We start from the raw sequence: 71,014 nt of genomic DNA, 5'->3' as shown, positions 1-71,014 counted from the left end.
GTTTAATGTCGATAAGGTTATGTTGTCTTTATTTTACAAGTCTTTTATAGAATCTGTTCTCACTTCTCACCTTTTCTTTTATTGCCTGGTATGGAGCCATCAGTGTTAGGGACAAAAACAACCTCAGCCAAATTGTGAAGGTGGCTGGGAAGTTGATTGGCTGTCCACAGGTACCCTTGCTTACCCTTTATGAAAAGCAAATCATTCAAAAGGCAAGTACTATATTGGACCGTAAAAATCATCCACTCCATTTATTATTTGAAGTTCTTCCGTCAGGCAAAAGACTAAGAGTCCCCTTTTATCCAGTCCAATAGGACAAAAAAAATATTTTACCCCCAGTGCAATACGCTTCCAAAATTTGCACAATTTGCTCTATTGCGCATAAATGGTTGATAGGCATTTGTGACTTTTTTGTTTTGTTTTGTTTTTTTTGCTTCTGGCATGGAGCCTTCTGTGTCCTTTGTGTATTTTTTGTTTCTTGTGTCCTTTGTGTATTTTTGTATACTTGAGTGCAAGACAAGTTTCCCTGAGGGGACAATAAAGTTAACCTAACCTAACCTCTCCTATACACGCATCGTGTCAGTGATTGACTGGATCAGTTTGTTATGTTCTTATGCTCCAAGAAGATTTTGTTGCTGTTTTGGTGCCTGGGCTGTCCAGAGATCACATTTTTTTTCAGTGTATTCAGGGCACAGGCAGCTGTGGATGGTGAGGTGATGTTTGCTGTATGTTAGTGCCCTGCACGGGCCTATTATCTGGGCCCGAGCCCGGACCTGGCCCAAGGGGGTGGAACACCAGCCAGGCCCGGTCCGATAGGTTTTCAGAATTCTCGGGCCCGAACCCGTATCAAGCCCAACTCCCCCCCCCTCCCATAACAATGTTTTAGCGTGATAGAACGATATTCATTGGGTGCGTTCGTAAATTTAATCTGCCGCTCTGAAAATGGGATAATGCACTGCATAGAAAAAACAGTATTTTATTTTTCAGTGAATAAAAAAAAGGTTTCTGATCAAATTGGACATAAAAGAGCAGGTTAACATTGCGACCATCCTGCTACTTGAAAACGAGAAGATTGGTTGTAACTCTATCCTATTGTGCGGAGAGGGAATTTGAAAGAGAACCGTTTATCCCACCCCTCCGACTGAGCCCTGCCTATGGTGAGTTCCCAGACCCCTACATCTTGATGTGGGTCTGGCTCGTCAGGGAAGAACATAACTGCTGTATGATATTAAAGATGCCAGCAGGCACAAACTTGTTGCCTTTCACAGCGATTTTCATTTTTTGATTGATGTAAGTGAAACTTTCTACTGCATTCTGAAAACAACATTACAACATTGAAGTCCACAACGATGAAAGTTTACCTGTGACATTGAGGCTGGTCTTGAATCTTACTCCATGCCAGCTGAGCAGCCTGCTTCTTTGCCACTTTGATTGTCTTACCGCAGCCTTCTGGATACTCGACCCGACCTATTACTACTTTGTAAATAAACCTGTAGATGAATACCATGTAGTTTGTTAGTGTATAAAACAGGCTTTTGGAAGCTTCAACTCACAGAGATGATTCACACAATTCACACAACTGATGAGTTCCAACAACATTTGAAATGCTTCAGTAAGGGTTTCACTGTATCTCAACTTACTCAGGGTTGAGAGGATGCATTTTATGCTCCACTGCCATAAAATAATGTGTCAGTTCCCGCTGCTGACAATATTTGCTCAATATCCCTATGAAGTTATCCTGGTGAATATCACTGCTGAGATCTTTTGTAGGCGTAACCTTCATATGTTCAAGGTTATTGCTGTACAAGGGAAGAACGGGAAATTACAAAAAAGTGCATTACAAATGTTAGTATCACAGTTGAGCTTTTGTTTACAGTTTAATGGTTTGACAGGATAACAGATGCACACTTGATGAAGTGACCCACAACGAAAGCATGTTTCTGTCTGTATAATATGGTTATCGTTATTGTTATGGGATTTGGCAGACACTTTCGTCCAAAGCGACATACAAATAAAAACAATACAATTCTTAAATTTAACAGTGAGCAATTTGAATATGAAATGTTGTTTGTTTATTACCACTGATGGTGATCAACTGTGACACTGAGTTTCACTAGTTCCTCTGGGTTTTTTGGGGGAAATAAAATGGCATTCAAACCAAGAACGATACTGATAACGATAGCTATAACCATAAGGATAAAAGTGTCCACGCTGACCAAAAATAAAAGAAAAGTCTCTCCTCGTGTTACGTAATGAATGTGATGGCTAAAATGTGATGAATTCTGATTGGCTGCTAGATTTTTATCACTGTGTTATACTCACTCTATGTTATGGGTTAGTGAATCATCTTCAGAAAGACTTGAGTTGCTTGAAACCTGAGGTAAACATACAAGGTAAATGTAGGATATAAGGAATTACCTGACTTTCCATGGTATGTGGGATAATGCATTGTCTACCGGTCATTGTGTATTGAAAAAAAAAGTCCCAACAGAGTCAAAAGAACCCTGATGCAAAGTGGATGGCTCCTCCATTAACCTAACCTAAAGGGACTAATTTTACATGGCGAAAAGAGAAAAGAAACTTAACAATGAGCCCTTTTTAACAATCTGAAACGCACCTTCTGAAGCGGATGGTTTAAATACATTTAAAGCGTCCAGTAAAAAAAAAAGTGCTATCTTCACAGAGTCATAAATTTACCAGACACATGAATTATTCAAAAGGGTTGTTCTTATGTTTCTTAATTAGTCTTGGGTGGGTTTTAAGCGTAATATCCTTTAAACCAATGACAGTGACATCTATGTGATATGCTGGTTTCACTACCTCTAAATCAAAAATAAGAAAGACCTCCAAAGCATCATGTACACATTCTTAAATCATTGGCCACACTCTTCAGTCACTAACATCACTGCATGACAAGGCAACACTAAGGAAAGCCAACTGCATCTTAGAAGACTCTGCTACATAGACCAATGTAATCTGCTGTAACTTATATCGGGCCAATCACATCATGTACAGTCATGGCTGAAAGTGTTGGCATCCCATGCTAAAGTTGACTAAAAGGACATAAAATCATCTTTTGGAAATTGATCTTAATGCCTTAAGTAATAAAATGAGGAAATATCCAACCTTTAAGGATACCAATTTTCTTTGTGAATGAAAAATGTATCACAAATAAATAAATGTTCTTCCTTAAAATACTGGGGTCATAAATATTGGCACCTGTATGTTAACCCTATGTGTTCAATTCCCACAAATAATAAAAAATAAAACTCTGCCTGCTTCTATGCTAAACCTATGTGTTAAATTCCCATGCCAATACTTATAACCCCAGTATTTTAAAGAAAACATTTATTTATTTACGTTACGTTAAGATACATTATTCACTCACAAAGAGGAGTAGTGTCCTTAAAGGTTGGATATTTCCTCATTTTATTACTCTCAACCCTGAGTAAGTTGAGACAGTGAAATTTTTAGTCAACTTTAGCATGGGTGCCAACACTTTCAGCCATGACTGTATAGAGTCAGTGGGTATGGCTCTTCAGGCTAGAACATACCGGCTGTACGATATGAAAGATGCTAACAGGCACAAACTTGTTGCCTTTCACAGCGATCTTCATTTGTTTGGCATTTCACATAGGGAAGACCCATTCATGTAAGTGAAACTTTCTGCTGCATTCGGAAAACATTACAACATTACAACATTGAAGTCCACAATGATGAAAGTTTACCTGACTGTGACATTGAGGCTGGTCCTGAATCTTACTCAATGCCAGCTGAGCAGCATGCTGCTTTGCCAATTTGATCGTCTTACCGCAGCCTTCTGGATACTCGACCCGACCTATTACTACTTTGTAAATAAACCTGTAGATGAATACTATGTAGTTTGTTAGTGTATAAAACAGGCTTTTGGAAGCTTCAACTCACAGAGATGATTCACACAATTCACACAACTGATGAGTTCCAACAACATTTGAAATGCTTCAGTAAGGGTTTCACTGTATCTCAACTTACTCAGGGTTGAGAGGATGCATTTTATGCTCCACTGCCATAAAATAATGTGTCAGTTCCCGCTGCTGACAATATTTGCTCAATATCCCTATGAAGTTATCCTGGTGAATATCACTGCTGAGATCTTTTGTAGGCGTAACCTTCATATGTTCAAGGTTATTGCTGTACAAGGGAAGAACGGGAAATTACAAAAAAGTGCATTACAAATGTTAGTATCACAGTTGAGCTTTTGTTTACAGTTTAATGGTTTGACAGGATAACAGATGCACACTTGATGAAGTGACCCACAACGAAAGCATGTTTCTGTCTGTATAATATGGTTATCGTTATTGTTATGGGATTTGGCAGACACTTTCGTCCAAAGCGACATACAAATAAAAACAATACAATTCTTAAATTTAACAGTGAGCAATTTGAATATGAAATGTTGTTTGTTTATTACCACTGATGGTGATCAACTGTGACACTGAGTTTCACTAGTTCCTCTGGGTTTTTTGGGGGAAATAAAATGGCATTCAAACCAAGAACGATACTGATAACGATAGCTATAACCATAAGGATAAAAGTGTCCACGCTGACCAAAAATAAAAGAAAAGTCTCTCCTCGTGTTACGTAATGAATGTGATGGCTAAAATGTGATGAATTCTGATTGGCTGCTAGATTTTTATCACTGTGTTATACTCACTCTATGTTATGGGTTAGTGAATCATCTTCAGAAAGACTTGAGTTGCTTGAAACCTGAGGTAAACATACAAGGTAAATGTAGGATATAAGGAATTACCTGACTTTCCATGGTATGTGGGATAATGCATTGTCTACCGGTCATTGTGTATTGAAAAAAAAAGTCCCAACAGAGTCAATAGAACCCTGATGCAAAGTGGATGGCTCCTCCATTAACCTAACCTAAAGGGACTAATTTTACATGGCGAAAAGAGAAAAGAAACTTAACAATGAGCCCTTTTTAACAATCTGAAACGCACCTTCTGAAGCGGATGGTTTAAATACATTTAAAGCGTCCAGTAAAAAAAAAAGTGCTATCTTCACAGAGTCATAAATTTACCAGACACATGAATTATTCAAAAGGGTTGTTCTTATGTTTCTTAATTAGTCTTGGGTGGGTTTTAAGCGTAATATCCTTTAAACCAATGACAGTGACATCTATGTGATATGCTGGTTTCACTACCTCTAAATCAAAAATAAGAAAGACCTCCAAAGCATCATGTACACATTCTTAAATCATTGGCCACACTCTTCAGTCACTAACATCACTGCATGACAAGGCAACACTAAGGAAAGCCAACTGCATCTTAGAAGACTCTGCTACATAGACCAATGTAATCTGCTGTAACTTATATCGGGCCAATCACATCATGTACAGTCATGGCTGAAAGTGTTGGCATCCCATGCTAAAGTTGACTAAAAGGACATAAAATCATCTTTTGGAAATTGATCTTAATGCCTTAAGTAATAAAATGAGGAAATATCCAACCTTTAAGGATACCAATTTTCTTTGTGAATGAAAAATGTATCATAAATAAATAAATGTTCTTCCTTAAAATACTGGGGTCATAAATATTGGCACCTGTATGTTAACCCTATGTGTTCAATTCCCACAAATAATAAAAAATAAAACTCTGCCTGCTTCTATGCTAAACCTATGTGTTAAATTCCCATGCCAATACTTATAACCCCAGTATTTTAAAGAAAACATTTATTTATTTACGTTACGTTAAGATACATTATTCACTCACAAAGAGGAGTAGTGTCCTTAAAGGTTGGATATTTCCTCATTTTATTACTCCCAACCCTGAGTAAGTTGAGACAGTGAAATTTTTAGTCAACTTTAGCATGGGTGCCAACACTTTCAGCCATGACTGTATAGAGTCAGTGGGTATGGCTCTTCAGGCTAGAACATACCGGCTGTACGATATGAAAGATGCTAACAGGCACAAACTTGTTGCCTTTCACAGCGATCTTCATTTGTTTGGCATTTCACATAGGGAAGACCCATTCATGTAAGTGAAACTTTCTGCTGCATTCGGAAAACATTACAACATTACAACATTGAAGTCCACAATGATGAAAGTTTACCTGACTGTGACATTGAGGCTGGTCCTGAATCTTACTCAATGCCAGCTGAGCAGCATGCTGCTTTGCCAATTTGATCGTCTTACCGCAGCCTTCTGGATACTCGACCCGACCTATTACTACTTTGTAAATAAACCTGTAGATGAATACTATGTAGTTTGTTAGTGTATAAAACAGGCTTTTGGAAGCTTCAACTCACAGAGATGATTCACACAATTCACACAACTGATGAGTTCCAACAACATTTGAAATGCTTCAGTAAGGGTTTCACTGTATCTCAACTTACTCAGGGTTGAGAGGATGCATTTTATGCTCCACTGCCATAAAATAATGTGTCAGTTCCCGCTGCTGACAATATTTGCTCAATATCCCTATGAAGTTATCCTGGTGAATATCACTGCTGAGATCTTTTGTAGGCGTAATCATCATATGTTCAAGTTTATTGCTGTATGAGGGAGGAACATGAAATGACAAGTGCATTACACATGTTAGTATTTACAACTGAGCATCTGTTTATAGTTTAATGGTTTGACAGGATTAGATGCACACTTAAAGTGGCCCACAAAGAAAGCATGTTTCTGTCTGTATATGGTTACGGTTATTGTTATGTTTTGTCCAAAGCGACATACAAATAAAAACAATACAATTTTTAAATTTAACAGTGAGCAATTTGAATCTGAAACATTTACTACCACTGATGGTGATCAACTGTGACACTCGGAGTTTCACTAGTTCTCTGGGTCTTTTTTGGGAAATAAAATGGCATTCAAACCAAGAATGAAACGATAACTATAACCATAACCATAAGGATAAAAGTGTCCACGCTGACCAAAAATAAAATAAAAGTCTCTCTTCGTGTTAATGAATGTGATGGCTAAAATGTGATGGATTCTGATTGGCTGCTATATTCTTATCATTCTCAAAATAGGTCTGAAAGTGATTCCAACAATGTCGTCCCTCATGTCAGTATCATTAGTTTATGTATGAAGTGAACATAATCATTCATATTATCGAGAGTGATATTTGTTTATAGTTATCGTTATAGCTATCGTCCTTGGTGTGAACGGCCCTTAACAGTGTTCGAAATCAACACCATACGGTACCTTAGATCAGAGACACTATGGTTTGATGCCTCTTGTTGTCTGGAGTTATGCCCATTACAATTGCCCTCTATGACCTAAAAGAAACAGTGAATGCACATAATAAGAGACATGAGAAAAAGCTAGAATATTCATCCTTACATGGTTTCCTATAAAATACCATACATATTTTAGAGACAGTGTTTACCCCTTCCTCTTTTAAGATCTCTTCGTAAACAAGCCTTGCAGCCTTTTCTCTGGCCTCCTTCATAGAACTCCCATAAGCCTCAGGGTATGATTTACCATCATCAGAAACATACTTGCAGCAGCACCTATGACAACATATTTGCTGTCAAGTAAAGCAGGCCATCTTGACAAGGAAGTGTATTGCATGCTTTAGGGCAGATTTAATAGAAAAGATTTGTTTCATACTCACGATGGTGTGCTAACGAAGCCCAGTCTTATCGATTCAACTGTCTTATAAATCACTCGGGTCGTCATCATGTGTTTATTCAGCCAACACTGGTAACTGAAAGGGATCTCTGATGTCTGTGATGTTGTCAAAGTATTCTGTACAAAAGTCAAGAAACTCAACAATAACCATGTTAATCCAATTTTACCACCTACAACACACAAGATCAATCTGACCTTAGGTGGTAAAATTAGATTAGGCCTAACATCTGCTGCCATTGGCCATTTGACTTGATCTGTTAATATTTCTCATACCACTTGATTTAAGATGATTCCATGACACTAACTAGGCCTATTCAATATTCTCAATACTGTGACAGACATATTTTTGTGAACAAAAATGAATGTAATTATCTTACAAAATCACTGCTCTCCACGAGCTGCAGGTTTTCAAAGGCCAGCTGGGCGGCATTTTCCTTGGCTTCTCTCTTAGTTTTACCGATTCCCTCTGGGTAAGATGTGCCATTCACTACAGCCCGTACAGTAAACCTTCAAGAACATAATTGTACTGTTCAAATAGGCCTACACGCTCCGCCATGTTGTCTTTCAAATAGCCAACCTCGAGAAACGTTTAACAGGCAGCTAGGCCTAGCTCGACAACCTACGTTTTAATCTGGTCCGGACCTGACACTTCCATCTCCACATATTGCACTTGGACTTGGGTCTTCTGTGCGTAGTAATTTAGTTTCTCCATGTAATCCATCAGGTCCACCAGCTGCAGGCTATATAGTGGGTCAGAATGATAAAACAACAGCTTTACAGGAGCTGAGTGATCTTGACTGTACAAAATAACCGGTTTTCATCTAGGCCTATGTCATGAATTACATTTGTATCGAGTATTAGGAATGAGCGAGCACGTGACAATTTGGGAGGGGGCTGAGCCTATCCTCCATCTTGGAAGGGTGTATCATTGGTTGCCAGGGGCAACGCCTTCCGAAGAGTCGCGTTTAGAGACTCATCAAAACTGTAGTCTAGATTCTTGTCTACAAGGACCGTACAAGGACAAGCTTATACCAAGCGCAAAGCAGCGATATTTGGATAAGCTCTCCAGCATCCAAAGTTACTACACTATGCAAGAGTTCAAAAGCCACAAGTCGTTAGAAAGTTATGAGACTTTCTGCTGTGGTTGGGTGCAGGATCTACAAGCCTCGAGGAGCCGGATTCACGAAGCCTTTTTAAGACAAAAATACTTCCTAAGTGGTGCTTTCTTCTTATCTTTTGTCTTAAGAGCAAATTTAAGAAGATTCGATATTCATGAATAAAGACTTAAGAACAAATGGTATTCTTGAAAACAAAGATCTTAAATGTAGGCTTAATTTTCCTCGCAACTTTAAGACAACCCCGCACCTGTCTTAAAAACGTTACAGTGTAAAGTCGGGCCTCTTATAGTCATAAATATAAACACATTTACCAGTTTTAGACAGCTCGTTTGAAATATCAGCCTTTATTATGTGTACTCACGATATATGAGCCAAACATTTATTGCTAATTTTAGCTTGCTGCTATTGTTTTCGGTAGCTCAGTCCTCTGAAAACTCGCATAGCTGCTAGACCGAAGGGTTCCTGCCAGCATTCGGCGCACGTCGACGTCAGAGTAGAACACGTTTCATTTCTTAAACATCTAAAGTCCATGGAAATGGCAGTATTATCTAGTAAAAACGGCAAATTCCAAGAAAGAAAAGCGTTTCAAAGTTAAGATAACCGGGAGTGCCTGAAGGCATGACTTTTCCTCTTAGCAACGGTTGCCACTTGTAAACAAAACTCTATGATCGCGTTTAGTGTACGAATGGTGCAGGGCATTCTTATCTAGGTAAGTTCTTAAGTGGGAAAACAAAGAAGAGGTACGGGGGCAGTTCTTCACACAGCAGTGATTTCCAATCATTGTCAAGTTGTGCGGAATTAGAACCTACCGGGTTAACAACACACGACCTTAAACAATTCTTTGCCGCCCGGTATCAGGACCACCCTTCCAACCAGGGGAGGAGCTCCGTTTGGAGGAGCTCAGCTCACGGCTGTGACGACACATTCTCATTCCTAATAGGCCACACGTGTCGTGAAGGCTACATTTTAACTGTATTGCCACCCTGATCAGCTGTCATATTCATGGGTTTCATCAGGTCCCTTTCCACAGGTGGATAAAATCAAGCACCTTGATTATCAATGCAGACTACATGGTGCTTGATTCCACCTGTGGAAAGGGACCTGATGAAACCCATGAATAGGCTAACTGGCTAGTCGTCGGCAGCAGGACCGGTTATCAACTCCCTTCAAACACACGTGCAACTTGTAACAATGAAACAATCAGTTAACTTACTGTAGGCTACCTCGAAATTGTAGAGCAACACCAAAACCCTCGATATGGTGTATTTTTTATTATAGAGCGACCGGACCCAACAGTGCCACTTTCGGTTACTTCCTCATTCCAACCAGAGCCATAAAGATAAATGTATATGGCTCGTCATCCAAGTTCTGACAGTTTATTCTAAAAAACATGGCGAAAATTGATTTTCTTTAAAGGCTAGTATTTTCTGATTTACTGAATAACTAAACAAGATATTCATAATTCCCTCTGTAAAGGGAATTGTCAACAAAATGAAAAGAAAAAAATTGAAACTGGCTTTATAAAATGTTCAGGTTTTACATGTTTGAGTTTATGCAAATCAGCACATATTTAATTACATCATGCCTAATTTGCATACTCAAACATTAAATTACAGAAAACTTCTAATACATTTATTTTTCATATTGTAAGTAATCAACTGGTTAAGTTTCATAGTGATATCTGTTTGTTAATTTTTTGACCCTATTCACCTGTAGTATCTCTGCCTTAAATACATATGACACAACCAGGTTCACCTAAATTATAGCATTTGGCTGCCGGACTATTAACAAAACTCTGGGTTTAAAAACTCAATACAAAACCCACGATTGCTCACACAAAATACAAAATGCCTCAAAATCTCCAGTAAAATGACACAACATTCAGAAGATCATGATTACCTAAATTATAACATGCCAAACAGCTCGTATGAATGAACTGAACCAAAAAACACAATGCTTCCCAAGAAGACTTTTATTCTGGTACTTCACATAGTATAACTTACCAAAGACATTGCTAGCACCAACCCCTAGCACCAACCCCTAGCACCAACCCCTCAGGCCAAGCTGAAGGTCTAGTCTGGTATAAAGCTGAACATTGCACACTCAAAGAGCCCTTCCCTGAGGACACACACAACAGCGGACACACACAATGCCTTGACATGAAGAATCATGGAAATATACAGCGCTCACACACAACAAATAAATATTACTGTACAAAGTCATTGATTGAAACCAAATGCCTGCTAAACACATGACACCACAGCCAAAAAAGTTTGCTGCTCCCATTTTACTGAAACAATCACATCTATACATATTGATTGAATAAGCTCATTAAGATTCAAGGCAATAAAAAGTAAAAGGTAAAAAATTAAAAACAGTTTCAATATAATCCAATGATTTATTTGTACAGTCTATTAAAAATATTTACACCTTTAAAAAAGCAGCAGCAATGCCTGCCCAATCAGGTAGCTGGCTGGTTGAAATGGACAGAATAAAGTGCAGTTGGAGGTGATAAAAAAAACCTCTGTTCTCAGTTGGTCAACAGAGAAGCTGCCAGGTCCTTGATGACTGAAGACTTCAGCTGCTCCAGTTGACTGATGCTCATAAGCTTGTGGCTGGCATACTTGTTCTTCACAGCCTGGACAAGAAAGGGAAGTCAAGTCAAGTCAAGTCAAGTCAATGGAGGAAACTACTGAAAATACTGGTGCGGAACTATGTGGGAAAACAGCCTGCCACCATCACCAAATTTGTTTCCAGTCAGCCAACAGCCTTGTCGCCATCAAATAGGACATGGGACAGCATAATACTACACCATAAGGTCTGGTTTTCCCGTACATGATTAGCCTTTGGCCTGGTTCTACACTAAAAACACCTTCAGTCTTTAAATTGGAAACAGTGGCTATATTATACAAGACTAATGCATCTAGTAAACGGTTTCCACAACTTAAATTCAAAACTTTAAGACCATTATGACTGAAAGACTATATGCCAACATCAAGCAAAACAAAGGAGTCAACATCCCAGAATTACCTAAATAAAAATATTTAGACTAATATCCTATGTAGGGGCAAAATGTTCATAAATTCATTACATAGCTACATCTGTACTGCTGAGAGAACTTCTGTACAATACCCAACAGGTACATTCTAAAACTGTAGAAGTAGCATTCAGTAAACATACAGGCCAGCACCCACCAGACACATACGTGGCACACTGTGACAAGAAAAAACATTTTTAACAAAGCAAAGCCCATTAGAAACGTCTGCCGCGCAGCAGCCGCACAGGGATAGAAAACAGTTCTAAAATCCTGGATGTCAAGACCACTCCGCTGAACGCCGTGTCCGGTGGGCGCCGGTCTTAAGACTACCAACCTAAACATGTAACATTTTATTGTATGACTGAGGCCTATAACTCCTCTTCAGCTTCAGAGGAATCTGCTGAAACCCTGTGGTGGCGCCCCTGAAGGAAGAGCACTAGGGCCGATAGGCCTGTATGGAGGTGCTTACCACATGTTTGGTGAGGCCCTCGTTCACCTTCACCACGTTCTTGGCCATATGCTGCATGATGGGCTTGAGGTGGGCCTCATCATAGGTACTGTAGTGCTGCTGCGTGGGAGTCTGGAGGGGTGGAGGTGTGTAAACAAAGTAAAATATAAATATATTACACACGTAAATAAACGTAATGAATAAGGACAGACAAATAAGCCCACAGGCACAGCAAAGGCAAATTAATCTGAACTTGCAAAAAGCAACTGAGCAAATGTTACTTAACAAGGTTGTCAAGTTATTGTTTGGGCACATTTCCACTAATAATGGATATAAAGTAAGATATTACAGAAAGTTCAGCACACTGTTGAGCCACCATGCCAGTCTAGTAATTCCATCAGACACAGGGAAGGGTAATAAAGATCAGGGGGTCACACTTGCCCATTTCTGTCCTTCGATCACGAGCTGGGAGAGGCAGGAGGCAGCAGCTGCCAGTTCTGACGGACGGTAGTGCACCATCTCGAAGTCAGTCATGGTCAGCTCCAACAGGTACTTGGCCAGGGTGTGCTTCCCAATGTCAGCCTGAGGGAGGGGCCGAGAGGAGGACAAGAGGACACTGGATTAGACCAGCAGCAGTAAGGATCTTTCTACAGCTAGAGTACAAGTACAACAGGGGCTGGACAGCAAAGGAGTTCACAAATTAAGGCCGGGACCATGCCTACTGTACGTCTCAACACAAGACTGACAAGTTGATCTTTTTTTTACCCCTTTGCATATCCAAATAGCTCCACATTACATTATGTTCAACAACAAGTTGAGAATTCCCACCGCAGCCAGTAGGTAGCACCTTGGCAGTGTAGAGCCCTCTCTCTGTGTGTGTGTGTGTGTGTGTGTGTGTGTGTGTGTGTGTGTCCCAACTTACATTCCCAGCCTTAGATGCCCTCCTGAGGAAGTGGAGCGGTAGTGGACGTCCCAGCTCAAAGTTGAGACCCCGGAGGATGAGCACCTCCATTTCGCGGATCTGTGCGCGGCTGAAGGCGTTGTCCGTGATGTAGGCAAAGTCCCCCACCTCTGGGGCAAACATCTCCTCGTACTTGGATGCCAGAAGCATGGCAGTCACGCCCACCAACTGCAGCTTCCGACGGGAAACTGGCTGTACCTGCAGTACACAGGACGTCACACACACACACACACACTTTACCAACCAGGACATCCCTTCTATAAATCTGAGTGGAAATAAATGTAGCCATTGCTCTGCAGTGGTAGAAGGGGGGGGGGGGCTTACCTGCAGAAAGCGATCGAGGATGGCAACAGTCATGTACAAGGTCTCCGGGAGCAGCTGGAACCTGGAGTGCACCTGAATAAGCCAGTCGATCAGGAGGGCGCGCATGCGTTCATTAATCTCATAGCCGGTCATGTACTTCGCCCGAATGGTCTGTTGCAACTGGAAAGTTAAGACAAAATGATGGCAGGCATTTACTCTTGACGTTTGTGAGTAAACACAAACCAGTGTGTTTAGATAGACAGTTCCACAGTTGCATCCATATGTTTCACCAGTTGTAATCTATACCTCGAGACTCCGCAAATAAGCATAGATGTCCTTCACGTATTCTGAGCAAAGCTGTGGCTGATCTCCATCGCCTTCATCAATGTCCTCAATAAGAGCTTCGGAGAACGCTTGACACAGCTCCTCCTCCTTCATCGAGACATCTTGATAGACCGGAACAGTCTCTATGGGGACTGGAAGCTTTGGAAGCACTGGAGCCCGTTCGGGCTGTCGAGCAACTGGCTGAACCGATGGTAGAGGTTTCGGGGCCACTTTCTGTAAGGAAGTGAATATCATATGGTAGCATGGACAAACACAAAATGGAGCATCGGAGCCCATATTGCGCAACTGGGAGTCATGTCGTTAGTTACCTTGCCAGGCGCAGGTCCGGTCCTGACCGCGATGGGAACGTTGGAGAGCTCTCCCAACACAGCCCTGTGCGCTAGGCCAACCCCTGCCATGCCTTTTGTTCTAGTGGTGATGTTCCTCACATTGTTTCGCTGCGTAGGGACACAAATAAGTTAAACAAATGCTCCACCATACGGGTTTCAACATGCTTGAGATATGGCAATGTTATTGCTACTAGATTTTGCTAGAGCACTTCTTGGTGCTTAATCAATCAAGGGAGAGAAAGTCTTATAAAACCTAGAGTTACTGAAAAGTAACTAAAATCAACGCTAACTTCGAATCCAAAGCTAGCACTGAACGTTACTAGCTAGCTGCTACCGGATGGTCAGCATGCAACTAAGATGAACACTTCTATATGGGGGCGAATGAAGAGACAATATTCTGGATCGCGTGTTCAAGTATGTGAGAAAAAAAACTATCCAAGTTAACATTAACGAGGGCCAATTGTACAACACTTCCAAGATGGTTAATCAGATGTGCTGTTTAACCTTGAAGAGCCTACACCAGCAATCATGGAGGTAACTACGCTAACCCAAACACCATGCTAGCAACAAACAACAGTTCAGTTCACAAGGTTCGTTGGCAGAGAGCGTGATATGTGCCAGAAATAAGAAAATGACTCAACAAAGTAATTGCAAAGGAAATACTTACAGCAGGGCGCACTTCCATTGTGATTACGTAGTGTGGTCTATAACAAACGCAAAAGAAACAGGTGAGACAAAACAGACCTCCTCGACGCCGTAAACTAGAGAATGCCCCCACGCTATTCAAATACCGCTCCCCTAGCTCTCATTGGTGATTGCCTCACGGAAGGTAAAGTCACGTCACTTGTAGTTGTAGTCTGTTTATGAAATTTAAAATAAGGCGAAATAGGGTTTGATATTTTCCCACTTAGTAGATTATTACAGTGTACAGACTGAACAATATTTTTGGTGGATAAGATCGCTGGGTAGGCTAGTATTTATTTGAAAAGTCGGTCAGCTAGTTTATTATGACAGTTTCATTGGAACCTGCAACATTCTAATCACCTGCAAATGTGATTTGTTTTTCACCTTTAGGCCTACACTGCTATTATGCATATAGATAGATAGATAGATAGATAGATAGATAGTAGAATATATAGTAAATAATATGATAAATAATATGATAAAGAGCAATTTAAGGGAGCCCCTTTCAAAGAGCACAAGTCTCAGCAATGTCCTTTGCATTACAGTATATCAGATGAACAAAACATGATGGCACAGATAGATTATGTCTACCCCTAAGTTTTGATGATCAAGGCTTAATATGATAGCTACCATAAACATCATGCATCCCTCCTTGTGATGGAAAGCATTCATAGTATGAATTGACATTCATATTGCAATATTTTGGGCGTCTGCCACCGTGTATAGTAATATTACTTTGAAACAGAAACTATTCCATATTTAGCAAGGTCAGAAAGGATTAGGTTAACAGGGGTTCTATAGTCAATTGATATTTTCCACAGCGCGCATGCTTCACGAATTTCCTTCGACCACTTCCAGCTCCCTCATTGGTCAAAGTGACGTCATTACAAATGGAACATCTATGAAAGGCAGAACCGAATGTTTCCCAGCAGAACATTGTCCAAAGCATCATATCTCTACCAGCTTGCCTTTTTCCCGTGGTGCAGCCTGGTGCCATTTGTTGCCCAGGTGTTGGACTGTTTGTTCATTGGCCAACCTTCACTCCCCACATGAATCTTTGAGCCTTTGCAACCCATGACCCTGTCATCTATTCAGTGTTTTTCCTTCTTTGGACAACCTTTGATAGGCACTGACCTCTGAATAACGGGAACACCCCCACAAGAGCTGCAGTTTGCAGATGCTCTGGCCCAGTCACATAGCCATCACAATTTGGCTAGTGTCAAAGTCCCTCAAATCCTTACACCTGCCCATTTTCCCCACTTCTACACATCAACATTGAGGGCAGAATATGCACTTGCTGCCCGATACATTGACGGGTGCCATAATAACAATATCATCAGTGTTATTTACGTCACCTAATTGGACAGAGTGTTGATGTGTGCTGATTAGTGTATAAAAAGAATAAACAATCCATCCAAATGTATGCAAATCCAAAATATCAATTTTATTTCAGTTACCAAAAATAAGTAGCCTACCTCAATGCCTTATAACAAATTGTCCGAACATTGAATGTTGAACATGTAGGCCTATTCCTTTAACTTTGTGCAGAAGTTCACAAAGATTGAAATGTTGTTGATTTGAAAGCCTAAACAAAACTGGAGAAAGCATTTAATTTAATTCACCTCCTTACACCAGCCTACATAGGACTTTTAGACTTGGTGTGCTATACCTGAGCTATTTGCTGGGCCTTAACACTGTCACTATATTTTAATTCATTGCTGTGTCCCGTGGTGACATCAGGTCTAAAAATCTTAGGGTCACTTGTTGTTTTCATTTGCACACTATTTTAGCCTACTTTATACTTGCTGCTAATGAAAAGTATAGGCCTACATTAAAATTAAGTGAAGTAAAAGTAAAAGTAGGGGAAAAAAACAAAAACTCAGGTAAAGTAGGCTACAGATACTCCCCATTCATACTTAAATACTATTTCTACTTATTTACTTTACATCTCTGCAAAATACCATGGATTATTTAACCAAGGACCAAATGAAACACAACAGAGAGGTACAGTTTCTCACCCCTACATTCAGTATTCCTGCAGGCCAGACAAATTCCATGTATGGTTTTGTTCTTGTTGGGGACTAGACAACATTTCCTAAAATACGACGCACAATACATGAAGAAAAGAAAAATAACCACCAGGGAAAAAATGATGATGTTGTATATGGTATACCTGTAAAATCATTGACCATGAAAACATAGGGGTAGATAATATGATCCTTTCTGTGCTCATGTTTTGTTCAGATATAAAGCAAAAGACATGGCTGAGACAAATACTACAAATGCTTTTTAAAAAGGGGTTCCCTATTCAATTGCTCTTTATCATATTATTTACCATCTGTTCTACTATCTATCTATCTATCTATCTATATCTATCTGTATATGCATAACAGAAGTGTAGGCCTAAAGGTGAAAAAAGAAATCACATTTGCAGGTGATTAGAACGTTGCCAATTAAAGGTTCCAAATGAAACTGTCATAATAATGAGATGTGAGTTCTAGATCTCCACAATTCTGGAATGACTTGTAAAAATATTTTACTCCTCAAAGATGTTTAGTGTACGGCAAATATCTAGCCCCAGAGGTCACATCTGAAGTGCCTCCGACCACGTCTGAAATTAAACTTTTTAAAAGGTTATTTTTTGGGCTTTTTATGCCTTTAATTGGACAGGACAGTAGAGAGAATGACAGGAAGCAAGTGGGAAAGAGAGCTGGGGTGGGATCCGGAAAGGACCACGGGGCGGGAATCGAACCCGGGTCGCCGGCGTTCGGTGCAGGTGCCCCAGCCAGTTGTGCCACGGCTGGGGCCTTGAAATTAAACTTTAGGGGGTGAAGATTATATGGTGAAACTTTCATGCTTTAGTCATAAAATGCACACTTGTTTTGCTTATCAGCATAACTACAGACGCTGGCCACCGTGGGAATCCTATGGGCTGACCCTAAAATATGAACTATTATTCTGTAAAGCTTTTTGTTCAAATTACGAGAAACCTGTCAGACCACGCCATGTCTAGACTAGTTAAATATATTGCATAAAGACTCTTTAGGCTCTGTTCTAGAATCTTTGATAAAAATGTAATTAAACGTAGGCTACTTCCTCCTGGGTTTATACACCCCCAGCCTGCAGTCTGAGAACAAAAGGCACTAGCCTATATAAAATTATGTCAACTTCAGAAATTATGTCAACTTCACAGTAAGCCTTCTGATGAAAACCTTTGTTGTGATATTTCTGAAAAAAAAAAGATTTTATTTCAACACAAAGAATCCTTTAGTAATTTATCCCACATTTATTGAACTTAACATTTACATACCAATGAAGTATCCCAATACAGAGAATCAAACAGTTGAATAAAACACTGTATAGGCCTAGGCACAATATATTCATACAACTATTGTAGATTATCAAAATTATTTTAATAAAAAAAGAGCCATAAAGGGCACAAAGTTAATGTGTTATAAAATGTATTTTACTTAATTCTGTGGAGAGGGGAGACAGTGGAGGCTGAAAGACTTCTTTCATCCTCCACTGTCTCCCTCTCCACAGAATTCAGTATGCCTCACTTCTCTAGCTGGATGAGAACGTTAGTGGTGGACAGCCGAGTCTCCAGCTCAGCTTTATGCCTGTTGAAGAAGTTCTAAAGAGACATTTACAGTGCAACCGAAAAGTTTTCAGATTCTTTCAAGTTGTTCACATTTTGTTATGAGGGAGTGTGAATGGAATGATCATTAACGACTACTATTCATTCATGTCTCAAGAATGCAGGCAACTAGCCATGAAACAGGTGCACATATAATGGCCATTAGACTAGGAGTGAGGGGGGATGTACTTTACTCTCCTCTGTTGATTGAGTAATGACAGAGTGAGGGAGGAAAGAGTTTTTGTATTAATTTCTACGACAGCATTGACCCGATTCTGTTCTGTGCACATGCATAATTACGAAGTAGAGTAGGTGGTACGGATCGGGTACTGACACCATACAACCATAACTTAAAAAGCCTATGCATTTCTCAGGACCATGGACAGCAGCATGCACTAAGCACAGCTATGGGCTTACTTGAAGTCGGCAAACTAGTTTCCAGTTGGTTAGCATGGGTGTCAACAAGCACACAAAGGTGAGTTTCAAGCTTTAGTTTTACCAAAATGTAAGCAATACAATGTATGTGAGTCCATTGGCGGCTATAAGGAGCACTGCTGTGTGCCGCTGTATGCCACTGTGCTGGGCTTCAAGTCATTACAAAAGCGATTTTAGCTTCCACCTTTTCCCTTAAAATGCCAGCCTACGTGCAGTAGAGGCTGTACAAAATAAGGAAGGAAGGATTTTCAGTAAGCACACGTTTTCAGGTGCTTATTGACAACATTGTCAAACAGGAAACAACTTCAAGTGAGTTAGTGCACAAAGCTCATAGCCAGACAGTCAAATCAAATCAATCAAAACAAATCAATGACTTGTGTTGTTACCCATAATGTCATCATATCATGGGAAGGTTGTTGAAGAATTCATACATTACATTAGATCAACATACATAAGTAAGAATACAATAGTCTTTATAGTATGCCAATTCAAGATAAAAGTTCATACAATCTTTATTCAGTGATTTAACAGAATTAATTTCACTATGTGTTTACAAACTCCATTACTGTGTACAGGAATAAAAGGCAACAAATGACAGAAGCCCATTACATGTAAAGTGAACAAGATGCATCTCCAGCACTGCATTCAATCGCAAGCTGATGGCATTGTAATTCTGCAGGGCTGCAGACCAGTGGTAACATCACAGCCAGACACTTGATCTAGCCTACGCTGGTTTCATTCCCAAACCAGCCCTTGCCAGTCCTTATCACTTTGTAAAATTGCATCTGCTAAATACCACAACTGTCATCAGTGTCTTTCTTGATTGATTTCATCTGCAGTTCATGCATGACTTCCATGATTTATATGCTCCTGGTTAAACAGTTTTCCTAATGTGAATATCCACAACACCATGATGCAAATGTAACAGGTAAGGCAATTTAAAAAAGCAGTCTGCAAGGAAAGGCAGTTTTCATACATTAGTGATTTTGTTATGGGTCTGTCCTCACTGTACTTCATACAGTTTTTGTGCTTCCATGATTAGAATTCTGATCTTGGAAGGATTTGCAATTCTCCAGCACTGGGACCAGATCATGGGCTTCAGGTCTGTCCACAGGATCCTGATACAGCATTCGCTCAATTAGTGCGTGCTGCAGAACACACACAGTTGAATGAATGACTCCACTTGTCCACATTGGATGACATTTTTTTGTATGATGATGCGGAATAACTTCTTTCTACGCTGTGCCAGCAAGCATAGCATTACATTATGTGCTTAAATAATTGCAAAAGGGTTCTTGACTGTTGTAGAAAGAAATGGCTGACTGAGAAATAATTGGAGAACCCCTTTGCAATTATGTAAGCACAATGTAATCTAAAATGCTGCTGCCCTGATTAAAAAAAACTATGCAACAGATCTCAGCTGGTATTGAATAGAGTGGAATGGAAATTTCTAAGTGACCCCAAACTTTTGACCAGTAGTGTACGGTATATACAGTATGTGTGTGTGCAGGCGTGTTTGTAGACTATCTACAACATCTACAGGCAGATTGTTGTAATGTCATTAAATGTAGTAATGAATGGAATTCCACTAAACGTGGCATTTATTCAGAGGGTTTCAGTATGGTCCTACTCTTCAAAGTGCGTGCCGTTTTGAATATAGTATACGACTGCTGCTGCTTCGCTAGCCCGGCGGGCATAATAAATTGGTTGACAATATATATGGTTGACAATAACAAATAATTTCTAGAGCTTAACTATCAATAAGGCCTATATTTATATTTGGTCTGACAACAAAGTATGCACATACAAACTAAATATTACATTTTATGAAGAGCTATCAAATGAGACATCAAGCATTAATATATTTACTATAATAAACCAAGGGAAGTACTATTTCTTCAGTGACAACTAATAGCTACAGTACACTTACTTCAAAGCAAAACTGATCACGGAATCCCTCTGGAAACTTCTTCGTCTTGATATGCTCCCAAATCTATGCAGAGGAAAAAACGACTGATATCCTACTACTGATTTTTTGCTATTCGAGATGATAGATGTAAACATTATAGCAAGTGAAACACTTACGTCACACTTTTCAGCCTTTGTTTTTACAGTCCAAAGTAGTTCAAAATAGATCAGACCTAGAGCAAAAATGTCCACTTTGCGATCATATGTGGGTTGATTCATCTGTAAAGGTAACCATTATGCAATGAAAATAGTTATTTGGAAAGTTGTAGCCTGGTGCTCAGGACTTTCATATGCAATAATTGTGTTGCACTACACTGCATTACCTGTTCAGGGCTCATATAGGATCTTGTGCCTGTATGCTTTGTCCGCTCCAGTAGACTTTCATCATTGTCATCGTCTGCGATAGTCACCAGGCCAAAGTCGCCTATCTTCACCTCACGATTTCGTCCAAACATGATGTTCGCCGGCTAACACAAAAAGGGAAATGGTCAAATATTGGACAGAAACATACAAGAGTACTTACTAATAACACTGCAACAAATCTTGTTCTCACTAAAATCCTTTACTGAATGTGCAAATTCACACTGGATAACACCTGGAATTATTGGAAGTACCTGTAGGTTAATGGCTTACTTTTAAGTCACGGTGGATGAGGTTTTGAGAGTGAATGTACACCACTGCTTTCGCAATTTGCTTGGTGATGTCAAGGGCATCCTGTCGTCTCTTTGGGTCTGGGTGTACATTATTTTCCTTGATCCACATGGAAAGTGTGTTACCCTCGCAGAGTTCCATCTTGATATACAGGAACTCCATGGTCGAATTGCTTCCTGAGCTGAAGTTACAATCACAACCAAGTTCTCACATTCATAGCAAACTTCAAAACATCATATATTCAATAAAGGTTTTGCATAACAATTTGTATAAGAACTGAAAATGTAAGTTCAGACTTTTCAGTTTAGACTGAGAATTTGTTTGTCTGCTATGGTAATTCTACCGTGTTATGCAGACTTACTTTGAGGTGCTGTAACTGTCGGAGCCATCAGATCCGTATGCAGTGTTGTTAATCCAGCATGTATGGTAACGCACAATGTTTGGGTGCTGCAGACGCGCCAAAGCTTTAACTTCCCGTTTGGCTTTTCTAAATCAAATAATACAAAAAAAGAGTAACAAAACAAGCTTAATCTGCAAAAATGAAAACCATGAAAATAACACATTAAACTGTTTGTGAGTTTTCATTGAAAAATATAAAAAAAACATCACTTACTCTGTACTTTTTACAATCTTCACGGCATAATACGTCTCATCGAATTTATTTCGAGCCTTGAAAACACGTCCAAACCCTCCTTTGCCTATTCGCTTTATTGAATCATATTCTTCTAAAAGTCTGCAAAATAAACTAATAACAATCATGCTTTGGTAATTCATATGACACTTTCTATGAATGTATGACTCGTGCTTAGTCAGTAGGATGTCTCATGCCCACTCACCTGGGCTGGACAGTAACCTGACCAGTCAAATTGGATGAGAGATTGGGGCCAGCCTTCAAAACAGATATTTGATCATGTTTTAATGGAACTGAGTCACAATGTGCTAATCATGTGATGTGTTCCATCATCACTATCTTTTTTTACTGATTGATTCCTGTTGTTTTGATCTACAGTTGCATTTTACTTCAATAAGTGTTTAGTAAATATGCACTGGTGAAACCTAAAGTATAATATGCACATAGTATAAGTATACTCTTTGATCCCATGAGAGAAATTCGGTCTCTGCATTTATCATACATATATCAAGAATGAGATACCTCTTTACTTCTTTGAGGAGCATTGTTGAAATTTGGTGCTAATCTGCAATACAAGACAAGAAAACCACATTAGAGGAATTATAACCTGAAGAAAATTATGTCATGAATGTAGTAATGGATACTGGCATGTTGTAAGCACTTGCATTCGTTTAGTTTTATTTTGTGCAGGAGCTGCCACTTGTATCTGAAACAAAAACCACAACACAAACATTACAGAAATAGTCCAAGCAAACCAAACATCACCAAATACCACATATAACGTGCATTTTAAAACAATACATTCTCAATATGAATAATACTAACTTTGGGGGAGTCTTTGGATGAATCTTTAAAGATAATCCAGTCACTTGCACTTGCAGCCATGCTTGTCGAGGCCCTCTCATCTTGTGGTGATTCGCTAGGTCAAAATAATACATATTATGGTTACACTCACACTCAGAACAATCATATCCCATATAATTCATTAAGAAGTGTTATACTCACTCTATTGTAGGAGTTAGATAGAGTGAATCATCTTCAGAAAGACTTGACTTTAGACTTGACATGCTTGAAACCTGAGATAAACATAAAAGGTAAATGGTGTATACAGTGGGATACATTAAGGAATTATCTGTTAACACCACCACTCTCCCAGACTTCCACCATGGTATGTGGGATAACGCATAGTCCACTGGTCATTACATTGGAAAACTAGAAAAGCACTCAGAGAGCGCCGAACTCCGCCTGTATTGTTCTTCCTAGGTTGTCATACATTTGAACCTAAACTATTGAGATCGCCACCACGTGGCCATACCATGCCAATACACCACTAAGCGAAACACATAAACGTCTCTGGAATCCCTACGGTGTTACGGATCACTCCCAAAATTGAATAGTTTCTTCCTTGGGTCATGTCTGACCTTCCCTGAAATCATCGAATTCCATCCATTACTTTTTGAGTTATCTTGCTAACAAACAGACAGACAGACAAACAAACAAACAGATATACACCAGTCCCCGATGAAAACATATAACCTCCTTGGCGGAGGTAATAAGTCCCAACTGAGCGAACAGGACCCTGATGTGAAATGGAGGGCTCTTCCTTATTCCTGAAGGGTCTTATTTCACCCACTACACCAAGAAAAGAAACTTGGTTTATGCTGAGAAACAAATAGTTTGCAATAGAAAAAGATCATGAAAGTTTCAAATGCTGCATTGTAACATACTTGCTCACTCGCTCAATGAAGTTCAATGGTGATAAGAGGACGGACTACTTGCAGAATGATCTGAAAGATGCAGCTCACAAGCTGACTGCTGACGTGACTCATTAATTTTTTGCAGCAATCAATAAGATTCGTTGTACTGTCACGTTTGGTTAATCTATTAGTTGTGCTGGGGTTGGAATAGCTGGTAGGGTGACAGTTGGAAAGCGTTCTTAAAAGTCTTCAGTAATAAACTTGCTAACTCCTTCGTTTTATGTGATGCATGCTACTGACGAGGTTTGGTGCTGTTTTGAACAATATTGCTGGTTTAAAAAGTGCTATTTGGGAAGCATATTTGACCTCCCTGGTTGATCAACGAAAAATACGGTCTCCTCGCCTCGGCTTATTTCATGTGTTTTAATGCAGAAAAAGACCCTGGTGTCGATTTTCGCCAGAGTTACGCTTTAAGTCCATCGAGTTCCATGATTGAAAAACATATGAAAGTTTACCTGACTGTGACATTGAGGCTGGTCTTGAATCTTATTCCATGCCAGCTGAGCAGCCAGCTGCTTCGCCTCTTTTGCTGTCCTACCGCAGCCTTCTGGATACTCGTCCCCACCTATTACTACTTTGTACACAAACCTGTAGATGAATCCCATGTAGCTTGTTAATGCATATATGGACAACACTCTCTGAAGCTTCAACTCAGAGTTGCTCCTCACAATTCACAGTACTGATGAGATTTGACAAATTTCGAAATGCTTCAGATGTCTCACTGTGTCTCAACTTACTCAGGGTTGTGAGATGGCCCTCTTCTCTCCACCAGCTTAAAATCACGTGTCAGTTTCCGCTGTTGACAATGGTGGTTCAACATCCCTATGAAGTTAGCCTGGTGAATATCACTGCTGAGATCTTTTGTAGGCGTAACCCTCATATGTTCAAGGTTATTGCTGTACAAGGGAGGCACATGAAAGGACAGACAAGTGAATTACAAATGTTAGCATCACAGCTGAGCATTTGATTACCGTTTAATGGTCTGAGAGGATTACACTTGATGAAGTGAACCACAAGTCTACCACTGATGCTGAGGATAGACTGTGATACTTTCACAAGTTCCTCTGCGTTCTTTTTTATTATTATTATTATTTTATTTATTAAATAACAGTGTTCAAAATGAACACCACAGTACGGTACCTTAGATCAGAGACACTATTGTTTGACGCCTCTTGTTGTCTGGAGTTATGCCCATTATTGCCCTCTATGACCTAAAAGAAACAGTGAATGCATGAGCAGCAGCTACAAGAATAATAAAATTGTCTTAACATGCTTTCCCATGAATACCATAAATGTCTTTGGTGTTTACCCCTTCCTCTTTTAAGATCTCTTCGTAAACAAGCTTTGCAGCCTTTTCTCTGGCCTCCTTCTTTGAACTTGCATAAGCTTCAGGGTATGATTTACCATTAGAAACATACTTGCAGCACCTATGACAACATACAGTAATTGCCATTAAGTAAAAGCAAACCATATAAGACAAGAAAGACAAGAAAGTTTATTACAGTAGGCTATATGGTTTAGGTCAGATTTTATAGAAAAAAATGTTTCATACTTACTGTGGTGTGCTGACTAGGTCCACTCTTGTCGATTCAATAGCCTTATAAATCACTCTGGTCTTGTGGCTGTGTTCATTCAGCCAACACTGATAATTGGCTTGGGTAATAGATGCCGGGATTTCTGATGTCTGTGATGTTGTCGAAGTATTCTGCACAGAGGTGAAGCAATTTTAAATAAATGGCATGGCAATAACAATATTATTCCAATCTGTTTAGCAAGAACTACACGATCAGTAGATGGCCATTAGACTTGATCTGTTATCATATTTCTCACTACTCAGGCCTGGTAACACTTGCCTTAAGATGCTTTGATTCTTGACAATAGCTACAACACACAATAGGCCTGTGAACTGTAGAACTATGACCCCAGGTGAACAAAAATGAATGTAATGATCTTACAAAATCACTGCTCTCCATGAGCAGCAGGTTTTCAAGGGCCCTTTGGGCGGCATTTTCCTTGGCCTCTCTCTTATTTTTCCCAACTCCCTCTGGATAAGGTTTGCCATTCACTATAGCCCGTACAGTAAACCTTCAGAACATAATTACACAGGTCAAGTACACGCTCAGCCATGTTGTCTTTCTAACAGGCAACCTAGCAGCTTAATAGGCAGTAGCTCGACAACCTACGTTTTAATATGGTCCGGACCCGAGACGTCCACCTCCTCATATTGCACTTGGACTCGTGTCTGCTGTCCATATTCGTTTAGTTTTGCTACGTAATTCATCAGGTCCACCAATTGCGGGCTACACCTTGGGTCAGAATGACAGACAACAGCTTTACATGAGCCGATTAATGATGACTGTGCAAAATAACATGTTCTTCGACATGTCATGAAATACATTTATTGAATATAAGCTACACGTGCTGTCAACTGTGTTGTCACCCTATGGCTGTCACATAGTCAGATCAGCTGTGATGTTAGCTGAAATCACCGTGACAGCAGCAGCAGCAGGAGCACCTATCAGCTCCCTCAAAGTCAAACACACGTGCAACTTGAAAGCGTTGAAACAATCAGTTAACTTACTGTGCTTCATAAAATCGTTGCTCAACACCAAATCCTCGATATGGTGCAGTAAATTAATCTTTGAGCGACCCCACAGTGCCACTTTCGTTTACTTTCTCATTCTAACTTCTAAGTTTCGATTTCCGGAGAAATGTGCCTGTGTGGGACCAATCAGGACAACGTGGGCGTGACCAAAACCTGTGAGGTCAGGGTTTGCTGTCAGCACTGATCGCTTACTGTACACTGTTTACATTTATACTGTAGCCTAATACATAAAATAAATAAATAAATATATACCCCAGCCCCAGTCTGCAAAAGACACTATTCAATAAACAAAGCATCCTTTTATAGCCTATTTTCCTCCACATTTATTGAAAATAGCATACATAATTATTGAAGTATCCAAATACAGAAAAACAGTTGATTATCCTACATAAGCACAATATTATTGTAGATCATCAAATTCATCTAGATAAAAAAGAGTCAAGGGTAAAAATACATTAGCAATGTGTCATAAAATGTGTCTATTTTCCTGAGATCTTCTAGATGCTATATTCTCCTATGATGTGCAAAATCCTTTTTCAAGATCTTTCACAAGGAAGGGGTCAGCTTCCTTTAAAATATCATAAAACTTCTCCTGAGCTTCTGTTCCTTTCCTATTGAGCATGACGATCAGAGCATGATTCTGAGAGACGCTAATTCTTTCAGCCTCCACTGTCTCCCTCTCCACAGCATTCAGAATGCCACACTTCTCCAGCTGGATGAGAACAGAAGCGGTGGATAGTCGAGTCTCCAGCTCAGCCTTATGCTTGTTGAAGAAGTTCAAATCTACAGAGAGTGAATAGATGGAATTTATTATGAAAATAAGTTTAACATTTATTGTCATATTTATATTGTAGCCTATTGTATACTGAAATGCATTACTGTATATATGGCCTTTGGAATTAAAACTCCAGATTAATAACTAGTTTGATTTGCATTGAGAGATGATCTGATGGAAAGTGCCCCATGCCACTTTAGGTATGGTGAAGGGTATGATTATGTGGGGCTATTTTAATTCCAAAGGCCAAGGGAACTTTATGAGTGAGTGTGTGCGTGTGTGTCTGTGAGAGAATGAATGTCTGTGTGTTGCGTGTTAAAGTGTTTAGCAGTTCAATATCCTGATAAAGCTTGCGGGAAAAACAAAACCCTGAACCTGCAGGCACGGGTGTAGATGCACTTTTGCCTCCTGCCAGATTGGGCGTGTGTGAAAAGACTGCGGCTGGGATGGCTGGGGTCGGAGCAGATCTGTGCCTTCCTCCTGCAGTGCTGGTTTTCAGGGCTGAAAGATTAATCACAATCAAATCAAAATCACTATTTCAAGTAATGCAATTGTCAACCCAACCCAATTGTCAATATGTCATACTGTAAATGAATGTTTTTTTTTTTTTTTTTTAATGTTCTCCTTGGGTGACAGACCACTAGCTAGTCTGATGTCATTCATTAAGTGCTATTGTGAATGAAGTCCTTACTGCTTTTCACAGAGGATGCCCGCATCTGATCTTGACTGGAGCTCAGACAAAAAAAAAAATGGAGGGAAAATACTCCACATTACAGCATACACATAATTCATAATTGAATAAGGTTTTCAAGTCCCTTGTTTGATTATCTGCAAAGTATTCTTCATGTTACATTATAAGTCAACATAAAGAATTGGCAGACAGTTAGAGCCATCTCTACTTCATGTTATGTCCCAAAACATGGAAAGCATTACTCAAAACAGACAAAACTCTAAAACATCCTGACCTAGTAAATTACAAAGGGTATATACACGTCATACATGTTATCATAAAGTTCACAAGCCTACCTCTTGGTAACTTGTTCTTTCGTCTCAAGTTTATCTCCCAGATTGTTTTTTGTAACAAAACATTTCCATTCATTCAGTGATAACACCGTTCCTTTTCTGCTTGCCTCGCTCATTTAATTATAGTTATCTAGCTAATTCCCCGTATTTACACAGTATGATCTGTAGATTCATTGGTTTTAGAGACCCAAAAATGATTACTGATTGAAGTTGCATAACAAATGATCTGCATATTCCTGTCCATACACAAAGCAAGCCCTTCAGTTCAATAATTTACCTTGTTAGTAATCAAGGCTATTTTTTAAGTTGTTATGACAAACATAATCAAACTACTATTTACAATAGTTCCTTACCTTACACCAAAACAGGATTTTGATCGCAGGCCCAGGGCCTATGAAAAATAATGTACAGTATATATATCACAAAATAAGCCACGTAAAGATCATTTGAATATTCATAACATGTTGGTATATATTATCCTTGGCTTATGTGTGTTGTGTTTTTTTCATACCAGGTAGGCAAGTTGTGCAGCTTCCTCTTTTGCTCCCTGCTTTGATTTCCCATAAGCCTCGGGGTATGATTCACCATTAGTAGAAACATACTTGCAGCAACTAAGATAACATAATGTATACATAAATGTAACTATTAAACTTACTTCGACAAGAAAATATTATCACACACTCTGGTCTATATCTGACTTAACAGAAAATAATGTTTCACCACTTACAATGGTGCACTGGCTGCGCCCTCTCTTGTCGATTCAATAGGCTTATAGGTCACCCCAGTCTTCTGGCTGTGTTCATTGAGCCAGCACTGATAATTGCGTTGCACAATTTTGGCTGGGGAAGAACTCTGCAGGAATTACAGCAATTCATCATAAATAATTGGCATGAAAACAGCATAGGTGACAAATAATGGCCATTTGACTTAGGCTACACATTGACAGGCATTTGACAGGCATTTCTAATAAAATAAAGCATGATGATACAAGATTGGGGCTGAAATGTAAAGTTGCTAATTACTTAGGCCTACTTGTGGAAACTTGTATGAATATGAATATGAATGAATATGATCTCACAAAGCCACTGCTCTCTGTGTGCGGCAGCATTCCCAAGGCCTTAAGGGCAGCATTTTCCTTGGCATCTCTCTTAGTTTTTCCAACTCCCTCTGGATACCGCTGGCCTTTCACAATAGCTCGTGCAGTAAACCTACAAGAACATGTTGACCGCTTGGTCAAATCATGTCGTCCACAGCCAACTTAGAATCGGATTTGGAGTGTGTTTCCAAAGGAGGGGCACCACCTACGTTTTAGTATGATCCGGACCATTAGCCTTTTCTTCATATTGCACCTTGACATGTTTCTGTTGTCCATACGTATTAAGTTGTGCTACGTAATTCATTAGGTCCACCAACTGCAGGCTTTACTGTGAGTCTGGAATAGCTCTACGAGAGAATGTGACAATAATGAGGGTAAATTACTTAAATATTTCGGTAGGCTACTTTGGGGTTAACTGTAACCATTTTTGAGGCCGTTTAAAACGTGCATCAAATCACACAATTTGGTCGTTTTGGGTGTCGTAGCGTGTAATAAGGTCGTCAACAATCAAATTGACTACTTTTAAAATTAATTTGAAGAGTTTAAGAGGAGAGTTTTTGGTTTTCTTCTAGCTTGGGTAAGCAGGAGGATAGAATTTGGCAATTGCTGCCAACATATGGCTAGCCTAGGCTACTGTCAAAAACATCCTTGTGTGCGGATGACGGTCTGATTCAAGCAGGAGGGTAGAATTTGGCGAATTTGGCAAATTTGGCGGCAGCTGCTGCCAAAATACTGTGGGGAAAAACATCCTTGCGGTTTTGACACCACATAATAAACTCAACAAGGTAGCCCAGGTGCTGGCGAGCCGTACCTCTGCGGACCTGGTTTCTCCACACTATACTTTTGCCCCGGCCGCAATCGCTGCCAATCCCTCTTCTCCTCCTCTTCAGATGAAGAAATAAAAAAGAACGAGTCGATTTGACAACAACTTTTCTTACAATCCCTCCAACAGGCCACCGCCAACAAGACAGGCTCAGCAGCCTCATACTGTAGCCTACTGTGTTGCTACGGGACCCGACGTCAGCGGATAGGCTACTATGAGCGCGATTGGCAAGACAACTAGAAATTCTTCTTTTAAACTCTTAAAACGAATGAAAAAAGTAGTCAGTTTGATCGTCGACAACCTTTATTACAACCCACGACACCCAAAACGACCACATTGTGTGATTTGGTGCGTTTTCAACAGCCTCAGAAAATGGTTACAGTTAACCCCAAAGTACCAATATTTCTTATCAGGTAAGAGAAGAATATTATTTGTTGACACGTTTTTAGCTGTCATCTTAGCCTAACACAGAGTGTGTCTGTTAGCTTTCTTGAAAAGACACATGTGCTACTTTTCAAGCTAAAGAATATTTACTTACGGCACATAAAATGTAGCACCAGATTTGGGGACGTGGCGCGGTCCTTACGCACAGCCTAATTTCCTTCTGTTTCGATTTCGTGAACTACATGGGACTCTTCTCATTCGTCATTACAGTGCATGAAAATGCACTGTACTGTTCTTCCTATTCTTCTTATTATTAGAGTGCATGAAAAATGCACTCTATTGTTATTCCAATTATTCTTATTAGAGTGCATGAAAAATGCACTCTATTGTTATCCGAATTATTCTTATTAAACTTCTTCTTCTAACGCTTTTTACGCGTTTAATGCGGCTTCAACGGTTTAACTTTGAAACTTCATTCAAACTGTGTTGCGTAGATCTCACTTAGGTGACTTCAGCTTTGTTTTTTTCAACTTTGAAACTTTTAAACTTTTTAAACTATTTAATTAAAACTATCAAAATTTCCCCATAGACTTAACATTGTGATTATGACATCACAATTCAGATTAGAATCCTATGCTAGAACTCTCTCTCCCAGGCTTTTAGAATCCTATGCCAGAACTCTCAGGCTTCTAGAATCCTACTGTATGCCAGAACTCTCTCTCTCAGGCTCTTAAGCATGCAGTCTGGCTCTGATAAGACTACAGATCCTGCTCAACTGTTCCCTGTGCCCAAAACTGTTTCAAAATAAAAATCCTCACTACCATAATTCACTATCAAATCGTTCAACCATTTAAACTACTCAACTATTTAACTGTTCAGCCATTTTAACTGTCAGTTGTCATCAACTGTTTAAACTACTCAACTATTTAACTGTTTGGCTATTCAAACTGTCAGTTTCCATCAACTATGACTCCCTCCAACTGTTTCTACTGCCTGAAACTAAATTCACTAGTAATTAATTCAACTATTTAAACTACTCAACTATTTAACTGTTTGGCTATTCCAACTGTCTGTTTTCATCAACTATGACTCCCTCCAACTGTTTCTACTGCCTGAAACTAAATTCACTATTTTTAATTCAACTATTTAAACTACTCAACTATTTATACTCAACTATTCAACTGTTTGGCTATTCAAACTGTCAGTTTTCATCAACTATGACTCCCTCCAACTGTTTCTACTGCCTGAAACTAAATTCACTATTAATTAGTTCAACTATTTAAACTACTCAACTATTTAACTGTTTGGCTATTCCAACTGTCCGTTTTCATCAACTATGACTCCCTCCAACTGTTTCTACTGCCTGAAACTGTTTCAAAATAAAAGTCCTCACTCAAATAATTCACTGTTAATTAATTCAACTATTTAAACTATTCAACCATTAACTGTTCAGCCATGCTAACTGTCAGTTGTCATCAACTATGACTCCCTCCAACTGTTTCTACTGCATGAAACTGTTTCTTAATGAAAGTCCTACTACAATTATTCACAATTAAAGAATTAAACATTTAAACTGCTCAATTAATCAACTGTTCAGCCATTTTAACTGTCAGTTGTCTTCAACTATGACTCCGACCACCTATTTCCTCTGCCCACAACTGTTTCAAAATAAGTCATAAGTGTCCTAATTCCGTATTTAATACTGTAACTATTTAAACTACGCAACTATTTAACTCTTCAGCCATTCCGAATTACAGTTGTCATCAGCTATGTATCCCACCAACAGTTTCCTCTGCCCACAACTGTTTCAAAATGAAAGTCCTCACACAATAATTCTCTATTAAATAGCTCAACTATTTGAACTACTCAACTGTTGAACTTTTTGCTCATTCCAACTGTTAATTGTCATCAACTATGACTCCCCTCAACCTTTTCTATACTTCACCTCTATCTTTGTCCCAATTTTCATGCACTCGTAATTCCCTGGAATTGCTTTCTCTAGTTATTAGAGTGCATGAAAAATGCACTCTATTGTTATTCCAATTATTCTTATTACAGTGCATGGAAATGCACTGTATTGTTATTCCTAGGCTTTTTCTTTTTATTATTTTTATTATTATTATTCTTCCAGGCCCTAATTTGACTTGAACCACTTATCGTAGGAACTTGGTTCAAACTTTGTCACGTAGCTCTTGCATCAAATTTTCAGTCTATTACTTTTCATACTTTTACGACTTTTACTTTTTGAGATACTAAATAAAAACTAAACTTAATTTTGCCATAGACTTAACATTGGCTTTGTGACATCATAATTAGCTTTTAAAGAAATAGAATGGAATCAACTTTGCCAGTGTTCTCTCACTGACTTCAGCAACTTCAATGGAACTTCATCTCTGTGTGTCTCTCCATTGAACTGGATAGCTCACTTGTCATCCCCACTTTCTTTTACTTCTTTTTCTTCACTTCCTCTCACTTTCTCTATCACTCCCTCTATTTCTCCCAATTTCAATAACTTTTTCAAACTATATTTAAAATAACACTTTTTATAGCAAAGCAACCACTATAATTACTTAGTAACAACCTAGCAACCACTTCCATAATTACACCCTGGCAACCGCCTTAGCAACCCACTTGATTTCCCTAGCAACCAATGTGATTTCCCTAGCAACCAACCTTGAAACCACTTTTTATAGAATAGTAACCACTTTATTTAGCCTAGCAACACCATAGTAATCACTTTAATTACCCTAACATAATCCTAACAATAACTTTCCATGCACTGGTATTTCCTTCAGGAAATGCTTTTCTAGTTATTAGAGTGCATGAAAAATGCACTCTATTGTTCTTCCAACTATTCTTATTATTTTTCTTCTAACGAATTTATGCGTTTAATGCGGCTTCAACGGTTTAACTTTGAAACTTCATTCAAACTGTGTTGCGTAGATCTCACTTAGGTGACTTCAGCTATATATTGTTCAACTTTGAAACTTTTATACTTTTTAAACTATTTAATTAAAACTATCAAAATTTCCCCATAGACTTAACATTGTGATTATGACATCACCGATTAGAATCCTATGCCAGAAATCTCTCTCCCAGGCTTTTAGAATCCTATGCCAGAACTCTCAGGCTTCTAGAATCCTACTGTATGCCAGAACTCTCTCTCTCTCAGGCTTTTAAGCATGCAGTCTGGCTCTAATAAGACTACAGATCCTATTCAACTGTTCTCTGTGCCCAAAACTGTTTCAAAATAAAAATCCTCACTAACATAATTCACTATCAAATCGTTCAACCATTTAAACTACTCAACTATTTAACTGTTCAGCCATTTTACCTGTCAGTTGTCATCAACTGTTTAAGTTACTCAACTATTTAAAATATTCAACTATTTAACTGTTTGGCTATTCAAACTGTCAGTTTTCATCAACTATGACTCCCTCCAACTGTTTCTACTGCCTGAAACTAAATTCACTATTAATCAATTCAACTATTTAAACTACTCAACTATTTAACTGTTTGGCTATTCCAACTGTCTGTTTTCATCAACTAACTATTTAAACTACTCAACTATTTAACTGTTTGGCTATTCCAACTGTCCGTTTTCATCAACTATGAATCCCTCCAACTGTTTCTACTGCCTGAAACTAAATTCACTATTAATTAATTCAACTATTTAAACTACTCAACTATTTAACTGTTTGGCTATTCCAACTGTCCGTTTTCATCAGCTATGACTCCCTCCAACTGTTTCTACTGCCTGAAACTAAATTCACTATTAATTAATTCAACTATTTAAACTACTCAACTATTTAACTGTTTGACTCCCTCCAACTGTTTCTACTGCCTGAAACTGTGTCTTAATGAAAGTCCTTACTACAATTATTCATAATTAAAGAATAAACATTTAAACTGCTCAATTAATCAACTGTTCAGCCATTTTAACTGCCAGTTGTCTTCAACTATGACTCCCACCACATATTTCCTCTGCCCACAACTTTTTCAAAATAAGTCATCAGTGCCATAAATCCGTATTTAATAATTTAACTATTTAAACTATGCAACTATTTAACTCTTTAGCCATTCCGAATTACAGTTGTCATCAGCTATGTATCCCACCAAGAGTTTCCTCAAATACAACTGTTTCAAAATAAAAGTCCTCACACAATAATTCTCTATTAAACAGCTCAACTATTTGAACTACTCAACTGTTTAACTTTTTGCTCATTCCAACTGTTAATCGTCATCAACTATGACTCCCCTCAACCTTTTCTCTACTTCACCTCTATCTTTGTCTCAATTTTCATGCACTCGTAATTCCCTGGAATTGCTTTCTCTAGTTAGAGTGCATGAAAAATGCACTCTATTGTTATTCCAATTATTCTTATTATTATTCTTCTTCTAACGCTTTTTGTGCGTTTAATGCGGCTTCAACGGTTTAACTTTGAAACTTCATTCAAACTGTGTCGCGTAGATCTTACTTAGGTGACTGGAGACATGTATTTTTCAACTTTGTAACTTTTATACTTTTTAAACTATTTAATTAAAACTATCAAAATTTCCCCATAGACTTAACATTGTGATTATGACATCACCGATTAGAATCCTATGCCAGGACTCTCTCTCCCAGGCTTTTAGAATCCTATCCCAGAACTCTCAGGCTTCTAGAATCCTACTGTATGCCAGAACTCTCTCTCTCAGGCTTTTAAGCATACAGTCTGGCTGTGATAAGACTACAGATCCTATTCAACTGTTCCCTGTGCCCAAAACTATTTCAAAATAACAATCCTCACTACCATAATTCACTATCAAATCGTTCAACCATTTAAACTACTCAACTATTTAACTGTTCAGCCATTTTAACTGTCAGTTGTCATCAACTATTTAAACTAGGCTACTCAACTATTTATACTCAACTATTTAACTGTTTTAATTAATTCAACTATTTAAACTACTCAACTATTTAACTGTTCAGCCATTTTAACTGTCAGTTGTCATCAACTATTTAAACTACTCAACTATTTATACTCAACTATTTAACTGTTTGGCTATTCCAACTGTCAGTTTTCATGAGTCCTCACTTAAAATAATTCACTATTAATTAATTCAACCATTTAAACTACTCAACTATTGAACTGTTTGGCTATTCTAACTGTCAGTCCATCCATTGGCCTACTATTGATAATTGGGCTGATTAGGCTACACTATATAGTATAGCCTATAGTGTATTTCTAAATACATTAGGCCTATATTATTTTCTTTTTGTGTATTTTCTACCATCATTTTGATTGCTGTAACTATTTTCTTTTAGGCCTGAACAAGCAGAGGGCTAAATAAACTGCATGTTTACATACTTTCACATGGACTGTAGGCACACACTCCACATTATACTCTCTCCTGCTATTTACTAAAACATTTTTCTTGATCTTTCTTTTTTCACCCTCGCACAGAAAAAACGGAACACCGAACGACATTTCACTACTATGATCCTTGTAGCCTAACCTACTTTTTTTTTTTTTTTTTTAAATCCCATTATTACTGATATTTTTATAGTTTATGTTTTTTTCTTTATTATAATTCATTTCACTATTATTGTTTATTTTAAAGAACTTTGGATCAACTCTGTTAGTGTGAAATGTGAAATTAGTGTGAAATGTGCTGGCCTGACTTGACTTGGACAACCTTTTCAGTCTCTCTCAACTTCCCTCCTTGATCCTCGATGCTCGGTCCTTCAGAGTCGTTCCCACTGATCTATAACAAAACTATCTAGGTCAGTCAGGACGAGGACCGAGGAAGGAAGGGAGGACCGATAAAAGACGAATGAGAGGCACTCTATGACGTCGGTCAGTCGCGCGCTTCACACTGTTGAAAGGAGCTTTTCAAACTCAACTGAATCTCTCGTCCTGACCTCCTGTACTTCGCTACACTTGTTTCAGCCGAGTCGTCTCGTCTCTACTGTTGACCAGAGCCATCAAAAACTTCGCATTGAAGTGACTTTTCACATCACCTTCAAAGTAAGTTTCATTCGCTTTAACGTTAACAGTATAGTTATTTCGGTTAGGGTAACAGCGTTCTTTGTATTTTAAATGAGTCTGGTAACTGCGGCTAGCTAACGCTAATGATCACGTTATGCATTCTAACTATTAGCTAGCTAGTCCTGTGCTTTGTGAGATGTTCCCTATCATATCACTTTTATTCGACGTATATGTTGTCAAAAAACAATGTTTACGAATTGTTTCCGACAATTGGTAGGGTAGCTAGTAGCATAACTGAAGTCTGCCATTTGAAAATTGTCGAAACGTAACTACATTGCTCGCAGCTTGAGAGGTAACGTTAACGTCTAGCTGTTAACTTGGCTGGCTAACTATGTGTGACTTTATCATCACTTTTATTCGACGTATGTGTTGTTGGGTAGTAGTATAGTTGACTAGTGAAGTGTGACATTTGGAAACTATCGTTCGGTAACGAGAGGTAACCGTATGCCTTAAGAGGTCACGTAACTGTCACCTGTGATGGACTCCGTCCTCCGTAGCAGCTATCCTCTTGCTGTAGAATGCTACACTTCATTCGTGTTTTAGCTGGGTGGTGTCGTTATTAAGACTTGTGCCTTGCTTCACATGAAGTTATTAGCTGAGCGTTAACACTAACGTTTAAAAAACCTTCACCTAAAAGTATTTCGGTAAGGTTAATAGCGTTCTTTGTTATCTTAAATGAGTCTGATAATGTTTGACGTCGTGCCTTGAACTAGGACGTTACATGACAAGATCAGCATGTAACGTTGGCAACAACAACACAAAAAAACAGACGTGTCGATTTGTAAAATATATATATATATATATCTAGCCTATCAACCTACTGACCAAATTCATTTCTGATTCTGATGTTATTGCAAACCAACCGATGTGTAAGTGTGGCCCGAATACAAGTCATGCCATGTAGCCTATAGTATTTAGTAGTAGACACATAAGTTGTGCTGCATTTTGTTAAATTAACGTAATTGTGTTGCATAGTAATGTTATAGCAGTGGTCACAATTTCACATATTTTGTCTTTATTCACAACAGAAAGCTATAGTCTTTTTAAAGACTCTTCATCCCTACCCTCCCATCTATACCCTCCATCTCCACCTTCCCTTGTGGTGCGTAAGACTTTCTCCCATCCGGTCTTTTAACGTGCTACAGACTTTTCAGGTATGTAATTTCAATCATTTTTACTGCTAGACAAGCTATGCAGCTTGCTTACACAGATACACCATCTCTTATTGCATGGCAGAGATATTAGATCAAACACCAGTGGTACAGAAATGGTGTATCTAAAGAGCTTATGGTTGAACTTTTTATTATAAGAACTACTCATTCTGAATTATATGAAATGTTAATTAGATTTGTGCTTTTTCTTCCCCCTCCTTATGTACAGAAAACAGACACGCTTCAGTCCTGCTTCAAGACAGTAAGTATACATTACAATTAACACATCATAGTGAATTTGACATGAAGTGCTGTTATCAACCTAAAGTGAGCGTACATGTAGCATCAGTCACCCAAAGAACTTAGCCCTACTATAGTCTGTGCTCTAATTAATCTCAAAGGTGTTCTGTTGGGTTGAGGTCAGGACTGTGAGCAGGCCAGTCAAGTAATCCACACCAAACTCTGTTATCCATGTCTGTATGGACCTTGCTTGGTGCACTGGTACACAGTCATGTTGGAACAGAGCCATCCCCGAGCTGGGCTTGGCTTCTTAGTTCCAGTGAAAGGAACTCAGAATGCTTCAGCGTTAACCAAGAGATTTTGGACAATTTCATGCTCCCAACTTTGTGGAGTAGTTTGGGGATGGCCACTTCCTGTTCCAACATGACTGCGTACCAGTGCTCCAAGAAAGGTCAACACTATCTTTGCAGAGAGATGTTAGATTAAACACCAGTGGTAGAAATGGTGTATTCATAGAGTTGATGGTTGAACATTTTATTATATGAATTACTTATTCTGAATTGACATTTTAATGAAATTTGTGCTGTATGCTTGTTTGTTCCTTTTGTCTCTTTTTCAGAAAACAGACAAACTCCAGGCTTGCCTCAAGACAGTAAGTATACGTTAATGCGTTTTTATCAGCAATTAACACATCATAGTGAATTAGACATGAAGTGCTGTTATCAACCTAAAGTGAGCCATACGTGTAGCATAATTTACCCAATCACTCAAAGAACTTAAGTCTACAGAGTTTTACAAGCAGGGTTATCACTTGACTCTCTCGACAATGAGCCGTCGGCAGTTAACCCCTGAGGCAGTTGACATACTGTATATTATTTGTTATAATATTAACATATTTGAATGCTGCATTGTATCGTTACAGCAGCTGCCCTCAGTCCCTTGAGGTGGTGACGTCTAAGGTATGAATGTCTTCTTTTTTTTTTTTTTTTTTTTTTTACATCTAAACCAGCTATAATGCTACACTTTGTCAAACCAGACAGATGTTTGTAATGTTAATTTGACCTTTTGATTGGCTTAAGTTTTTCCCCACTTTGCAAAGGCATGTCCTAATCTATGGTATAATCTAGGTTGACAGAACTAGCAAGCTTGTTAAGATAGTTGACTTTAAGCTATTAAACTTTAATCAAGCTATTTTGCTTAATATCACAATGATCAATCCTCCAAACCCAATTTATGATTAAATGTCACTTGTATGAGCACCAACAACACATGGCAAGGTTTTCATTTTACAAAAAATTAACTGATCAACCATCACATCAGTCTTAGAATTGTATAACCCATCAAAGGTAGCAACTAATCTCATTGATGGCCACCTACAAAATGAGTTACTTCACTTAAACTCACCAACGTATATCACTGTCAACTGCCTATTACTATAACGAATAGAACAAGGAACGCTGCTTTGCTCACACCTGTTATTTAAGTGGTAATGAGTAATTGTATGCATTCCTTGTTTTTGGAAGTATGTAATTTGTTTGTTTTTCCTTTTAGGCTCGTTCCAGACCAGCCTTCACCACCAGTGGGGTGTCTGTGTGCCACCTGTGGCACTGTGTCTGTCTGTCTGTCTGTCTGTACGCACGCACTCACCTGTACACGTCTACGTCTTTCCACCCTACATGCTTACACACTAACAACACTACTTGACATCACTGCTGACAACAGAACCCACTTACCTACATACCTGCATACATATTGGTGACAAGAATCGTAACACTGTCTAATTACATACCTGCTGCACATACCTTCTGCACATACTTGGGCACATATTGTTTGTCTTGTCTCATGTTTACGTCTTTACACCCTACACGCATACACACTAACAACACTACTTGACATCACTGCCGACAACAGAACCCACTTACCTACATACCTGCATTCATATTGGTGACAAGAATCTTAACACTGTCTGGTTACATACCTGGTGCACATACCTTCTGCACATACTTGGGCACATACTGTTTGTCTCGTCTTTGCTGACAACATTGCTGACCTCATTGCTGACCTCATTGCTGACAACAGAACCCACTTACCTACATACCTGCATTCATATTGGTGACAAGAATCTTAACACTGTCTGGTTACATACCTGCTGCACATACCTGCTGGCACATACCAACTGCACATAACCAACTGCACATACCTGAACCAAGCCAATACTCTGAACCAAGCCTATACCCTGAATCAAACCAATACTCTACCATACTGAATGTATATATATACAGCATATCTGTAAATTATATGAAGTGTATATATATACAGCATATCTGTAAATTATATCAAACATTTATACATTTGAATAATCTATTTTGTGAAAATCATCTGTGCTGTTAGCTCTGTGCCTTTAGACCTGAGCTGTCTTGCAAGACCTGCTGTGCTGTGTGAAGATTTGGTATTCCATCCAAGTTCTGCATAACCTTGAACCAGCTGCCTCCATCATCGAGTGTGACCTCTACATAACCACTCCAGTGCTGCCTATTCAGAATTCCCACTAGTGCATTGCTGAAATTTAAGCATCAGATAAAGTGTTGAGCATAATTGTATTGGTATCAAATTCTGAAATACTAAAATAAAGAATATTGTTTGAATATTGTGTATTAATATTTAATCTCCACTGTTTTCATTTACTGAAAAGTTTGTTTGTATCACCAGTAAGCAGAGTAAAATAATATTGTGTATAACCTCGAAGTATTGTGATCACAGTAAGAGTTGTATAGCTAATATTGCACTTAGATACCTTATAGTCATCCAGTTGCATACTACAGGTGTTATAGTAACATTTTAAAACATGCCACGGAAAGGCCGTCGCTCAGAGGCTCAGAAAAAACGTTGGCGAAAGTTGGACCTCTCTGAAGCTGAAACACCATGCCAGTCTTCATGCGACCAGGGTGAGCTGAATCAGGTAATTAGTGCTGCTGACGTGGAGATGCAACAGAGAGACACCTGTGTTCAGGCAAGTCATAGTCAGAATGACTTGAGGTATGAGAACAACAAAGGCAAGCAGTGCACTTGCAACTCCCTGGTATTTCTCACCACTCTCCATTTCAGAACTGAACTTAACAGTGATGATCTTGACTACATTTTGCAAAAAGGTAACTCAATGTACAGTGAAGTACAGGGAAGATTAAACACCAGAGGCAATGTAGTACATGACCACTTGGCTCTCGATGAACTACCTGATAGTGTTGAGATCTACGGACAGATGTATCACATTGAGAAGTGCCTGTCACGCTATGGTTACTTTAGACAAGATGGACCTGATGGTGCTGCAGACTTTTTAAGGCTGTCTGAAAGACTACACTGTTTGTCAAATGATGTCAATTTTGCACTGCTGACTGTAGGTAGCCTAACAATAGCCTTGTTTAAAAACAATGATCGATATGGAATCTTTGATCCACATTCAAGGACATCTCAGGGATTTCCAGCAAATGATGGCACTGCTGTGTTGCTGACATTTGTCCATTTGAGCGATTTGATTGATCGACTGTTTGCATTCTGGGCCTTCTTTGACACATCTGATGAATGGGTCTACGAGTTGATGCCAGTGTTGTTTACATCTGAGTGTAATAATGAACAAGGAAACCACACTGACCATGTGCAACCTGCTCAGACTGCAGAGTTCCAGGCTCCAGCTGTTTCCGCAAATACACGGCTTGCTAAACGTCCAAAATTTCGCAGACGCCGAAAAGCTCCCCAGCCACATAACAAAATGTTGCCCAGTGAGAACAATAAAATAAGACAAAAAAAATATTATGAAAAGAATAAGATAAATAAACTGCAGTATGAAAGAAATAGATATGCAAACTGCATTCAACACAATAAGAAAGCTTACATGAAGAGGCGTTACTCAATCGACCCGAATTGTAGATCAAGAAAGCAAGATTACATACGGAGGCGCTACTCAAGTGACACAGATTTTAGATCAAGGCAGCAGACTTACATACGGAAGCGTTACTCAAGTGACCCAGATTTTAGATCGAGGCAGCAGGCTTACATACAGCAGAGATACTTGCACAATGCAAATTTTCGTTCAAGACAGAAGTTGACCATGAAACATCACTATGCAAGTGATGCGTCATACAGGCAGAAAAAAAAGGACACCATAACTTACAAATATAGAAATGACCCCTCTTTCAAACATTATCTAAGCCTACATAAAAAGAAGCGTTCCAATAACGCATTTCAGAAAATGCTTCAGAAAATGCGTTGTGCTTTACATATACAGCGGAAATACCGTAATCTTGCACGTCTATCTAGAATTCAATCAGAAGCAGAGACTGAACAACAGTCAACAGAAAGCACCCCTCTACAAGATGCCATTGCAGCTTTTCAAATGGATGTTCAAAATGGTCCTACATTCGTGTGCACAGTGTGTCACCGAGCTTTGTTTTACAATCAGGTGAAACAGTGTAAACATCAAAGTTATCAAAAGAACCCAGACATGGTAGAGCAGTGCTTAACAGGCAAATATGTGCATACTTGCAGTGATCAATGCAGTTCACTTGAATCGTGTTGTGCACCAGAACAAAAGAGAGAATGGATTTGTCATAGCTGTCACGAAAACTTAAAATCAGGCAGATTACCGCCCATTTCTGCCACTAATTTGTTGGAACTAGCACAAATTCCTTCAGAACTCCATAATCTAAATATACTTGAGAGGCACATAATAGCAAAATATATACCATTTGCAAAAATAATCAGTCTTCCCAAAGGCCAGCAGAAATTAATACACGGTGGAGTTGTGTGTGTCCCTTCAGAGGTGGAATCAACAGTGAATACTTTGCCTAGACCCAGCAGCCAATCTCAATTTTTGAAAGTCAAGTTGAAAAGAAGAATGAATTATACAGGACATTACCAGTTCCAAACTCTTGACATGTCCAAAGTTCTTTGTGCCTTATCAAAACTAAAAGAGTTGCATCCAGAGTACAGAGACATAACTATACATATACCTGCTTTTGAGGATGAAACAAGTGACATGGCGGATGAAAATTACATCAGTGATGACATTACAGATGCAGAGGCAATTGATCTAATGCAGACTGATGCAATAGATGAGACTAACAGTGCTTGCATTCAGCCTAATGACGAAAGGAATGAGTCAACTGATGACCAGGATTCACCTGAGCCGAGCACAAGTCAGCAGAATGGTGCATGCTCGATAGACTCCTGTTTGCAGCCAGCTGATCTTGCACAGGAAATGATTACATTTGGTGAAGGAATATTTAGCGTGGCCCCAGCTGAAGGAAACAGACCAGTTAATTTCTTCCAAGTTCCTAAACTAGAAGCGATGGCTTTTCCAGTACAGTTTCCCACCGGAGTGAACACGTTGGATGAAACACAGAGACTCATAAAATTATCGCCAAGCAGATATTTCAATGCACGTCTCTTTTCTATTGACAATCGTTTTGCTCTCGACACCAATTACATTTTCTTTGCACAGTTTATCACTGAAATGCACTTGGCCAGGTCTTCAATGTCAATCCAACTACGTAAAGGAAAACCTATGACACGGGATGGACGCAAAATAACAGCAAGAATGCTCCAAGACAAACGTGAGGTTGAAAAATTGATACACAACAAATATGCCACACGGTTCATGCAACCTTTGAGAGGTACCCCTGCATACTGGGAAAAAACACTACGCGACCTATATGCAATGTTACGTACTCTGAACTGTCCAACGTTTTTTGTTACGTTCAGTGCTGCCGAAATGAGATGGCCAGAGGTTATACAAACAATAAAGACACAACAAGGTGAACAGGTGGACTTTTCTCAGCTTGACTGGGCTTCAAAATGCGAGATTTTACGCAGCAACCCTGTCACTACCATGCGTATGTTTGACAAGCGTGTCAATGCCCTGATGAGAAATTTGATTTTGTCACCAAGTCAGCCAATCGGTGAGGTCATTGACTACTTCTTTCGAGTGGAATTTCAAGCTAGAGGTTCACCGCATATTCACATGTTGATTTGGTGTAAGAACGCACCTGTATTTGAGGAGGACCCAGATGAGAAAGTATGTGAATTTGTGGACAAGTACATAACATGTCAGCTGCCTGACCCTAACAAAGATCCTGAACTTTTCAAAATAGTGACAGAGGTGCAAACCCACAGCAAAAGACACTCCAAATCATGTAAGAAGGGAAATAAGCACTGTCGGTTTGGATTTCCAAAACAGCCGGTTGAGAACACATTCATAACGCGACCAAGGCCTGCAGAGCTCATCAATGATTCTGATGATGAAGCTGCTCATGACACTCCGTCCATGTCTCCTGAACATGCCAAAACTAAACTGAAGCCTGTATGGGAGTTACTGAATAATCCAACAGCATCGTTTGAAAGCATCCCACAGCTACTTGCACAATGCAACCTAACCTATGACGAATACCTAAACTGTGTTGAGTCACTAACAACAGCCAGTGTCTTAGTAATGAAACGTGAACCAAAAGACAGCTGGATAAATGGCTACAACCCACATTTGTTAAGGGCATGGAATGCTAACATGGACATTCAGTTTGTCCTGAACCCTTATTCTTGCGTCATGTACATCTTGTCATACATTTCCAAAGCTGAACATGAAATGAGTGAGTATCTGAAAAGAGTTGTGTCTGACACCTCTCAGTCAACTACATCTGATTCCGAGGAAATGAAACAAATCATGCAAGCCTACTCCAAAAACAGAGAGGTCAGTGTCCAAGAGGCTGTTGCACGAGTGTGTAGCTTAAAACTCAAGTCTTGCTCTCGAAATGTGATATTTATACCAACTGATGATGATGCTTTGAAAATGAGTGTCCCTTTGAGATATCTGAATGACAGAATACCTGAATCAGAGAATGTTTGGATGACTGGAATGGGAGACAAATACAAAAACAGACCTAGTACACCAGAATTTGCAACAATGTGCATGGCAGAGTTTGCTTCCACTTACAGAATTGCTTATGGAAGGCAGAAACAAGGGAGCAAAGTTTTGCCACTTCTAAATGAAATGGGATTTATTCAAAAGCGCACTAAAGGAAAGCCTGCCATCATCAGATATGCCAGATTTTCTGTACAAAAGGCTCCAGAAAAATTCTATGGCACATTAATCAAGCTATATTTACCCCACCGTTCAAATTCAGAATTGAAACCTACAGGTTCAACATATGAGTCATTTTACACATCAGGCTCTGTAAGGCTTCCTGGAAAAGACTATCCTGAGAGTGTATTTGATATTGTGAAAGAGAACAGGTCCCAATTTGAAAAGAACAGTGATGCAATTGAGAAAGCTATTGAGAACTTGGAAGAAAATGGGCCTGTAGAAGATGCATGGACAACACTAGCCCCTGAGACAGAGCTGCTTCGTCTTGAGTGTGTTTCAGAGCGTGAGGAAATAAATCCAGAGGAAATGAATGAACAGGATGACATTCCTGAATATAGCACAACTGCCACAAACAGAGGAAGTGTAACGCCAATGTTTGAGGCTCCTCAAACAGACCCAAATGTTATCCGATGCATGTATCAAAATCTAAATCAAACGCAGGCATCCATCTTCTACACAGTGCGTAAGTGGTGCATAAGACGTGTGTGTGAACAGAGTGCTGATCAGTTTTTCTACTTTGTCACTGGTGGTGCTGGAACAGGCAAATCACACCTTATCAAATGCATCTACGCAGAGGCATCAAAAATACTCCGCAAGTTACCCTGCATCACAGAGGAAAGAGACATGTCCATGCCCACTGTCCTTCTCACAGCATTTACTGGCACAGCAGCCTTCAACATATCTGGCAAGACACTGCATGCTGTCCTGAAACTACCAAGAAGCCTTAAGCCACCTTACCAGTGCCTTGGAAACTGTCGAGATGAAGTAAGAGCGACCTTGTCTAATGTTCAGATAATCATCATTGATGAAGTGTCCATGGTATCAAAACCACTTTTCATGTATGTTAACTGGAGGCTTCAAGAAATCAAAGGCAGTAAGAAACCTTTTGGAGGAATTTCTGTCATGGTTTTTGGCGACTTCTTCCAGCTCCCTGCACCAGGCAAAGCTAAACCTCTCTGTGTATACGAGGATCATGTTCTAGATTTCTGGAAGGACCAGTTTGAAATTGTTACTCTGACAGAAATAATGCGTCAAAAAGATGACGTGCCATTTGCAGAACTACTCAACAGGCTAAGGGTGAAACGCAAGGGAGAGGCATTAACTGAAGCAGACAGAGCTCTTCTTACCCAGGCCGTATGTCAAGCTGAAGACTGTCCCAAAGACGTCTTACATCTTTTTGCAACTAATAAAGAAGTACAGCAACACAATGCAAACACCATCTCTGCTCTGTACTCTGAACTGGTCAATGTCGAAGCCCATGACTACAGAAAAGATCCTCAATCTGGACGCATGGAAAGAATGAGAGAGCCTGTCAAAGGATGTAAAGGAGAGTTACCTGATAGACTAGACATCGCTGAAGGTGCCCCTGTGATGTTGATCAGAAACATAGATGTGGAAGATGGCCTAGTAAATGGCTCATTTGGAAAGATTGCTAAGATTGTTTATCAAGTCCAAGATGGCAAGAAAGATGTAAAGATGGTTGGCATTGAACTAGACAGTCCAAATGCAGGTCAGAGACATCGCAACAAGGTACCAGGACAGCAAGATAATTTAGTGTACATTGACAGAATAGAGGAACCTCTGAGCAAGAAAGGAGTCAGGAGATTAATGCTACCATTAGTTCTGTCCTTTTCTTCGACGATTCACAAGGCTCAAGGTATGACTAGAGACTCTGCTGTGGTTTCACTGAACCGGATTTTTGAACCAGGTATGGCATATGTGGCTCTAAGCAGAACAACCTCACTGCGTGGCCTACGCATCATTGATTTTGATGAAAACAAAATTTATTCAGATCCAGAAATCAAACGTTCTTTGGAAAGTATGCAAAAATCACATTTTGGAAATGCAATGCCCCTTCTACACTGTCTCCCATCAGTCAGCTCATCGTCATGTCTAAAACTGATACATCATAACACAGAGGGACTATCTGCACATATTGATGATGTCAAGAAACACCATGAAATGTGCCTTGCAGACGTTTTATGTTTCACTGAAACACACCTTTTCGGAACCTTTGTCCCCGATAATATCCAGCTGGAGAACTACCGTATGTACAAGCGCAACAGGCATGTGTCTTACTCAACTCTTCCTCATCTACAGAAGAATGGTGGAGGGGTTGCACTGTTTGTGAAAAGCCATGTTGAAGCCCATCATGTGCCATACCTTCATGGAGTGACTGACCTTGAATTCCTGGTAGTGAAAGTGGTGGCCCCAGTTTCAGCACTAATTGCAGTGATTTATAGACCACCAGATTACAGCACAAATGTATTCATCCCAAATCTCTGTCATCTGTTGGACTCGTTACATGTTATGGCTGATGGTCCAGTTATTGTCTGTGGGGATTTCAATGAGAACCTATTGGCTGATGGAAGAAAGCCCATCTTTGATTCATTTCAGTCTAGAGGTTTCACAAATCTCATTACGACTGCTACCACAGAGAAGAACACATTGTTGGACAATATCTTCATTTCTGACCTCCAGCACTGCGCCCATTCAGGTGTTTTACAAACATATTACAGTTATCATGATCCTATATTTTGTATTTTAACTTGATTTATTTCCCATGATTCTGACACCTTTCACATCATTCAGAATGGAAATACATGGCAGAATCCCACGCATTGAAAGAGGAAAGTAACCTAACCTGAACTTGAACTAAACAAGGGCTAAAACTTGAAACACCTGAACTAAACAAGAGCTTCAACTTGATATACTGTACCTGAACTTGAACTAAACAAGATTTTTAACTTGAAATACCTGAACTTGAACTAAACAAGAGCTTAAACTTGGATAAGTTATCTGAGCTTACAATATAAGGTCTCCTGGTTGGAGGTTGGGGCTAACCCCATCATCCTGTGCGCTCATGTGACTGGCACATACAGTATGGATGATGGCCATACAACTCTTCTCTCCCTCTCTCTCTCTTAACTCTCCCTCTTACCTCTTCTCTCTGTCTTGCCATTCAACTCCCTCTGCTCCCCCTCTCTCTACACTATCCCTCTCCATAGTATAACATTATATACCATTGATATACTTATTAATACTAACCATCATGACTTATAGTAATACTAATCCATTTTTTTTGTCTCTCTTTCTTCCCCCACATCTCACATGTGAGGAAAACCTCTTTACCATTCATCAGCCATCATTGTGTCTGGCCCTCATCACACCTGAAGTCCCATCCCTATGACTGCCCTACCATCACCTGTTGCTGTCCCGTTGCCTGGATTCCTGGCCCGCGCACCCTAGTGACCCACTTCTTACCCTATGACAATGCCTAATCCCTATGGACAATTCATTCCCTACACTGGACTATTTGAACTTTAAATAAATTGATATTGAATTGAAATTTTAACAACTGAGAAGAGTATTCTGTCGGGCAATATTTTATATTTCTGATCCCAAGCACGCTAACTTAGCTAAGCAACCTGATCAAAATGGGTAACATTGTTAGCATAGTTAACATTGTTAACATTACTACAAGCATTAACATTAACATAGTTAACATTACTACAAGCATTAACATTAAACTGTCTGTCTATCAACAACTTTTAAGTTATCCGTATTCAACTTTTAAACTGCTAACTTTTACACCAACTTTCATTAAACTATGCAACCACCATGTCTACGGTACCCTAGCAACACCCTTGTAACCACATCTTTATGATCTGTTTTTAACTATAAATTAAATCATTTAATTCAACTATTTAAACTACTCATCTATTTAAACTGCTCAACTATTAACTGCTCTACTATTAAGTGTTTGGCTATTCCAACTGTCCGTTTTCATCAACTATGACTCCCTCCAACTGTTTCTACTGCCTGAAACTGTTTAAAAAAAAAAGTCCTCACTCAAATAATTCACTATTAATTAATTCAACTATTTAAACTATTCAACTATTTAACTGTTCAGCCATTCTAACTGTCAGTTGTCATCAACTATGACTCCCACCACCTATTTCTTCTGCCCACAACTGTTTCAAAATAAGTCATCAGTGTCCTACTTCCGTATTTAATAATGTAACTATTTAAACTATTCAACTATTTAACTCTTTAGCCATTCCAAATTGCAGTTGTCATCAGCTATGTATCCCACCAACAGTTTCCTCTGCCCACAACTGTTTCAAAATAAAAGTCCTTATACAATAATTCTCTATTAATTAGCTCAACTCTTTGAACTACTCAACTGTTTAACTTTTTGCTCATTCCAACTGTTAATTGTCATCAACTATGACTCCCTTCAACCTTTTCTCTACTTCACCTCTATCTTTGTCTCAATTTTCATGCACTCGTAATTCCCTGGAATTGCTTTCTCTAGTTCTTATTCTTCTTCTAACGCTTTTGACGCGTTTAATGCGGCTTCAACGGTTTAACTTTGAAACTTAATTCAAACTGTGTCGCGTAGGTCTTACTTAGGCCATCTGGGCTTTGTATTTTTCAACTTTGTAACTTTTATACTTTTTAAACTATTTAATTAAAACTATCAAAATTTCCCCATAGACTTAACATTGTGACTATGACATCACAGTTCCGATTAGAATCCTATGCCAGAACTCTCTCTCCCAGGCTTTTAGAATCCTATGCCAGAACTCTCAGGCTTCTAGAATCCTACTGTATGCCAGAACTCTCTCTCTAATAAGACTACAGATCCTATTCAACTGTTCCCTGTGCCCAAAACTGTTTCAAAATAAAAATCTTCACTACCATAATTCACTATCAAATCGTTCAACCATTTAAACTACTCAACTATTTAACTGTTCAGACATTTTAACTGTCAGTTGTCATCAACTATTTAAACTACTCAACTATTTATACTCAACTATTTAACTGTTTGGCTATTCCAACTGTCCGTTTTCATCAACTATGACTCCCTCCAACTGTTTCTACTGCCTGAAACTAAATTCACTATTAAATAATTCAACTATTTAAACTACTTAACTATTTAACTGTTTGGCTACTCTAACTGTCCGTTTTCATCAACTATGACTCCCTCCAACTGTTTCTACTGCCTGAAACTAAATTCACTATTAAATAATTCAACTATTTAAACTACTCAACTATTTAACTGTTTGGCTATTCCAACTGTCAGTTGTCATCAACTATGACTCCCTCCAACTGTTTCTACTGCCTGAAACTAAATTCACTATTAATCAATTCAACTATTTAAAATACTCAACTATTTAACTGTTTGGCTATTCCAACTGTCAGTTTGCATCAACTATGACTCCCTCCAACTGTTTCTACTGCCTGAAACTGTTTCAAAATAAATGTCTTCACTAAAATGATTCACTATTAATTAATTCAACTATTTAAACTACTCATCTGTTTAAACTGCTCAACTATTAACTGCTCAACTATTAAGTGTTTGGCTATTCCAACTGTCCGTTTTCATCAACTATGACTCCCTCCAACTGTTTCTACTGCCTGAAACTAAATTCACTATTAATTAATTCAACTATTTAAACTACTCAACTATTTAACTGTTTGGCTATTCCAACTGTCAGTTTGCATCAACTATGACTCCCTCCAACTGTTTCTACTGCCTGAAACTGTTTCAAAATAAAAGTCCTCACTCAAATTTTTCACTATTAATTAATTAAACTATTTAAACTATTCAACTATTTAACTGTTTAACTGTTCAGCCATTCTAACTGTCAGTTGTCATCAACTATGACTCCCTCCAACTGTTTCTACTGCCTGAAACTGTTTCTTAATGAAAGTCCTTACTACAATTATTCACAATTAAAGAATTAAACATTTAAACTGCTCAATTAATCAACTGTTCAGCCATTTTAACTGTCAGTTGTCTTCAACTATAACTCGCACCACCTATTTCCTCTGCCCACAACTGTTTCAAAATAAGTAATCAGTGTCCTTATTCCGTATTTAATAATGTAACTATTTAAACTATGCAACTATTTAACTCTTTAGCCATTCCGAATTACAGTTGTCATCAGCTATGTATCCCACCAACAGTTTCCTCTGCCCACAACTGTTTCAAAATAAAAGTCCTCACACAATAATTCTCTATTAAATAGCTCAACTATTTGAACTACTCAACTGTTTAACTTTTTGCTCATTCCAACTGTTAATTGTCATCAACTATGACACCCCTCCACCTTTTCTCTACTTTTCTTCTATCTTTGTGCTTGAATGATATTTGAAACATTATCTATGGTATTTTACTGAGCAGAAATGTTTCAGTTTTCATGCACTCGTAATTCCCTGGAATTGCTTTCTCTAGTTCTTATTCTTCTTCTAACGCTTTTGACGCGTTTAATGCGGCTTCAACGGTTTAACTTTGAAACTTAATTCAAACTGTGTCAGGTAGGTCTTACTTAGGCCATCTGGGCTTTGTATTTTTCAACTTTGTAACTTTTATACTTTTTAAACTATTTAATTAAAACTATCAAAATTTCCCCATAGACTTAACATTGTGACTATGACATCACAGTTCCGATTAGAATCCTATGCCAGAACTCTCTCTCCCAGGCTTTTAGAATCCTATGGCAGAACTCTCAGGCTTCTAGAATCCTACTGTATGCCAGAACTCTCTCAGGCATGCAGTCTGGCTCTGATAAGACTACAGATCCTGCTCAACTGTTCCCTGTGCCCAAAACGGTTTCAAAATAAAAATCCTCACTACCATAATTCACTATCAAATCATTCAACCATTTAAACTACTCAACTATTTAACTGTTCAGCCATTTTAACTGTCAGTTGTCATCAACTGTTTAAACTACTCAACTATATAAACTTCTTAAACTAATTAACTGTTTAGCTATTCAAACTATCAGTTTTCATCAACTATGACTCCCTCCAACTGTTTCTATTGCCTGAAACTAAATTCACTATTAAATAATTCAACTATTTGAACTACTCAACTATTTAACTGTTCAGCCATTTTAACTGTCAGTTGTCATCAACTATTTAAACTACTCAACTATTTATACTCAACTATTTAACTGTTTGGCTATTCCAACTGTCCGTTTTCATCAACTATGACTATCTCCAACTGTTTCTACTGCCTGAAACTAAATTCACTATTAAATAATTCAACTATTTAAACTACTCAACTATTTAACTGTTCAGCCATTTTAACTGTCAGTTGTCATCAACTATTTAAACTACTTATTTATATTCAACTATTTAACTGTTTGGCTATTCCAACTGTCCGTTTTCATCAACTATGACTCCCTCCAACTGTTTCTACTACCTGAAACTAAATTCACTATTAAATAATTCAACTATTTAAACTACTGAACTATTTAACTGTTCAGCCATTTTAACTGTCAGTTGTCATCAACTATGTATCCCACCAACAGTTTCCTCTGCCCACAGCTGTTTCAAAATAAAACTCCTCACTAAAATAATTCACTATTAATTAATTCAACTATTTAAACTACTCAACAATTTAACTTTTTGCCAATTCAAACTGTTAATTGTCATCAACTATGACTCCCATCAACCTTTTATCTACTTCACCTCTATCTTTGTGCTTGAATGATATTTGAAACATTATCTAACAATATTTTACTGAGCAGAAATGTCTCAATTTTCATGCACTCGTAATTCCTTGGAATTGCTTTCTCTAGTTACAGTGCATGAAAATGCACTGTACTGTTCTTCCTAGGCTTCTTCTTCTTATTATTCTTCTTCTAACGCACGCAAATCAGCTAGAACCGTTTAACGTAGAAACTTCATTCAAACTGCGTTACGTAGGTCTTACTTAGGACATGTGTGCTATGACTTTTCAACTTTGTAACTTTTATACTTTTTAAACTATTAGTTAAAAACTATTACAATTTCCCCCATAGACTTAACATTGCTCATTATGACATCACGGCAGCAATTAGAATCTTACTCCAGCTGGTCAGCCACCTGGGCACCAACTGTCAGTTTCTCTCAGGCAATCTCTCTGAAGACTACATATTCTGTTCCCCTGTATCCTCTGTGCACAACAGTATCAAAATAAGTCCTCCTAATTCCATCCAACTTTATATCCATTCATCTTCTTCAAACCATTCACTCATCCACCCATTCTAAACAGTCTGCCTATCAACATCAATTAGACGTTCTACATTCAACTTTTAAACAATCTACTCTGTCTCAGGCTGGCTCTCTTAAGACTAGCCAGTTAAATTGATTACACCTGTATCTGTATCCACTACTCTCAGTAGAGAGCTGTGTCTCTCCATTCTACAAGAATATAAGGCACATTCCATCCAACATTCTATCCATTCATCTTCTTCAGACCATTCACTCATCCACCCATTAAACTGTCTATCAACATCCATTAAACTCTCTGTCTATCAACATTAATTAGACTATCTACATTCAACTTTTTAAGTATTTACTCTGTCTCAGGCTTTAAGAGTACACGCTGGCTCTCTTAAGACTAGCCAGTTAAATTGATTACACCTGTGTCAACTACTCTCAGAGAGCTGTATCAGTGTCTCTCTTAACAAGAATATAAGGCACATTCCATCCAACCTTCTATCCATTCATCTTCTTCAGACCATTCACTCATCCACCATTAAACTGTCAATCAATATCTATTAAACAATCTGCCTATCAACATCCATTAAACATTCTGTCTATCAACATTAATTAGACTATCTACATACAACTTTTAAAGTATTTACTGTGGGTCCCTCTCAAGCAGCGTTTATATGTCCTCCCTCGCTCCTCGATCCTCAATGATTTACATAAAGAAAGATAGAAGAAGGGCTAGACTATCCCATTGTTGCCGCTCCATCATTCTTTATGTAGATCAGTGAGAAGCGAGAGAGGACGCGTAAACGCTATATGAGAGGCACCTTCTGTCTCAGGCTTTAAGCATACAATCTCATTAAGACTACAGATCCTGTTAACTGTTTCCTCTGTCCACAACTGTTTCAAAATAAAAGTCCTCACTGCAATAATACACTATTAAATCATTTGACCATTGAAACTACTCAACTATTTAACTGTTCAACCATTCCAACTGTCAGTTATCATCAACTATGCCTCCAGTCAACTACATGAAACCTCCATGTACCTAGCAACCAACATAGCAACCATTAAAATTAAGCGTTTATGACCGTTTCCATAGCAACCAACATGATTATACTGCAGTAACTTCTTGTTTCCTGATAGTGGCCACCATGGATACCCTAGCAACAAATGTTTCAAAATAAAAGTCCTCACTAGCAAGTTATCTAGTTAGCATGGTTAGCTTTGTTAGCATAGCTAGCATTTTTAGCATAACTGCAAAGAATCATCAACTAAGTTAGCTAATCAACCTGGTTAGCATTGTTAGCAAATCTAGCATTGTTAGCATAGTTAGCATTTTTAGCATTACTGCTAGAAATCATCGGTTAAGTTAGCTAATCAACCTGGTTAGCATTGTTAGTAAAGTTAGCATTGCTAACATAATTAGCATTTTTAGCACAACTGCTAGAAATCATTAGCTAAGTTAGCTAATCAACATTTTAACATGAATAGAAATCATTAGTTAAGTTAGAACTGGAATGTTTCAGCTTTAAACTGTCTACCTTCACACTATCAACTCTCTGTAAATGATGCAACCACCATGTTTACCCTAGCTACACCTTAGTAACCATATCTACCTTTTTTTGCATTTTCATGCACTGGTAATTCCTTGGAATTGCATTTCTAGTTATTACAGTGCATGAAAATGCACTGTACTGTTCTTCCTATTCTTCTTATTATTATTATTAAACTTCTTCTTCTAACGCTCGCAATTCAGCTTCAACCGTTTAACGTAGAAACTTCATTCAAACTTTGTTGCGTAGGTCTTGCTTATGCCATATGTGCTTTATATTTTTCAACTTTGTAACTTTTATACTTTTTAAACTATTAGTTAAAAACTATCACCATTTCCCCCATAGACTTAACATTGCTCATTATGACATCACGGCAGCAATTAGAATGTTACCCCAGCTGGTCAGCCACCTGGGCACCAACTGTCAGTTTCTCTCAGGCTCCTCTCTGAAGGCTACATATTCTGTTCCCCTGTATCCTCTGCGCACAACAGTATCAAAATAAGTCCTCCTAATTCCATCCAACTTTATATCCATTCATCTTCTTCAAACCATTCACTCATCCACCCATTCTAAACAGTCTGCCTATCAACAACATCAATTAGACGCTCTACATTGAACTTTTAAACAATCTACTCTGTCTCAGGCTGGCTCTCTTAAGACTAGCCAGTTAAATTGATTACACCTGTATCTGTATCCACTACTCTCAGTAGAGAGCTGTGTCTCTCCATTCTACAAGAATATAAGGCACATTCCATCCAACATTCTATCCATTCATCTTCTTCAGACCATTCACTCATCCACCCATTAAACTGTCTATCAACATCTATTAAACAATCTGTCTAACATCCATTAAACTCTCTGTCTATCAACATTAATTAGACTATCTACATTCAACTTTTAAATTATTTACTCTGTCTCAGGCTTTAAGATACTCTGGCTCTCTTAAGACTAGCCAGTTAAATTGATTACACCTGTGTCAACTACTCTCAGAGAGCTGTATCAGTGTCTCTCTTAACAAGAATATAAGGCACATTCCATCCAACCTTCTATCCATTCATCTTCTTCAGACCATTCACTCATCCACCCATTAAACTGTCAATCAATATCTATTAAACAATCTGCCTATCAACATCCATTAAACATTCTATCTATCAACATTAATTAGACTATCTACATACAACTTTTAAAGTATTTACTGTGGGTCCCTCTCAAGCAGCGTTTATATGTCCTCCCTCGATCCTCGATCCTCAATGATCTACATAAAGAAAGATAGAAGAAGGGCTAGACTATCCCATTGTTGCCGCTCCATCATTCTTTATGTAGATCAGTGAGGAGCGAGAGAGGACGCGTAAACGCTATGAGAAGCACCTTCTGTCTCAGGCTTTAAGCATACAATCTCATTAAGACTACAGATCCTGTTTCACTACTTCCTCTGTCCACAACTGTTTCAAAATAAAGGTCCTCACTGCAATAATACACTATTAAATCATTTAACCATTGAAACTACTCAACTATTGAACTGTTCAACCATTCCAACTGTCAGTTATCATCCACTATGCCTCCAGTCAACTACATGAAACCTCCATGTACCTAGCAACCAACATAGCAACCATTAAAAAGTGTTTATGGCCGTTTCCATAGCAACCAACATGATTATACTGCAGTAACTTCTTGTTTCCTGATAGTGGCCACCATGGATACCCTAGCAACAAATGTTTCAAAATAAAAGTCCTCACTAGCAAGTTAGCTAGTTACCATGGTTAGCATAGTTAGCATTGTTAACATAGTTAGCATTTTTAGCATAACTGCAAAAAATCATCAACTAAGTTAGCTAATCAACCTGGTTAGCATTGTTAGCAAATTTAGCATTGTTAGCATAGTTAGCATTTTTAGCATTACTGCTAGAAATCATCGGTTAAGTTAGCTAATCAACCTGATTAGCATTGTTAGCATTGCTAGCATAGTAAGCATTTTTAGCGTAACTGCTAGAAATCATTAGCTAAGTTAGCTAATCAACATTTTAACATGAATAGAAATCATTAGTTAAGTTAGAACTGGAACGTTTCATCTTTAAACTGTCTACCTTCACACTATCAACTCTCTGTAAACTATGCAACCACCATGTTTACCCTAGCTACACCTTAGTAACCATATCTACATTATCTATCTATTTTTGCATTTTCATGCACTGGTAATTCCTTGGAATTGCATTTCTAGTTCTTCTTCTAACGCAGCCAATTCAGCTTCAACCGTTTAACGTAGAAACTTCATTCAAACGTTGTTGCGTAGGTCTTGCTTATGCCATGCCTGCTTTGTATTTTTCAACTTTGTAACTTTTATACTTTTTAAACTATTAGTTAAAAACTATTACAATTTCCCCCATAGACTTAACATTGCTCATTATGACATCACGGCAGCAATTAGAATCTTAGGCCAGGTGGCCGGCCACCTGGGCACCAACTGTCAGTTTCTCTGGCTTTAAGCATACAGTCTCTCAGAAGACTACATATCCTGTTAACTGTTTCCGCTGTCCACAACTGTTTCAAAATAAAAGTCCTCACTGCAATAATACACTATTAAATCATTTAACCATTGAAACTACTCAACCATTGAACTGTTCAACCATTCCAACTGTCAGTTATCATCCACTATGCCTCCAGTCAACTACATGAAACCTCCATGTACCTAGCAACCAACATAGCAACCATTAAAATTAAGCGTTTATGACCGTTTCCATAGCAACCAACATGATTATACTGCAGTAACTTCTTGTTTCCTGATAGTGGCCACCATGGATACCCTAGCAACAAATGTTTCAAAATAAAAGTCCTCACTAGCAAGTTAGCTAGTTAGCATTGTTAACAAATTTAGCATTGTTAGCATAGTTAGCATTTTTAGCATAACTGCAAAAAATCATCAACTAAGTTAGCTAATCAACCTGGTTAGCATTGTTAGCAAATTTAGCATTGTTAGCATAGTTAGCATTGTTAGCATTGCTGCTAGAAATCATTGGTTAAGTTAGCTAATCCACCTGGTTAGCATTTTTAGTAAAGTTAGCATTGCTAGCATAATTAGCATTTTTAGCGTAACTGCTAGAAATCATTAGCTAAGTTAGCTAATCAACATTTTAACATGAATAGAAATCATTAGTTAAGTTAGAGCTGGAATGTTTCATCTTTAAACAGTCTACCTTCACACTATGAACTCTCTGTAAACTATGCAACCACCATGTTTACCCTAGCTACACCTTAGTAACCATATCTACATTATCTATCTATTTCTGCATTTTCATGCACTGGTAATTCCTTGGAATTGCATTTCTAGTTATTACAGTGCATGAAAATGCACTGTACTGTTCTTCCTAGGCTTTTTATTAAACTTCTTCTTCTAACGCTCGCAATTCAGCTTCAACCGTTTAACGTAGAAACTTCATTCAAACGTTGTTGCGTAGGTCTTGCTTATGCCATGTGTGCTTTGTATTTTTCAACTTTGTAACTTTTATACTTTTTGAACTATTAAATAAAAACTATTAACAATTTCCCCATAGACTTAACATTGCTCATTATGACATCACGGCAGCAATTAGAATGTTACCCCAGCTGGTCAGCCACCTGGGCACCAACTGTCAGTTTCTCTCAGGCTCCTCTCTGAAGACTACATATTCTGTTCCCCTGTATCCTCTGCGCACAACAGTATCAAAATAAGTCCTCCTAATTCCATCCAACTTTATATCCATTCATCTTCTTCAAACCATTCACTCATCCACCCATTCTAAACAGTCTGCCTATCAACAACATCAATTAGACGCTCTACATTGAACTTTTAAACAATCTACTCTGTCTCAGGCTGGCTCTCTTAAGACTAGCCAGTTAAATTGATTACACCTGTATCTGTATCCACTAGGCTACTCTCAGTAGAGAGCTGTGTCTCTCCATTCTACAAGAATATAAGGCACATTCCATCCAGCATTCTATCCATTCATCTTCTTCAGACCATTCACTCATCCACCCATTAAACTGTCTATCAACATCTATTAAACAATCTGTCTATCAACATCCATTAAACTCTCTGTCTATCAACATTAATTAGACTATCTACATTCAACTTTTAAATTATTTACTCTGTCTCAGGCTTTAAGAGTACTCTATCTCTCTTACGACTAGCCAGTTAAATTGATTACACCTGTGTCAACTACTCTCAGAGAGCTGTATCAGTGTCTCTCTTAACAAGAATATAAGGCACATTCCATCCAACCTTCTATCCATTCATCTTCTTCAGACCATTCACTCATCCACCCATTAAACTGTCAATCAATATCTATTAAACAATCTGCCTATCAACATCCATTAAACATTCTATCTATCAACATTAATTAGACTATCTACATACAACTTTTAAAGTATTTACTGTGGGTCCCTCTCAAGCAGCGTTTATATGTCCTCCCTCGCTCCTCGATCCTCAATGATCTACATGAAGAAAGATAGAAGAAGGGCTAGACTATCCCATTGTTGCCGCTCCATCATTCTTTATGTAGATCAGTGAGGAGCGAGAGAGGACGCGTAGACGCTATGAGAGGCACCTTCTGTCTCAGGCTTTAAGCATACAATCTCATTAAGACTACAGATCCTGTTTCACTACTTCCTCTGTCCACAACTGTTTCAAAATAAAGGTCCTCACTGCAATAATACACTATTAAATCATTTAACCATTGAAACTACTCAACTATTGAACTGTTCAACCATTCCAACTGTCAGTTATCATCCACTATGCCTCCAGTCAACTACATGAAACCTCGATGTACCTAGCAACCAACATAGCAACCATTCAAATTAAGTGTTTATGGCCGTTTCCATAGCAACCAACATGATTATACTGCAGTAACTTCTTGTTTCCTGATAGTGGCCACCATGGATACCCTAGCAACAAATGTTTCAAAATAAAAGTCCTCACTAGCAAGTTAGCTAGTTAGCATGGTTAGCATTGTTAGCATTGTAAGCATAGTTAGCATTTTTAGCATAACTGCAAAAAATCATCAACTAAGTTAGCTAATCAACCTGGTTAGCATTGTTAGCAAATTTAGCATTGTTAGCATAGTTAACATTTTTAGCATTACTGCTAGAAATCATCGGTTAAGTTAGCTAATCAACCTGGTTAGCATTGTTAGTAAAGTAAGCATTGCTAGCATAATAAGCATTTTTAGCGTAACTGCTAGAAATCATTAGCTAAGTTAGCTAATCAACATTTTAACATGAATAGAAATCATTAGTTAAGTTAGAACTGGAACGTTTCATCTTTAAACTGTCTACCTTCACACTATCAACTCTGTAAACTATGCAACCACCATGTTTACCCTAGCTACACCTTAGTAACCATATCTACATTATCTATCTATTTTTGCATTTTCATGCACTGGTAATTCCTTGGAATTGCATTTCTAGTTAAACTTCTTCTTCTAACGCTCGCAATTCAGCTTCAACCGTTTAACGTAGAAACTTCATTCAAACTTTGTTGCGTAGGTCTTGCTTATGCCATATGTGCTTTGTATTTTTCAACTTTGTAACTTTTATACTTTTTAAACTATTAGTTAAAAACTATCACCATTTCCCCCATAGACTTAACATTGCTCATTATGACATCACGGCAGCAATTAGAATGTTACCCCAGCTGGTCAGCCACCTGGGCACCAACTGTCAGTTTCTCTCAGGCTCCTCTCTGAAGACTACATATTCTGTTCCCCTGTATCCTCTGCGCACAACAGTATCAAAATAAGTCCTCCTAATTCCATCCAACTTTATATCCATTCATCTTCTTCAAACCATTCACTCATCCACCCATTCTAAACAGTCTGCCTATCAACAACATCAATTAGACGCTCTACATTGAACTTTTAAACAATCTACTCTGTCTCAGGCTGGCTCTCTTAAGACTAGCCAGTTAAATTGATTACACCTGTATCTGTATCCACTACTCTCAGTAGAGAGCTGTGTCTCTCCATTCTACAAGAATATAAGGCACATTCCATCCAACATTCTATCCATTCATCTTCTTCAGACCATTCACTCATCCACCCATTAAACTGTCTATCAACATCTATTAAACAATCTGTCTATCAACATCCATTAAACTCTCTGTCTATCAACATTAATTAGACTATCTACATTCAACTTTTAAATTATTTACTGTCTCAGGCTTTAAGAGTACACGCTGGCTCTCTTAAGACTAGCCAGTTAAATTGATTACACCTGTGTCAACTACTCTCAGAGAGCTGTATCAGTGTCTCTCTTAACAAGAATATAAGGCACATTCCATCCAACCTTCTATCCATTCATCTTCTTCAGACCATTCACTCATCCACCCATTAAACTGTCAATCAATATCTATTAAACAATCTGCCTATCAACATCCATTAAACATTCTGTCTATCAACATTAATTAGACTATATACAACTTTTAAAGTATTTACTGTGGGTCCCTCTCAAGCAGTGTTTATATGTCCTCCCTCGCTCCTCGATCCTCAATGATCTACATAAAGAAAGATAGAAGAAGGGCTAGACTATCCCATTGTTGCCGCTCCATCATTCTTTATGTAGATCAGTGAGGAGCGAGAGAGGACGCGTAAACGCTATATATGAGAGGCACCTTCTGTCTCAGGCTTTAAGCATACAATCTCATTAAGACTACAGATCCTGTTTCACTACTTCCTCTGTCCACAACTGTTTCAAAATAAAGGTCCTCACTGCAATAATACACTATTAAATCATTTAACCACTGAAACTACTCAACTATTGAACTGTTCAACCATTCCAACTGTCAGTTATCATCCACTATGCCTCCAGTCAACTACATGAAACCTCCATGTACCTAGCAACCAACATAGCAACCATTAAAATTAAGTGTTTATGACCGTTTCCATAGCAACCAACATGATTATACTGCAGTAACTTCTTGTTTCCTGATAGTGGCCACCATGGATACCCTAGCAACAAATGTTTCAAAATAAAAGTCCTCACTAGCAAGTTAGCTAGTTAGCATGGTTAGCATAGTTAGCATTGTTAGCATTTTTAGCATAACTGCAAAAAATGATAAACTAAGTAAGCTAATCAACCTGGTTAGCATTGTTAGCAAATTTAGCATTGTTAGCATAGTTAGCATTTTTAGCATTACTGCTAGGAATCATCGGTTAAGTTAGCTAATCAACCTGGTTAGCATTTTTAGTAAAGTTAGCATTGCTAGCATAATAAGCATTTTTAGCGTAACTGCTAGAAATCATTAGCTAAGTTAGCTAATCAACATTTTAACATGAATAGAAATCATTAGTTAAGTTAGAACTGGAACGTTTCATCTTTAAACTGTCTACCTTCACACTATCAACTCTCTGTAAACTATGCAACCACCATGTCTACCCTAGCTACACCTTAGTAACCATATCTACATTATCTATCTATTTTTGCATTTTCATGCACTGGTAATTCCTTGGAATTGCATTTCTAGTTTTATCTGTCCTCCCTTCCTTCCTTCCTCGGTCCTCCGGCTCGTTTCCACTGATCTATAGAAGAATGATGGGGCGGTAACAATTGGATTGTCTATCCAGTGTTACCGAGGATCGACGATCGAGGTTGAGAAGGGGCCAGAATGGGTGACGTCTAATAAGGAGGCGTGACTGGCCTCTGACAGGTTCAAGGTGTGCTGGTTACCTATCCGGTGTTGTCAGTGCCGCTGCTACCACCACCGGCATTGCGCACTGTGCTTAGGGCATCAAGGGGCGTCGGGGGCGCCAACATTTAGCCAATGCATATAAGATGCTTATAAGCATCTTTACTTCAAACTGCGTTTCATTGTTCCGAACGTTTACAGTGTCAAAATGCAGCAGTGCAGGTGAAATTTGGAGTTATGCCCATAGACTTCAGTGGAACAGTCACTGCCTCTGCTCTGCATAAAGGGGATTCTAGATAGAATCCCCTTTTATGCAGAGCAGAGGCAATGACTGTTCCATTGAAGTCTATAGGCCTACATACTGTACACACACACATATACATCTATCCATCTATCTATCTGTAGGCCTATACGTATCTATATGGATATTATCTTAGCACCGATTATGTAAGCATGGCCCAAACATAACCTATTGTTTTGAGTTAGTAGAAAGAGTTTGGAGGAGAAGAGAGGGAAATAGATACCCTTTATATTTCAGCCCACTCTATGGTGTAGTCTTGCGTAGGGTTCTGCTTAGGGCACGGGCACCCAAATGGCCAGCATGCAGCAGCACTGGGTGTTGTTGCTGTCAGATATGTTACTATATGATGCAATTATCCAACGATAAACTAAACATTAAGGTACATTATAAACTAAACTAAATAGTATAGGTACTGTAAATGTCCACAACAACTGTCATGTAGGCTTAGACAATATTTTAATTAAACAAAACACAGCAGAACAATGACAAACAAGGATGCACATAATTATTAGTCCAAATACACTAAACTTGTATTTACATGTAATGTGTTCATATACATATTTTATTGTGAAACAGAGAGTAGAAAATATATAAAGTCCTCAACAATGTCAATCATCATGGTCTGCTGATGTATCTCCAGGACAGTTTGAATCCAGATCTTCCTCATCTATTGGAATAAACACACACACGCACACGCACACGCACACGCACACGCACACGCACACGCACACACACACACACACACACACACAGATTAATTAATCTACAACAGTACAGAGACACATCATGTTGTAAAATGCGACAATGTAAGCATGTGTAAAATGGTTTTGCTTGCTTACCATTGTATGTTGTTCCACACCATATGCAGTAAAAGTGCACACCCCTCAGGTAAGATGTGAGAAAGTGTAGCTTATCTAAAGACTGGGAAGTAATGTGCAGTGCAAATGTAAAGTTGGTAAAGAGCATGATAAATCGTTTTTTTTAAAAATATATATTATTTAATATTTATATCCATAAGATGCTACTGGTATACTTGCACTCACTGTTAACTCTTCCTCATCCTCCTCGTCCTCCTCTTTCTTGCATTCCTCTTCCTCTTCCTCTTCATCTTCGTCCTCCTCCTTCTCTTTTTCTGGCCAATACCAACATTCCCGAGGAACAGTGATTCCCTAAAAACATGGAAAAATCATAATCAGTAAAAAGTACCATAGGCTATATTACACTGACTGAACTACAGTACATTCCAGGAAAAAGACTCAGACCTTCTGGCTATCGAGTTGTTCACAGGCCCTCTGACTCCGCCTCAGGTCACCTTCCGTCTGCCGTTCTTCTCTCTCTGTTCTCTTCCTTACTCTTGGGTGACAATAACACAGCAATTTAAACAGTGAGGACAAAATGTAAAACCACAGTAGTCCAGACAATCCGGTCAAGAGTGTGCTGTATTGGCACCTGAAGTCCTCCAGTGACTGTTTCTCCACTTGTTGTTTTACTCGAACCTTCTGTCGGTAATGTTGGAGTTCCTCTTCAGCCTTCCTTTTCTTCACTTCCTCCATTCCAACACCTCCTCTGTCTGTTAAAAGCAAAAGTTACGATAAATTCCAAGATTATCGTCATCAAATGTGAGAAATAAGAAAATAGAGTCATTTACGGTAACATAATCTCTAACCTGTTTTAATGTTCATAGGAATTGGTTCAACTCTCCCAGCTCCTGAGAAATGCAGAGGAAAAAACCAAAACACCATTATACATCTTTGAACAGAACTGCAGCTGATCAAGATAATTCATTCCATCATTTATCTCCTAACCTTTTTTGCCAAGTCCTTGGCCTGCTTTGTATCCCATTTTTTGCAGCATTGCAAAACCTTTATTTTCATTGCTGATAGATGTCTGTAAAACTGTGTCACGACTCTCCCGCTCCTGCTCCTTATAGGTTTTCTGACGGCTCTGTTGATTCTTCTCTTTTATCATGGCCTCTTTTTTAATCGCGTCTTTCATCCGTTTCACCATTGGCATACCTGGCCTAACGTCAGATCTGTCAAAAGGCAAGACGCAAGTCTTTCATGTCTTCTTTTAATCTCACAGGCAATGCTATAGTGATCTGTCAATTGTTAATTCATAGAGTCCTGAGTTTGCTAACCAGACAGTGAAAGAGATATCAAATTCAAATCCAAAAGTTGCTTTACTGGCATGACAAATGAAAACTTGTACGGTATTGCCAAAGCAATTGGTACAATGGTACATGTAAAGGTAAGACATGCCAATAACTACAGAGACAAAACATAAACATACTTTAAACTGATAGACATTTGTACACTACATGCTACTTCACTGAGATTTGTGAACAATTAGTACTTAGTTTTACATCGGTTAATTGAACAGAACTTGAGAGTTCATTGCAAGAGCTATGCCTACATGTGGTGTAGGCTATGTGAGTTCATCAGCGCGCTCGCACCGTCGCATGTGTGTGTGTGTGTGTGTGTGTGTGTGTGTGTGTGTGTGTGTGTATGCGTATCACTCGCAGTCCCTCGTGATTGACAGGTGAAAACGTGTGCATATGAGTTTTTCTCTCCTAGCATAGCCTACTGTAGTTTATTTAGGCTTGTTAAAGATCCAGGGTGTGTCTCATCAAGTTTTGGAAAGTAGAGATCACAAACTGACTGAAAAGATTTGCACTCGGTCAGAACATGATAAACAGGCTAATGCATTATTTCAGAATAACAGACAGACATACTACTACAAAGGAAACCTGCAACTGCAACCTGTCAACCAAATAGATCGTAGAGTGCTACGCGCTAGAATCTTTGCTGTCAACCAAATGATAGATAACACTCACATTTGACTGAGAAAAGCATCAGACATGTAATCGTCATCCTCTTCAGCCATCCTGTGTTTCAATATACCCCTTTGATAAACACGTAAAACACAAAAATGTTAGTTGAGTGTGGAGCTGACGATGCTTCAATGTTGACAATCTGGCCGACCTCGTACATCAATTGAATTATTCCGGGTGGAACTACTTCTAGGTTTAGGTTAGGTTCCTACCTACTATATTTCCCCCCCCAAAATGCATTAAGGCCATAGCCTATTTGCAAAAAGTGATATTTCTAACAAGTGTATGTGATTCTAGAGAATACGTAAACCAGTTTAGTGGAGGTCTTGTTTTGTTGCAAAAGCAAACAACAACAACAAATCAGCATTTCATTCAGTTCCGTCTAGTCGGAATGATTTGATCGGCATTTGTGTTGACCTAGTGAAACGTCATCGACTAAACAAGGAGAGTCGACAGGTAAGAGAAGAAGGTTAATATTTGGTTTGGTTTTGGCATGATTTCACATGTTTGCTATTGAGCGACCTATGCCACACTGTGGCAGTTTACTAACGCACTGTCATTTATTTCTCGTGCTGCACGAAAGCCGAAACCTGCTCCCCCTTGATTCATTTTCTGGGGCCAGCTCGCTAACAACGACAAGGAGCTAGCTAGCTAAAGCAGTTAATTTCGGCCTGCCTGACAGCCGGATGTTTCGGTCACCTGTACTGAAATTGGTTTGAATACTACTGATGTTGGATTTTTTAATCTATTTAAAAAGTCAATGTGAAATAGTGCTGTTATCGTAACCGTATGGTTCCTTGTTTTCGACATTGATAGCTAACCTCACTAGCCACCACCCACTTAGGAAGCTACGGTTGTTTGGAACGAACATTATGTAAACCGGTTTCTTTAGTGATGCCAACTAAATGTTACATTGTCATTGAAGTGATAAACATATTAGCTGTTCATCATAACAAAACCAGAGCTCCCCCACTGGAACAATATCCCTACGACAACACACTTAGCCAGTTGCGACGTCCAAAAAAAGGCAGTGGTTAATCACGTTCTGGGCTATTGTGGTTTGTCTTTCCCAGTGTTCAATCTCAATTATTGTGTGAAAAAGCTCTGAAGACTCAGAGCTGTTGGGCACTTGCGGTGTCCTCAGATGGAGCTGGCACACAGTTTGCTGCTCAATGAAGATGCCCTGGCCCAGATCACTGAGGCCAAGAGGCCTGTCTTCATCTTCGAGTGGCTTCGCTTCCTAGACAAAGTGCTTGTGGCAGCAAATAAGGTAAAGGCATTTCAGATATGAGACACTTGTGTTGGTTCTTGTAACCTACTCACTTAAGTTTGATACATTCCATACCACAGACTAGTTATTTCTCTATACTATTTCTCTGACTATACTATTGAGGCCTGGTTTGCAGTGGGTGAAATGCTTTGCTTTCCACAGGTGGATGTGAAGGAGAAACAGAAGAAGTTGGTGGAGCAACTGACTGGGCTGATTAGCAGTGCTCCAGGTCCACCCACCCGCAAGCTGCTGGCCAAGAACCTAGCCACCCTCTACAGCATCGGAGACACGTTCACTGTCTTTCAAACTCTAGACAAGTGTAATGACATCATCAAAAGCAAAGATGATACACCAGCCTATCTACCAACTAAGCTGTGAGTTTTGTATGGTTATCATGTATGTTTTTTTTTTTTCAAGTAGCATAGGCCGATGTCTAGATTTTTTTGTGGATATCATGAGTTTTTTTGGTCATTTTACGCATGTGTATACTAGTCTGACCTTGTTTAGCCTCTAGAAACTACAGAAATAACTTCAGTGCTTGAATGAATCCTTCACATGTTTTGAACGTGCTTTGACTGTAAACATTACATGAACATGAACTGAATTCTCACACGGGTGCATGTTGTAAAATGTTAATCCTCTAGGCAGCAGCACTAAAGTATGTGGAGGAATAGTAGGATTATAAAGTTCTGTTGGGCGGATTATGTACGTTTGTTGATGGCTATGCCCTTGCTTCATTATAGAGAAATCCTTCATTGACAAGCACATAAGGCACGTTTAGACTTGCTGTAGACAACGCGTTCGTGTACGCATCATGGCTGCCTCGCGTATTTTGCGGTCGTTTGGTGCGTCGGTCGTGCACGTCGTCGCAAGCGAACACGACGCGTCCGCGAGATGCAATACTGACAAGAAAGTAGGGGGCGATCGTTGCCAAAACAAAGTGACTGCAAGATGCTTTATCGACATCAAAGCTGGGGGCAATCATGAGAGTAAACAATGGCACATGGCCACATCCACATCTGATATTAGGCTACTAGTCTCCCCCTGGTGAAGACCTCCAGTAAGGTGCGTATGCTGCAGCGAGTCTGTACACAGGACACAGCAGGTCGCACACGGGCGCATACGCTTACGCTTGGTCTAACGGCAAGTATAATCGCAGCCATACAGTACAGCTTGTCTCGTGATGTCATCACTTGAAGTGCAAATTGAACATTTTTGAAAATTCAGTTTAAAATGAATTCGTGCTCCAGTCCATTTATTTTCTCACAGTGAGGTAGTGCTAGTTGTAATTATTTGTTTTTGACACATAATTCTTTGCAGGGCTGCAGTGGCATGTGTGGGGGCCTTTTATGAGAAGATGGGCAGGATGCTGGGCAGCTCTTTCCCAGAAACCATCAATAACCTTCTCAAGGCATTGAAGAGTGCAGAGGTACTTAGTTAGTCTTGGTTAAGTCTTTTAGCTCTACCCTACTCTGTTACACTTTTGATTACTGTGAGGCACTGTCTTTTGCATCTGATGTATTAATCTAAAAACCTGCAAGAATGATGTAAACTGAATCAGTTTTCCCTCTTTTGTCATGGTGGGGTGGGGATTTGACTAGAATTTTGCTCTTTTAAAGCCTTTGTTGTGGACAGTAAAGATGAGTGTGTTTAAAGGGATAAGCCTATGACCTGGGGTTAAATCTCATTCATCCTCCGGCTACTCTTCCTCCTCCTGCTTCTCCTCCTCCTCCTCTCCAGTCTCAGGGGCGTGGGGAGATCCTGCTCAGCCTGCAGAAGGTCCTTCATGGGCTGGGTGGGGCGGCTGCTTCCTGTCACAGAGACATCTATAAGAACGCCCGCTCCCTGCTGACTGACCGCTCCATGGCTGTCCGCTGTGCAGTGGCCAAGGTCAGTCTCTGTGGAGACCATCCATCTGGTCACCGTTGCCATTTTTGTGTAGTGCATAATATTTCATTTTTAATTAATTTATTGACCAGCTTACTATACTGCCCTTGAGGTGCAGAATTGAGCTAAAGTGTTTTCCCAATGTCAGGTAATGCATCTTGTCTTTGTTTTTGATATGATTAAAGTTATGGAGAAATAAAAGAACAGACATCCTGTTACTATTGCACAAGATGACTTGTCTTGCTTAAACATTTCTCTGTTGCACAACAATACAGGCAACATTAGTGATGTAATGGCATGACTGTTCACATGTGGTACTCTTTCCTATATATCTAACTTAGTTAACTTAGTTTGTTTGTGGTCAATGATAATAGCATTATTTAGATGGCAGATATTGTGTATATGGCACACAACTCTCATCAGAGAGCAGAAAGTGCATCTTGGCGTGTTTATGTGACCTGTTTTTATGTTTGTATTTATGTTTACACTTGTATATTTTTCAATCACCTCTGAAACATGATGCTTTTGTGCCCATGATATCTGTGAGTGGATCGCTGACCGTGGTCCTGCCTGTCCTGTCTGCTTGTTTTGTGCGTGTAGTGTCTGTTGGAGCTGCAGAATGAAGCTGTCTTCATGTGGACCACGGAGCTGGAGAATGTCGCCACCCTGTGCTTTAAGGCGCTGGAAGGCTCCAACTACGGCGTACGGGTCGCTGTGTCCAAGCTGCTGGGCACCGTCATGGCAACAGCGCTGATGCCCAAGCAAGCGGCAGGTAAACGCCTCTAATGAATCTCAGGCCTCGGGCCTTGGGCTCTCACTCTCTATTGAAAGATTCTGAAGCTGAATTATACATATGAATTTAAAGGCCATCCTCAGTACAACTGGAATTCAGTCGGCTTGTACCCTGTAAGCTCCAATTTCCAGCCCCAGTCAGTGATGTCTGACTGTGTGTGTGTGTGTGTGTGTGTGTGTGTGTGTGTGTGTGTGTGTGTGTGTGTGTGTGTGTGTGTGTGTGTACGGGTAGTGATGCGTCAGAACGTGAAGCGGGCCACACTGGAGGAGGTGCTGGAGCTCATGGCTACGGGCTTCCTGCGCGGAGGCTCTGGCTTCCTGAAGAGTGGCGGCGAGATGCTGAAGGGAGGCGGCTCTGTCAGCAGGGAGGTGCGCGTGGGGGTCACACAGGTGAGTCTCATACACACACACATATTCACACATATTCACACATATTCACACACACACACACACACACACACACACACACACACACTATCTCTTCCTTCTCTCTTTCCTTCCTCTCTTTCTCTCTGTCTCTCTCCCTCACTGTCCCTTTTGCTGTCTTTCTCTTTTTCTCCCCTCTCACTTCACTTTCCTCGCTCTCTCTCCATCTCTACTTCTTTCTTCTTCCCTCGCTCCTCTCTCTTTTTCTCGTTTGCTGTCTGCACTTTGTCCTTTCACCCTCCTTTTCTCTCTTCTCTCATTCTGGCCTGCGCTGATCGATCTCAGTGCCCACTCTCTGAGTCCCAGGATACTCATTAAGAGGTTTTATGCAATAAAAAATTTCTTTTTTTTCTCGCCCACAATAATAGACAGTTAAAGGTTGAGCACATCCTTGAACAAAAATAGCTTCAGTGAATTGTGCTGGGATTGTGCAGGTGCACCTCTTCACTGTGGCCTCAAATGAACAAATAAACAAATAAACACACAAACACAAACAACTCTTTGGCCTGGGTCTTCAGTGAGTGTACCCAAATCGGTTGGTGCTATTGCCATTGTGGCTCATTTGGGCTCCTTTGTGTTAACCTCCTTGCATAGCCACTTTTGTGTTCTGTCACTCCAGACACGCTGTTGAGGAATTTCAGAAAACGTTCTGTTTTAGCAACTGCTGTCCTATAATGAGTTTAACAAGAATTGTGCATTTGCAACGCTTCTGTTATGGCCAATGGGAATAGAATAGTGATAGTGATAACAGTGTTCTCTTGAGATGAATTCGACATAATTTACTTTACTTAGTATTGATTTTGCTCATGTATGCAAAACACACTGAATTGCCTCTGTGTATGATGTCCTGTGTAAATAAACCTGCCTTGCCCTCTTGTCTCCTATCCTCTCTTCTCCTCTCCCTCTCCCTCTCCTCTCCTCTCCTCTCCCTCTTCCTCTTCCTCTTCCTCTTCCTCTTCCTCTTCCTCTTCCTCTCCCTCTTCCTCTCCTCTCCTCTCCTCTCCTCTCCTCTCCTCTCCTCTCCTGTCCTGTCCTGTCCTGTCCTGTCCTGTCCTGTCCTGTCCTGTCCTCTCCTGTCTACCCCGTAGGCATATGTGGTGTTCGTGACCACTCT

The 71,014-nt window shown here is 39.1% G+C and overlaps 6 protein-coding genes and 1 long non-coding RNA gene across 12 annotated transcripts in view; 2 read left to right on the top strand and 5 right to left on the bottom strand.

The window, feature by feature from the left end:
* The window catches only part of pkz (protein kinase containing Z-DNA binding domains), a 12,053-nt gene extending 8,242 nt beyond the window's left edge, over positions 1 to 3,811 (bottom strand). The window contains exons 1-4 of the mRNA XM_062518956.1: positions 3,729 to 3,811; positions 2,323 to 2,375; positions 1,641 to 1,799; positions 1,362 to 1,490 (exon numbers count right to left, since the gene is read on the bottom strand). Of these exons, the coding sequence (XP_062374940.1) occupies positions 1,362 to 1,490; positions 1,641 to 1,783 (272 nt within the window). The 5' untranslated portion in view covers positions 1,784 to 1,799; positions 2,323 to 2,375; positions 3,729 to 3,811. The remainder of the gene's footprint in view (positions 1 to 1,361; positions 1,491 to 1,640; positions 1,800 to 2,322; positions 2,376 to 3,728) is intronic.
* Positions 3,812 to 11,018: 7,207 nt separating this feature from the next.
* On the bottom strand, positions 11,019 to 14,977 carry LOC134063470 (G2/mitotic-specific cyclin-B2-like). The gene is made up of 8 exons (XM_062518957.1): positions 14,837 to 14,977; positions 14,149 to 14,277; positions 13,802 to 14,053; positions 13,517 to 13,675; positions 13,154 to 13,390; positions 12,673 to 12,813; positions 12,253 to 12,363; positions 11,019 to 11,384 (listed from the first exon to the last, which is right to left on the bottom strand). Exons 1-8 carry the CDS (start codon positions 14,852 to 14,854, stop codon positions 11,277 to 11,279), a joined length of 1,155 nt encoding a protein of 384 aa, XP_062374941.1. The 5' UTR covers positions 14,855 to 14,977; the 3' UTR covers positions 11,019 to 11,276.
* A 4,444-nt stretch (positions 14,978 to 19,421) lies between these two features.
* LOC134063467 (interferon-induced, double-stranded RNA-activated protein kinase-like) lies at positions 19,422 to 26,633 on the bottom strand. 2 transcript variants are annotated; one of them, XM_062518954.1, is made up of 20 exons: positions 26,514 to 26,633; positions 26,116 to 26,238; positions 25,888 to 26,017; positions 25,489 to 25,637; positions 25,242 to 25,359; positions 25,073 to 25,143; positions 24,670 to 24,828; positions 24,388 to 24,520; positions 23,181 to 23,251; positions 23,001 to 23,094; positions 22,841 to 22,881; positions 22,698 to 22,740; positions 22,381 to 22,433; positions 22,158 to 22,289; positions 21,906 to 22,031; positions 21,527 to 21,725; positions 21,217 to 21,360; positions 21,011 to 21,112; positions 20,856 to 20,918; positions 19,422 to 20,073 (listed from the first exon to the last, which is right to left on the bottom strand). In XM_062518954.1, exons 2-20 carry the CDS (start codon positions 26,211 to 26,213, stop codon positions 19,939 to 19,941), a joined length of 2,061 nt encoding a protein of 686 aa, XP_062374938.1. In that variant the 5' UTR covers positions 26,214 to 26,238; positions 26,514 to 26,633; the 3' UTR covers positions 19,422 to 19,938. The 2 variants fall into 2 exon arrangements, with proteins under 2 accessions (XP_062374938.1, XP_062374939.1); XM_062518955.1 differs by having other exon boundaries at positions 22,158 to 22,277.
* Positions 26,634 to 26,848: 215 nt separating this feature from the next.
* On the bottom strand, positions 26,849 to 30,904 carry LOC134063466 (interferon-induced, double-stranded RNA-activated protein kinase-like). Of its 2 annotated transcripts, none has more exons than XM_062518952.1 (9): positions 30,793 to 30,904; positions 29,641 to 29,778; positions 29,414 to 29,543; positions 29,063 to 29,187; positions 28,847 to 28,946; positions 28,689 to 28,726; positions 28,004 to 28,044; positions 27,688 to 27,813; positions 26,849 to 27,320 (listed from the first exon to the last, which is right to left on the bottom strand). In XM_062518952.1, the coding sequence occupies exons 2-9, from the start codon at positions 29,733 to 29,735 to the stop codon at positions 27,052 to 27,054; spliced, it is 924 nt and encodes a 307-aa protein (XP_062374936.1). In that variant the 5' UTR covers positions 29,736 to 29,778; positions 30,793 to 30,904; the 3' UTR covers positions 26,849 to 27,051. The 2 variants fall into 2 exon arrangements, with proteins under 2 accessions (XP_062374936.1, XP_062374937.1); XM_062518953.1 differs by having other exon boundaries at positions 26,850 to 27,320; positions 28,004 to 28,038.
* Positions 30,905 to 36,532: 5,628 nt separating this feature from the next.
* LOC134063836 (uncharacterized) lies at positions 36,533 to 40,706 on the top strand. The gene is made up of 6 exons (XR_009936202.1): positions 36,533 to 36,649; positions 37,699 to 37,824; positions 38,051 to 38,083; positions 38,681 to 38,713; positions 38,984 to 39,020; positions 39,613 to 40,706. It is a non-coding gene; the product is annotated as an uncharacterized LOC134063836 (long non-coding RNA).
* Positions 40,707 to 63,134: 22,428 nt separating this feature from the next.
* On the bottom strand, positions 63,135 to 65,668 carry gpatch11 (G patch domain containing 11). The gene is made up of 8 exons (XM_062519457.1): positions 65,529 to 65,668; positions 64,501 to 64,727; positions 64,362 to 64,403; positions 64,145 to 64,265; positions 63,958 to 64,048; positions 63,739 to 63,864; positions 63,535 to 63,616; positions 63,135 to 63,362 (listed from the first exon to the last, which is right to left on the bottom strand). Exons 1-8 carry the CDS (start codon positions 65,576 to 65,578, stop codon positions 63,304 to 63,306), a joined length of 798 nt encoding a protein of 265 aa, XP_062375441.1. The 5' UTR covers positions 65,579 to 65,668; the 3' UTR covers positions 63,135 to 63,303.
* Positions 65,669 to 65,936: 268 nt separating this feature from the next.
* The window catches only part of heatr5b (HEAT repeat containing 5B), a 39,160-nt gene continuing 34,082 nt past the window's right edge, over positions 65,937 to 71,014 (top strand). For 2 of the 4 annotated variants that reach the window (XM_062519084.1, XM_062519081.1), the window contains exons 1-7: positions 66,096 to 66,795; positions 66,958 to 67,169; positions 68,116 to 68,224; positions 68,536 to 68,685; positions 69,283 to 69,454; positions 69,707 to 69,864; positions 70,989 to 71,014. The exon at positions 70,989 to 71,014 is cut by the window's right edge. In XM_062519084.1, coding sequence (XP_062375068.1) covers positions 66,670 to 66,795; positions 66,958 to 67,169; positions 68,116 to 68,224; positions 68,536 to 68,685; positions 69,283 to 69,454; positions 69,707 to 69,864; positions 70,989 to 71,014 — 953 coding nt within the window. In that variant the 5' untranslated portion in view covers positions 66,096 to 66,669. Of the gene's footprint in view, positions 65,982 to 66,095; positions 66,796 to 66,957; positions 67,170 to 68,115; positions 68,225 to 68,535; positions 68,686 to 69,282; positions 69,455 to 69,706; positions 69,865 to 70,988 lie in introns of those variants that run through there. The other 2 variants (XM_062519083.1, XM_062519082.1) reach the window with 2 other exon arrangements.

The sequence above is a fragment of the Sardina pilchardus genome, chromosome 18 (genome assembly GCF_963854185.1).
Source record: "Sardina pilchardus chromosome 18, fSarPil1.1, whole genome shotgun sequence".
Taxonomy (NCBI): Eukaryota; Metazoa; Chordata; class Actinopteri; order Clupeiformes; family Clupeidae; genus Sardina; species Sardina pilchardus.
Note: the sequence above shows the minus strand (reverse complement) of the source record. Positions and strands in the feature narration are given on the sequence as shown.

Coding starts and splice junctions, on each gene's coding strand:
- gpatch11 (XM_062519457.1), bottom strand. CDS start 65,578: ATGGCTGAAGAGGATGACGATTACATGTCTGATGCTTTTCTCAGTCAA. Junction 64,728..65,528: donor GATGCTTTTCTCAGTCAAAT/GTGAGTGTTATC, acceptor GCCTTTTGACAG/ATCTGACGTTAGGCCAGGTA. Junction 63,363..63,534: donor GTGTGGAACAACATACAATG/GTAAGCAAGCAA, acceptor TTATTCCAATAG/ATGAGGAAGATCTGGATTCA.
- LOC134063470 (XM_062518957.1), bottom strand. Junction 13,391..13,516: donor TCCTCGATCGCTTTCTGCAG/GTAAGCCCCCCC, acceptor TGTGTACTGCAG/GTACAGCCAGTTTCCCGTCG. Junction 12,364..12,672: donor TGATCGAAGGACAGAAATGG/GCAAGTGTGACC, acceptor CCACCCCTCCAG/ACTCCCACGCAGCAGCACTA.
- LOC134063466 (XM_062518952.1), bottom strand. CDS start 29,735: ATGAATTACGTAGCACAACTTAATACGTATGGACAACAGAAACATGTC. Junction 28,947..29,062: donor GGCGCAGCCAGTGCACCATT/GTAAGTGGTGAA, acceptor ATGTTATCTTAG/TTGCTGCAAGTATGTTTCTA. Junction 27,814..28,003: donor GGCATCCTCTGTGAAAAGCA/GTAAGGACTTCA, acceptor TTAATCTTTCAG/CCCTGAAAACCAGCACTGCA.
- LOC134063467 (XM_062518954.1), bottom strand. CDS start 26,213: ATGAATTACGTAGCAAAACTAAACGAATATGGACAGCAGACACGAGTC. Junction 24,521..24,669: donor GGGCCATCTCACAACCCTGA/GTAAGTTGAGAC, acceptor ATTCATCTACAG/GTTTGTGTACAAAGTAGTAA. Junction 21,361..21,526: donor TCATCCACCGTGACTTAAAA/GTAAGCCATTAA, acceptor TTTTTGTGTTAG/CCGGCGAACATCATGTTTGG.